This window comes from Cupressus sempervirens, chromosome 10 (genome assembly GCF_028749045.1).
Source record: "Cupressus sempervirens isolate cs-2001-9-10 chromosome 10, ASM2874904v1, whole genome shotgun sequence".
NCBI lineage: Eukaryota > Viridiplantae > Streptophyta > Pinopsida > Cupressales > Cupressaceae > Cupressus > Cupressus sempervirens.
In genome coordinates, this window is record NC_143127.1 from 505,909,724 (window position 1) to 505,981,812 (window position 72,089).

Consider the following 72,089-nt stretch of genomic DNA (forward strand, 5'->3'; position numbering starts at 1 on the left):
ATTTTAGGCAGATATTATTATGTTTAAAATGGCATGCTAAGTTCTTATAACTATATTTTTGCGTGGAACTCTTGTAGTTATGTCCAAAAAACAAATAGGACACATCATGCTCTTACCAACGACTCTCCATTAACCCTTTATCAGATTATGAGAAATTGTAAAATATTGGACAGAGACGTACCAAATGTACAGAAAATTCAGGGGGCAAACTTTCGAATGTTGTTAAAAAGGCTCCACAGCCTGAACAACTAAACTCTAACATGTGATAGTGAACATAACAAATCTTACAAAGCCGAGTGAAATGACGACCACCTCAACATTCACATCTCTGATGTGCTTGATGTTGATTACCAACCTCTTACTTCAAGAAAAGTGTCCTCTACTACATTTTAAATATGCAGCCAAGTCTGAAAAATACTACGATGTTGAAGAAAATAGCAGATGCAGATAAATTTGAAGATAAAGCTTTACTAACATTTCAGAAGCAGAAGAATAACATAAATTTATGTCAAGCATTGCGATTTTTTTCATGGTTCAAGATACAAATTCAAAAATGCTCCGCATGCATGAGAATAGTAGCAAGGATTCTATCTGCAAATTAATTGTTGACCGTTGAACTGTTCCATCAATAAAGCTTCTTAGTAGCAAGGACACATTAAAATATATTTACAGTCCACATGAATTGTTGCAAAGTTTCTATCTGCAAATTGCTTTGAGACCATCATATCATTCAACTGATAAATTTTCTTTGCAGAAAGGACTCCACCTACAAATTAATACTAGACCATCAATAAATTCTCATTCTACATTGAAATTTCTTTCAAATTCAATACTGAAATGTTTGATTGGATCAACTGTAATGCAAATACACTCTCATGTTTGTATCCCTATAACAAAGGCCTTGCAGAATGCATAATCTTTATAGCATCATGATTTTAAGTTGTTAACTCAGCCAATGCAACCAGCTAGATGTTCGGAACATCGTACAGAGGTTCAAATATCATCGATGGATGGTCATTGAAGCTCTGCAGGTACTCAGAATAACCAGATTTGTCACAAGATGTGGAGTCTAGATCATTCCATAACAAACACATCCAAGCCTGGTTCTTGTTGAATCAAACTTCCACAAAAAAAGACAAGTTTAGAAACAACTACACCTCATATGTGTGTCCAGGCCTTGACCTGTCATGAATACAACAAATGTTGAAACAAACTGCTCAGATTGGAACGATATTCATTAAATATTTGATAAGTTGAAATCTTCTATGTCAACTTTCAGAATGTGTCAGTTGAAGGGAACTCGATCCAGGAAGATAAACATTGATGCGGGGCAGGGTAAGATGTAGATGTGGTGAGCAGTGTGAGGGAGAGGCAGAACAACAGAAATAGGTGTTTGGTTGATTTGTTGTAGCCTACTAAGCCTGTAACCTAACATTTCTTTTTTGATAATAACAGGTGGAGCCACAACCCCGCTTTTTTCAAACTTGATTTTTTATGGTCAATTTGTGAGGTCGGCTATCTGATACTGATTTTCATTGTTTGAAATAGTTTAATTTCCATCATTGATATGGTCCATGCAATATGGCCGGAATTTGAATAATTAAGCAGACATAATACTAATACTGCTACTAATCATTAAGACTGAATTGATAAGTAGGAGATAATTTCCACAGCTAGTCAAATTGTGATATGAATATCAGGATTTAACTGTGTGATTTTGAGTCAAACTCGATGACCCATGTTTCATGAGTAGTGATTCAACATGAATCCATCTCTCATGAGAATAAATGGAACACTTAGCACTCATTGGATCTAGGTGATGCTCACAGGGGTGAAGCACCGGGACTTCCCGGGAAGTCCCGGTGCTTCACCCCTGTGAGCATCACCTAGATCCAATGAGTGCTAAGTGTTCCATTTATTCTCATGAGAGATGGATTCATGTTGAATCACTACTCATGAAACATGGGTCATCGAGTTTGACTCAAAATCACACAGTTAAATCCTGATATTCATATCACAATTAAGACTGAATGACAATCTAGATGAACTCAGAATTAGGCGTCAGTCCAACCAAGCTAATTACTGACTGTTAACTTTCAACAGATACATTACACAACCATGCTAAAGGATGCCCATGAATTTTAACTGGGTTGGGAAGGCCCGTAGACAATATTTCTTAAAAAAATGTGGTTACTTTGAATACAACCATGCAATAAGATGGTCCCATATATTGCGAACTGGCCCATTTTTGGAATTATCAGTTTGTTTAACCTTTTAAAAGTCAACTAAAACAGATGCCAAATAATTTCATGCATTCAAAACTTTGCAACTAGGAGGCATGAATTGCCCATGTACAACTCAAGATTAAAATTGCAGCTAGTCCAAGCTTCTAACCATGAAGATGCAAGGCATTTAAAATGGCAATAAATGATTGCAAGTTGATGAGCTTTGAACATTAAAAAATGGGGCACACCAAATAACTGTTACAAAAAAATATAATGGCAGCAAGAAATTGCCTTGCAATGCTGCCTCTAATGTTGTAGCTTGCTTTAAAATGAATTGGTAACATCAACAAAGGCAGTCCAAAAAATCAGCAAAGAAAAAAGCTTAATACCTCAGAAAGTAATCTGAAAGAATTCAATGTAAATATATTAGCAACAGCAGCGTATGAATCCAATAGAGGATATACGCTTTATACATCATTCTCTACAAACATAAACCCAAAGGTAGCTACAGCCCTCAATATCAAGGTAGAGAACACTTTTGTTATCCCCAGAACCAAAACAAGGTTACAAGCATAGTTGGAATTGAAAGGTACAGCCTAGAACCTAAACTTCTAAATATTTATCTTCAAGTGATATACAAACTAGTGACTGCATGGATAACCCCTTCCCAACTAGTCTTCCTTATCAACGACTTAAGTCTCAAAGAGGATATGGAATTGAAGAATGGAAAAAAAAATTCCAAACATGCACATTAACGGTCCAAGCTTCAAACTCCTGGAAACCTTTTACAGAACACCATACCTGTAACAAAGACAAGCTCAAGCTCTCTGTTCAGAAAAGAGTAACGATACAATCCTGCATGTCATTAGACTTTGAAGAGATGTTGAAAAAGTACCAAATGTTCCCTTCATTACTTCCACTCCCCTGATTAACAAATAATAAACAATTACAGCAGATCAGCTTCCAACAGTAGCTCTCTGGCTGTGAGAAGCATTGCTACCAGCTGGATGTGCTACGAGCACTGCTTCATTACTTACAGCTCTTGAAGCAGCAACTGCTTCCAAACGCTTCCATGTCATTTCACGCATTTCTTGTACTCGTTTTGCCTTTGCTTCCTCCTCGTGAAACTTACCCTCGCATTCCTGAAATAGCTCTTCATCCATCTCCAGGAACATTTTTCTTACATTCAAAGTTAGATTGTGGACAGCCTGATTCCAATGGTTTGTCGTATTCCTTTCCAATGAAGGAAAAATTTGAGGCAGAATTGCATGCCTGTTTTGTGCAATCAAACTTACAATATGATCATTGTTCCATAGAAACAAAGCACGTTCAGCAACCTACACAAGAAAGTCAGATCAGACAACAAATCAACAAAAAAATAAGTTTTGAACTTAAAACTTAACAGTTTCAACATACCATATTTACAGTCATTAGTAGAAAAAAACGATAAGGCTGCATGATGATTTTCAACATATGGTTGTGGATATTACCTTCAACTGGTAGAATTAGTTCAGTTAATTAAATTAAGACATTCAAAAATAAAAACCTGTACTCGAACAGGAAAATGTGTCAGGGACGCAGAAGTAAACAAAAAGATACAAAAGATTTTAATACAAGCCCAAGGAGAAGACATCAAAACATAATGTTCAAGATACACAGTGCAAATACCTACTGCATCTCCCAAAAAACAACCCACAAAGCAAGTCCAAGAAGGTTGGGAGAAAGAAAAGTTCAGAGGCATCAAAAAGAATCAAGAATAAATGCTGGCTGAGAAAATCAGTGGCACCAAACCAAAGACCCTTTGCATGATTTTTCAAAAAATGCTGGAAGTAGATATCCAAACAAAAAAGGCATACATAGGGTGTCAGAAATCAGATTACACTACCCAATATATCCCATCACCATTTTACCTAGAATCGTCTAATTTTAATTTTTAACCACTTCAAAACCAATCTCCGATTATTTTATTATAACCAAGGGCCCATAATGAGAAAAGGAAATTGATGTGGCAAATGATCAGTATAAGATATAAAGATTGCCAAAAGTTTGTTTCAACTTCAAGCATTGGGAACACCATGAAAGAAGGAAATTATATATTCAGAGATAATGGGTTGACCCCACTGCACAATGGCCGAGTCCCTGGCCTTGATAAGGCATTGTGTGCTCAAATCCTCCCATCGCCCATTTCTGGCTATTTCTTGGCAGCTTGGATGCATCAATGAATATTGGTGGTCGCACATTCATGTATCCTTGATCGCAATCTGTGCATACTCAGCAAAAGGGCTTGGCATGCACGCTGCTCAAAGGAGCTTGGTCCAATCTCAACAAGGTTTCCACTGCAAGTGCCAGCTCAGATGAAGTACTATGGCTGCTGACTGGAGAGATAAGGTGCAGTGTATGGTCAGGTGTGATGATCACATGGGACACATAAGGAGGCGATACCACCAAGTGGAGAGGTAAAGGTGTTGGGTTGTGTTGGAGCAACGGAGAGATAAGGATGATGGAGATATTAGGTGTAAGAATGAAAAGAGGGTGCTCAAATGCCCATGGTGAAGTATCTAGCTGCTCCACAAATCTAGATGTATCTGCTAGAGACAAATCTAGGAGGCATTAAGGCCTTGGCAATAGCTAGTATTACCACAGGGATGGGGTTCCCCAATGTGACCCCACTGGTTCAAAGCTCCAGTCAAAATCATTTATCAACCTATAGATAGATAGATAGATATTTGGAGATTATAGTAACTTTGTTAATAAACCTGCAATTTTAATTAGAATCATGAAAAATTACCTCCAACAAAAAAAAAAAGACTCAGTAGAAGAAATGTGAAAGATCTTGCCATTGAAGTCTTCAAAAGATGGTATGTTTAAAACCTTCTACCACAATTCTTGTACCGTAAATTATGTCTTATTTCCAAATAAAGTAGACTTTTTAGAAGACTAAAAACTTGACCATCACTTATTAGGATTCTTCATAATTTCAAGAACAAAAATAAATGCCTGTCCTTCATATTATCGTATAATATGTTTCTCCATTTTCTGTGATGTAGATGACTAAATGCAAAATATTATTCCTTTAATCTTGTCATATCTTGTGATCTGGACACTTGTATCATTATCCACAGATGACCAAAGTAGATAATTGGGACTCAAATGTACGACCAGTAACAGGATAAATATATCTGATAAATTAATGAGAGTTATGGAAAGACAAACTAAAATTAATAGGAGTTATGAAAAGACAAACTAAAATTAATAGGAGTTATGGAAACACAAACTAGGGGGCATTGCATAACACTCATGCCCAATCGGCTCAATCAGTGTATAGAAATCTGACAAGCTATAGCTATGTTTGGAATTATTGGCTTGCATCTACTCTATAGGGTGAGTCCAATCTTTCTGGAGCATTCCAAGCATAACTCTCATAGTAAACCACTCAGGATCACTGCATATGCTATCTAAGGGTAAACCACAAACTTGTCCAATTTATATCCTAAGCCAGCCAGCTTGTCAATAATTATTTTTGAACTACATAATATTACGCATTCCTCCATGGACCATTTATTTTCTGATTGTAATACTTAATTCTATCATTATTATTTCAATGACTACATAATACATTCACAATTCACCTATATAGTTTATCCTCATTTCTTCTCTATTCCCCCACTGAGTTCTATCTCCAATAGCCATACCATTCACCTTTCACTAACCAATCGGTTACAATTGCCAATAAAAGGAATCTAAATTCCTTTTCCCCTACACTCTAACGTTGTCCTCCAGAGTCATGCTGTTGTTCAAATCACAACACTAAAAATATCATACAAATCACTTCATAACTTCTTGTTTCTTGATAAGCACTTCACATAGAGTCGTACTTGTTAAATCAAGATGCTGGAATGACCACCTGAATCACTGTTAACTGAAAAATGCTAAGCCTTCTATCTAATCAACAGTTACCTGGATAGTTTCATTGATAGTTGACAAGAGTTTTCCAAAAGCATGCCGACATAGTAGTGAACAAATTGTCTGGAATGAATTTTGTATCCTTTTGAATCAATATTTCAGATTGCACTTGCTGATCCACCATCAGAAAGAGGGGAGTGAAATATTGGGTTGCAGACTAACCTCAAAAAGGGTAGGGGAAGAGATGTGGCGGGAGGACGTTGTAGACTAACCTCAAAAAGGGTAGGGGAAGAGATGTGACGGGAGGACTGGAAACTGAGGAACAGAACAACCAAGTGGGCATCGAGTAAAGCATAGGAGCTAGTTTCTATGCATTCCAACTTGCACCTTCTTACTCACAAAGATGACTACAAGGGGCAAAAAAGCTGTAGGATATAGACCGGGAGCAAACTGACTTGAATTTTTCTGTTGTTGCACAATCCTCACTCGTACTTTTGTTGCAAGTGGCAATGGGATTCCATGTGGTTCTTCTTATCTACCTGTTATTAATGCGGATCATGATGTCGGTCTTAATAATGACCTGCTGAATCGCTGATTACTACTTGTACAAGCTTAAGATTGAGCAATGGTGATTTATCATGACATTCAAGTTTGACAAATAGATATTAAATTAGTATATAGAATTTTAACTTATAAAATTTGTAATGTTATTTTGTTAATGGTGGTTTTGTTTGGTATATGTTATTATAAACTTAATTCTATTTTTCAGCTACAAGCCTTCAAATATATATTTATGATTTTATATCTTTTTGTATGGGCATTACCCAGAACATAACCAGGCCCTGACAAAAACAATCTTCCACACCAATGTATCATATTCAAAAACCAATGCTTTCAATTTGACAACTTAGCTATTTTTCAATCCTTACATATGTAAAGACATACAGCTCCTATTTACAACATTCCAGTGAAGTTAAATGTTTTCCCAATCCAAAGGAGAACCTAATCAAATCTGGAAATCAACAAGTTTCCTAGTCATTTCAGTTCCCATGGTCTGCTTCAACCATGACAAATTTACTGCTTCAATAAAGATGCATTTGAATTTTCACCGCTCTCACTAAGAGGCATTTGAGCATTCACTGCAGTTTACAACAAATTTAATGCCAAGATCAGAATGTCACCACCTATGAAAAGCAGCGATTTTGTTGAAGTACACAAACCACTTTTGTCCACCTTCCATCTTCATTTTTTCTAGTTATATTTTTGTTTCTTCGGTTCAAATTATTGCTCATAAGATTGCAGGTCTTTATTTTCATCACAAATTCATATATCATGACCTGTGAAACACAGTTCCCTCATTAGAAAAGCATTTGCTCCCACAAAATCTTAGCAAGATTTTGAGAGAGGAGAAAAAGCCCCACTTCGTCCTTCAAAGATGGTAATTTTCTTTGCTTTCCGCATGTTAAACTTGGACACATGCATCACCCAAGTCTTATAGGTTTGTAGTGACTAATCTTCTGTTGATATGAGTGTGGAGCCCTCCAATGTATTTGACTAGCATATCCTATTATTCCAAGTCTGTGCTTATAATAAACCTTTTCCAATATTTCTAACAAGAACATATTATTTGAAACAATAATAACAAACTAAATCATTAGGCTTATAATGCAGTGGAGGTTAATCAGTTGGCATCAATCTTCCTTCAACAAAGACTTATGTGCTTATGTTATTCTAAGAGAGGAGAAGATGCCCCACTTCGTCCTCCTTCAAGGAAAGCAATTTTCTTTGCTTTAAAAAGGGTAAACTTGGACACATGCTTCATCAAAGTCTTGTGGGTTTGCAGAGGCTTATATTCTTTCGATATAAGTATGGAGCCCTCCAATGTATTTGATTAGCATGTCCTCTTCTTCCAAGTCCATGCCCATTATTAACCTTTTCCCTAAGTAGCCAAACCTGATTCTAGTTCAGACTTGGATTCGGATTCTAGGATTCAGCAAGAAAAAAACTGGCACAGATTCTGGTACCACGGATATATATATATATATATGGACATTTTCAATATATGTATGTAAGTAGATTCATACACGCAACATGTCAATGTTCATTCACCATTGGTTCAAAACTTCAAACATATAATAATAATAACTTATAAGTTAAAAACGTGATTCCCATAAAATTATAAATCCATAATTACTAGTATATGACTATATCACGTTATGGTAAACTGGTATCGTTGTCATTAAACAGAGGAGATGAAAGTTCCTTACATAAATTTACAAATACAAAGTTTCTAAAAGAAACAATCGTGAACCAAAGAGGAAAAGCAGAAACTAACAAATAAACTAAAGAGTAACTAAGATGACCATTAAAGAAACATTTCAGTATTCTAATACCCCCCTTAATGGTCATTGTCTAACTGTTGTCTTTTGATCGCCACTTCTTCAAAACATTTTCCTGTTGTTGAGACCCTCCCTAGGTCTGCAAATTGCTAATGACCAAGAAGCCATACAAAGATATAAAAGAAACTAAGATGACCATTAAAGAAACATTTCAGTATTCTAATACCCCCCCACCCCCCCAATGGTCATTGTCTAACTGTTCGTCTTTTGGTCACAACTTCTTAAACATTTTGCTGTTGTTGCTACCCTCCCTAGGTCTGCAAATTGTTAATGACCAAGAAGCCATACAAAGAAGCAGAGAACAGTGCCCCCACTTTCAGAATGCTCTACAACAAGAGACGAGAGCTTGCCATCAACTTTGCCAATTAGATGAGTCTACCATTAACCCTCCCAAAATCAGCAAATTTTATAACCAGAAATCATCCTTATATTGGATAACAAAGCTGTCCTTCCCTGTAGCCAGAGACATACTGAGACCAGCTGCCACAATTTTGAAGAAAAATCCGCAAACCCTCCAAACTTTGCAGATGAGCAAGATGCCCCAAAATAGACTACAAGATTCTATGATTTGAAGTTTACAAAGCATCATTTATGGAGAAAATTTGATGAAGGCCCAGTAAAAGTCGAGGTGAAAATTTGATCATAATCCAACATGATTTTTGAGGTGAAAAATCAATCAAAACCAAACAAAAGCTGAAACACGGATGGCAAAATACAAAACTTCAATTCTGAGAAAAAGGGTAAACCCAACTATTATTCAATACCAAATACCAAAATGTCAAAATCAATACCAAATCTCGAAATGTCATTACATGATGAACAATGCAAAAATGGTGAAAAGTGCTTGACAGATGAATAAATGACCTCTATTGGTCGAGTTAAGGTTTAGATGTTTTTAGTTTAAAAGATATAATATAAATTTGGCAAGTAGGGTCCGATTTTGGGCACCCACATGCCTGGGTTCCTGTGGGTTCTGAATGGGAAGGGAGTCTAGATTCCCATCCAGAATCAAGATCCAGAACTTACCAGAATTAGGGTCGAAGGCATATCAGAGGAATCTGGTAATGTAGCCTTTTCCCAATATTTCTAACGAGGACTTAATTATTTGGACCAATTATAAAAAATTGGATCAGGCATCTAATGCAGTGGAGGTTTATCACTTGGCTTCAAAATCCCTTCAACGTAGTCTTATTGCGGCTGATTAACATGTGCTTGTTCCACCTCAACATACCAGTGTTCCTTTTGTGCATCTATTTGGACCCTTTATAAAGGAATTCCCTACCTCTTCACCTTTTTCTATGGATTTGAATAATTACATTATAAGGATTGTTGTACAAATGTGGAACAACGGTCTTCTTCTGAATCTCACACCAGAGTGAAGGTTTTGAGATTATAATAGGCTTTGTCTATGTCTAGGTTTAACCATAATGTTATCTGTTGTAGTTGTGGTGGAATGCAACTAGGTTGGTATTGTATCTCTCTCTATTTCATTTTGTTGGGTTTGTGTGGTGCCATATCTCATCAAACTTATTCCTTTTTGTAAAGTTTCTGCAAATTCTGATGGAAAATATTCAGAAATATTCTGCAACTATCTCTGATCTAATACCTTTAGGTTGATGGAGTTTGTCTTGTTCAATTTCTGATTGAATATGAGTTCTTCCTTTGCTGATAATAGTTCTGCAAGTAATATTTATATCCTGCCATAAATCGATGAGGGAATGAATGCTAAAGAGGCAAACTTGAAATTGTTGTGTGCTCTTTATCCACAAACATAGCCTCTATAAATATGGCGCCCAAGGGAAATAACCCTAGGAAGGGACATGTCCCTCTCTAGGTCGGCCAGGACTGTCTCTTCCAAATCGGCGCCCATTTAGGAGTTAAACAAAATAGCAATTAAGATAACTAATCTTGTTAGTGCTAACCAAACAAGACTAACCTAAGAAAGACACCGATTACCCTAGAGGATATAATAAAATATTTATAGGCCTTTCAAAGGCATCATATCTATAATCAGATCTGTACGATCTGCTTCATCAGATCAGTATAATTATAGAGTTAAATATTAACACTTTTGTCTAGTGGTCCATCAGGTGTACAACAAGGGTCCACAACCTTTGAAAACATTATTTGACCAATATCAAAAACTAAATGAATCATTAAAAATGTTATTCAAAAATATGAATAGATGTGTAAACATAGTTCACATACTCAAACTCAGAAAGTACTTGGCAAGCCCAAAATTTTGATCTCAGAAACTTTTAAAAAAATTTAAAAAATTAAAATTAAAATCTCTTAAAGATTTCTTTTTTTTGTAAAATTCAATTACAAAATGTGTTACATTAAAGATAGAAATCTCAAGAAAGAAAATGCCTGGTTTTATAGCAAACACAACATATGAAAAAAAACACTTTAACCAATAAATTATCTACATTGACATTTTTGTTCGTTTTATTGCGTCTATAAAGATGTAAGTAAAACTTGTGAAAACTCACTCAATAAAAAAATAGACTGCATTGTAACTCGGAAAGTACTAGCAAAGTTTTCAAACTATGTATGTATTAGTTCTTTCTTATTGTTTAGTTTAGAGGTGTAAGGTCTGGGGTTAATTATGTAGCAAATATTTAAAAGTCCTCAATAAATCTGTAGCATTTGGGACAATTAAGTTTTGGTTGGAAGTATTTTAGTTAAAACTTACAAAACCAGATAACAAATTGGGTTACAAAATTTAATAGGTTGCAAAATCTTTCTTTCACTTAACAGAATTGTAAAAGATTACGAATGCTTCTATAGGAGCTTTGAAAAGCTAAATATATGACATATACATCCACAACCACCTACATAACAATCAAGCTCAACCTAACTAATAGCCACTACCATGAAAGCTCCAATACAACCTCAATGTAAGATTATACTCTTTCCATAAAGGTTTTGTCCTTTGATGAATGTGAACAGCAAGTTTTCATGCTCTGATTACCTGTAGGTTGTAAATCTAAGGGCTTTTGTCCTCAAAGCTGGGCATTCGAATACAATGGCTCAAAGTGGGGGTTTCAGTTTGGCTTTTTATGTTCCAACTTTCAAATAATGCTTCTATTCCAACTCTAAATCCTTAATACCCCAGAAAGAATGTTCAAACCTACATTGAAGTCAACAAACATCAATAAGTAATGCAAATGTGGACGCCAATACCTATCAAACATCGGTTTCTCCCCTAATCATGCCCACATGGAGAGTTATACCTGAAGGCTTAAAAGATATATGAATGAGATACCAATAACCAGAAAGAATCTTCAATGATGATGGGGATAAGTCCTGTAGTTTCAAAACCCTATTCATCACATTAATAGCAACTAAGGTCATTTTCTAGTCTTGAGAATGTAAGTACGCATATATCAACACTCCACATTAAATAATGTTTTTGGGGAAAAGGAGGCCCTTACTGGAAGTTATGACATCAAAGTCGTGCATTTATGGCACTCTATGTCATGCTTTGAGTTACGTGGGAACGATGAGAAATTGTAGGAGTTTCGGATTTCAGAGGCCAAGATGACGAAGAATTCATACCATTAGGCAATCTAGTGAGGGGAAGTCCAAATGAAAAGTCTCAAAAAGACAAATTGTGGGAGATGTTAAGAATAAAAAGACTTATACCTAGTGTGGCATTTTAGGTAAGCTGGCAACACTAGCTCCATTAGGACAAACTGCAACAAGTCAATAGGTGTCAAAGATCATGGGTGATCAGGCTCCTATGAGATGTATGAACTTATCAATGTTGTTCAAGAGTTCGACGTGACAATAAACAAGTACCCAAGAGAGGTAGACTACAAGGGATGGGAAATCCATACAAGAAATTTCAAAGAGACGAATAGTGGGAGATGTTAAGAATTAGGGAAGACTCGTTACCTAGTAAAACATTTTAGGTAAGCTTGTAGGACTAGCCCCAATAGTATATATTGTGGGAAGCCATTAGAGGTCAGAGATTGAGGGTGCACAAAGAGTATTCAAGTAAAGGGATCAGTAAAGGGATGAGATAGATGAACTTATCAATGGAATTTGTTAGTCAATCATGACAAAAAACAAGTACCTAAGGTAAGGTAGTCAACAATTTTGACTATGAAATGGTAATTTGATAAAAACAAAGTAAATAGATGAGCCAAATTTGAATCCTATTAGATTAAGAACTTATCAATGGAGTTTGAAAGCCAGTCATACCAAGAAACAAGTACCAAAGGCTAGGTAAACTACAATATTGATTTTGACAAGGTAACAAAATAAAAATATCAAGTTGAGAGTTGGAAGCCAAGGATGACATGAGAAGTGTACCCAAGGAAGGGAAGCTTCGACGCTCCAATAAGGAATGAAAGAAAGGCACAACAAGTTGGGCAAGTTGAAAAGTCCAACAATGGACTTAGGGAAAATCGGACTTAGATAGGAAGGCATGCCAACACAAGGAGCTTTGAAACTCCAACGATCGACAAACACTTAGAAGATTGGACATGCCCCAACACTCAAAGTCTCTAAGGATCTTAGCTAGACACAAGGGGCAAGGAAAGGACCGCAATATACACAAGGTTCTACCAATGAAAATGTGGGAATTTAGAAATATTCATTTGCTAGACACAAGGGGCAAGGAAAGGACCGCAATATACACACAAGGTTCTACCAACGAAAAATGTGGGAATTTAGAAATATGCATTTTGATCCATAACAAGATTATTACCAAAAGGTGACATGAGAAAAGGCCCTTAAGCTAATGGTTGTGCGGAAGAAATATCATTCAATAATCATTCTGTGCCCTAGACAAGAACCATGTAATTTATACACTTAATTGTTACTCTCTCTGAATTGCTACCTTGCACTTTTGACCAAGAAATTCACGTGCTTTCACCACCTATGCAAACCAGTCTTTTTTTTATCATAAGTGTTTCCTCAATTCAACTTACCATTCACAAGATTAAAAATCTATGCTTTTATTACAATTTAACATCTCACAACCCATAAAGATCATGCCACATTCAGATATTTCCCTTCTTTCCAAGATATTTTCCTCTTTTAGTTTAATAGTTGTGGGAAGGGGGGGGGGGGGGGGGGGCGGGGGGGGGGGGGAGGGGAGAAAGGGCTCAAGGACAAGAAAGATGTATAGAACAGGAATTAGACTTGAAAAACTTGCACTTAATTACAAGTTCCCAACTAATCAGGACTTGCCACATTTTCCTTATTGTTTCCCAAGTTCTTACAAAATAGCTCTGAAAAAAAAATACATAATTATCTTGTTTTGGCTCATTTTTATGCAAGGGAGGATTGAATAATTGTAGTTTAGAGTTAAGACTTGCAGTATCTAGTATCTCTTTAAATTTCCTTTGGATAGAATTGTTTTAGAAGTTAAATCATAAACCATAATGACAGTTTTTCTTCTAAACTATCCCCTAATGACTAAGTTACCAAGCTTTTCTATTTAGGCTTGAATTCTGATGCCAGTAAGGTTAAGGTACTGGTTCTTCCTGGGATATTATGGGTGCTTGGGAACTCTGTAGGCCTTTTTGTGATGGACCCACTACAAACTCAGGCACCCTAGAAGTACTCGAGGGCAATACCAAAGCAAATATACCAAAATATGTGCATTCAGATGAATTAAAATATGCTTTACTTTTCAGTTCTCAACAAAAATCTGTATGAATATAACAAGTGAATCTCAATATTAAGCCTTAAATATGAAGTACCCAAGACTATATATGATGTTTCTAATGACAAAAATATACAATATACATTTTAAACATAAATTTGAATTTGAATTTGAATTTTTGCAAATTACGAATATGATATATGAGGTATTGCGTTTAGAATTTTATTGCCAATCATGGATTTACGAGTATCACTCTTCTTTTATATTTATAACTTTGATGTTTGAACATAGACAATATAATAATAAAGTGTGTGTGTGTGCGCGGGAATACCTGAAACCCATAACCAAACTAGAACCCGAATCGGCAACTTAGCCTAATGAGGGTTTCAATAAAGGATACAAGGCTCTTTTATATTATACCCTGATGAGAGTTTCGGTAAAAGAACACAATGCTCTTTTAAATTATTTTCTAGTGAGGATTAACACAAGGCTACCCCTAAAATGGTAGGTCATAATTCACACGAAGCAGGCCCTTCAATAGTACAGTGCTTCATGTGAACTATGACCGCATTATCACAAAACCAACAATCAAAATCAAGTAAATAGTATGCTACCATGGTCTAGATGTCTCACAAAGGATTGAGAAGCTTATGTATACTTCTGAAATCCCCAAAATGTTAGGGAGATATTACTTGATGTGACACACTGATAAATATTCTTAGGTCATCCCTCTTGCATTTTCTCATTCCTGGGACAGGTAAAGGACTTAAGGAAATGCATGGACACTTCCTGGTCCCCCAACAGCACAACATCCCTAGGCAAACACCATCTAAAAAGCTAAGATTATAAGGAGAACACCTGTTAATCAGAGGTGATCATCACAGTGAGCTTTATACCTCAATTTCGTCATACCCTTGACTTAATGAGGTTACATATCTTACCATTAGATGGCCACCACATTTATTTGTAAACCATTGGGTTCTTCCTGTATTGTATATCCTAATGTTAAAATTAGGGTGACTGTGTAGAATATTCCTAAGGTACCTTTGTCCAATTACACAGTTGCAGGAATTCAAAATGGAATGCTGTGGAGAATAGTTTTAGAATAGAAAAGCATTTAATTCAAAACACTAATAAAAGAAACTGAATCTCAACCCTCATTATGAGAAGATTAAAATGCATCTCTTTAAATAATATATAGCATTAGCCTAAGATGCAAAGACTGGGCCACAAAAGCAACTGTGGAGAAAGAAGGCATTCCTGCAGCTTGAGCTATAGATAGGAATTGACATGCAAAAATACATAAGCTTTTGTGACAAAATTCACACAAGCATCCGAACTCACTTTCACATAAATTAACAAGGTTTGGTATGATGAAGATTTGTACATCTCAGAGTCTAAAAAACTCCCCGTGCAAAAATCAAACATTGGTGATCTCTTTTCAGGTGTGAAATGACAAAGATGAGCATAGAAGCCCCTTGGACTGTTTGCAGGATGCAACAGCATTCTCAAAGTTTCAAGGTCAATTAAAAATTTTTGCTATAGCCAAACAAGTCTGGTTTGGTATGGGCAATTTATTTTTATTATTTAAAAATATATTTTAATTTTTTTCCAAATTTAAAAGAAAAAAGCTATAAAGTCACCCAATCTAGTGATTTCCTTTTTAAAATTGCCAGATCTGTCACACGACAAATTCTTACAACAATTGTTCCAAATAGCAAACTGACATCTACGAAATGCCGTGAATTTTCATAACTTTGGCTTGATCTGAAATCAAGAACACTGTTTATCCGCCATAAAAAAAGTTTCAAAAAGCCCATCAACAAAATTCAGTTTCCAGCTGACTCTCTGCAGCAGCTATACCGTGTGGCTACATTGTTTTCTGTTGAATCACATTTCTTCAGGTTCCTTCCAAATTCCAGTTATGATACCAATGGCAACAGCAGTTCTCATTTTGTTGGAGATCAGTTTAACAGTCCAGATTAGTAGTTGGTGATGGAAGTATAGGTAGGGATGTCACTGACATAGTTTTATCTTATATATGATTATTAATTTATGATGGTCTTGCTATTTATTACTGTTCAACCAAAAAAATGAAATTTCCTACATATGTACATAGTGTTGTGGTGAAATGGGAAAGAAGTGCATTCTTCAATGCCCCAGATTCAAATCTTTACCTGCAATAAAGTAGACCATAACCAGGATGACATGGTATGAACATTAACGTTGACTGAGCTTTTAGTAGTATTTCTGGGCCCATCTCTACTTCCTATTTTGGGGTGAAATTTTCTCGAGTTAAATAAAAAGACTTCAAGAAAATGCAGTAGAGGAAAGATGCTGTATTTTAAGGTGTGAGAAAACACTACAAAAATGTGTTGTGCTTATAGCATTTCATTTTAATCTCTCTGTCCCAAAGGAGTTATCTAGTAGTTGTCATTTTACAGCTGACTTTTCACTATGGTGCCGGGAATTGTTATCCTTTTCAGGGCCCATGACCAAAAGCTCCAGAAGAATTTTCCTGCCAACTTTGCTATGATGCCTGGAACTGTTACCCTTTACAGGACCCATGGAAAACAGCTCCAAAAGAAGGGATAAGGGTAAGAGCAAGACAAGTCCCATAACTCCTAAATTCAGTACAGCTGGCCTCAACCATGGCCACCACCCTGGCCTGTGACAGAAAATGGCTTCCAAACCAGAGGAAAAATGTTGATACAGAAAGGGTGAAAAGGGCATGATGCTGCAACCTTGACAGATAGGTTTCAACATCGCATGCACGCTATAATACAATAATATTAAGAGATTATAATAAGGATGGTAGTGGGCAGTGCAGAAGCTCTCCCTCTGTAGGAGATTGTGCACCAATTATTAAAAAGACCTGAGACAATCAATGACAGGAACAATAGCTATGAGAAGGGTCATTCCCTCTGAGAAACAACTATGGTTGATGTCTTGTACATCCTGCTGGACTAATGAGAACATCATGATTTTAGGTGGAAGAGCAAGTTCGATCTTGGCGGTAACAGAAACATAGTGAAGGAAAGATGCTCATTTCATGCATCTTGATAAGTGCCTGGAGATAGTTGACAGTGCCCTTTGCCTTATCCTGCCACCTCAATTTTCTGAAGAGGACCCTAAAATGCTGATGGGAGAGTGACCCCTGGCCCAGTTAAACCTACTGAAGTTGAATAAATGTGAAATGCAGAGGGGAAAAAAATTAACAGAGCTCTGTATTTATAATTTTAGTATTCCTCTTTCAATGGCAAAAACTTATTAATAGCGCTCTGTGTTTGTAATTTAAGTATACTCTTTCAATAGCAAATGTTTCACTAGATGTGAAATCTAATTTTGATAGCTCCCCATCATCTGTCCTGATGAGCCCAGTTGAGAAATAAAAATAATCAATAGTACTGTTTTCCTCAGATATTAATTCTTCTGTGAAAGTAACTAACATATGATAGAGAAACGGTGAGGGATTGTGTAAAAGTTGGTCAAACTATTGTGGTCTATTCTTCTCATTTGGGAGACTATTAGTCGATGAGAATGAGAAAGTATATACGAAATCCAATTACTATTGCTTTCTTTAATTTGTGCTTGATGGCATATATTTCGTATACAGAATTGAATATCTCAATAATTCTGCTTTTTCTTTGCTCTTGTTTTTATATATTACACCAGGATGATCCTATTGATAGTGAACTTAAGTGAAGGGGATTGTAATACTCTTTATGATATCAATAAAATTCCAATTACCAATCAAAAAGAAAAAAAAGAGAGAAGATAGAGCAGTAATAGGGAGAAATGATAGAAGGCACCCTTTTCAGTGTTTTATGTTTTCTGCTGATTTCTGCTGGGTGATGAAAATCTATTATAATTTTAAAAATTGTATGATTGTATTGATGACATTAAAGGGTTCTTGTTCCACTTTGTTTTTATGACTTGAAAAGGAATTGGACTGATGTACAGAACCCTGACGCTTCTCTCTCTACAAAATTCAAGAAGATAAGAATTAACAGGCACAATCTACAGAACGAATGCCAAAGTAATGGAGAATGGCAGTAGGATTAGTAAAGAGCTGACTTTCATATACTGGAACCCCTGTTCTATGCATGCAGAAGTTGGGAAAACAGGCCATGGTACAATGAAGTATTAAAAACATACAACCAGCATTCAAAGTGACGAATATTTACCATAAGGTCAAATTTCCCATCCAATCCAAAATATCATGCATACAGAAACAATACAACCTTAACCTGGCATTTTTTATTATTTTTTGTTTTTTTAATTTTAAAAAAAATTCAATTCTCTGCAAAACCTCATCCAAGCCGATTTTTTGCTGCTTTGCCAGCAACTAAATTTTACATAATTTCCAGACTTCTGAAATTTATCCCTCCCACAGATATTCAGATTTCCAAATTTAAAAACGATGATATTTAGTATTTAGTATTTACCTAAACAGTTTATTCATGAAGATGTATGCTGCAGAATTGAATCAATAAAGCACATTTACAGTAATAGAATTGTCATGAGCTTCATTAAAACACCTTAATAGAGCTTCTAAAATAAGAAAAAAACATATGCCAAAACATTAAAAATGAAAGAAATTGTCAATTGCACTGCAAGTAATATCTAATAGAGGCTAATAATAATAATTATAATGGGTGGTAACAATGCTGGTCATTTCCAGGTCAAAGGAGGTCTAGAGACGTATCAAAAAGTGCTGACAAGTTCTGTAACTTATAGCTGAAATTCAAAGAATATATGATTCATTTTAGAAAGGGCAGACAAACTTAACAAAAACAGATATATCTATTCACTGGAGGCTAGGATTTAATATACAGACTCAGAGTACACATTTAATCTCTGTCTAAAACTTAAAGAGGAAATGGATTATGTACAGAACCCTGCCCCTTCTCTGTACAAAATTCTGGATATTGAAATTTATAGGCACAATCTCTGGAATATAAACAGAACAAATTGGCAAAGGATTGTAAAACGGCAGCTGGAATAATAAAAAGGTCACTTTCATAAACTGGAATTCACAATCTATGCCTACACATGTTGGAAGTACAGGCCATGATACAATAAAGTATTCAAAACATATAACCAGTATTCATAGTGACATGTTTTACTATAGGTCAAATTTCCCACCAAACCCAGAAGAATTTTCACACATACAAAATCAATATAATGATTCCAATCTTATCCAAACATTTTTTATTATTTTTCATTTTTGAAATATAAAAATTTCCATTCTCTGCAAAATCTCATCCAAGCCAATTTTACATATCTTTCAGAGTTCCAGATTTTATCACTCTCACAAAATTCCAGATTACAAAATTTGGTAATTATTGTTTCTATGTACGTTACCAGGTACACCCTTAAAGTGTCCCACATCCATACCAGGTGTCTGGGTACAGGTTTGACTGGGCTATATACCTAGGTGTTTGAGTATGCCTAGGTACACACCCAAAAGCGCTACCCAAAGGTGCTGAGCACCATAAACTAACAAAAAAGACATTTTTTCACTTTTTGTCACTTCCAAAAGCCATATAATACCCCTAAAAGTATCATTTTGCCCGATACAAAGATCATTTTGCTCTCTTCACACCTTGGGTTTTTCTCACATCTAACACCTTTTTCAGCTTATCGTTGCTGCCCCTCAAACCCATTAGGGTCTCCACTCTCAAATCCCCACTAGTTGGTGTGATCTCATCGTGTGAAATTTGATTATAATATGGTGGTCTAGGATTGGAGACAAAAATGAATAAGTTAGACAACAAAATTAACACTATTGAATGTCAATTGATAAAGATAAATATAAATATTTAACTATCAACTGAGAATTAATACTTATCACTGCCATATTGCCATTTGGCATTGATCAACAAGGTTGCATGGGTACTTGGACAGTACGGCTATGGCTATGGCTAGTTTTCAAAATAGGGGGCAGGGTAACTGGGTACATCGATTTTTTTAATATAATTTAATATTTATAGAAAATCTGAAAATATAAGTCATAACAATGGTTTTCAAAGCAAGAACAATGATAAAGTTTGTTGTATTGTTTCAGTTTCAGATTTGCAATATGTTTGTAATAATAATATAGGCTAAATGTTTAGATGCGCAGAGGCAGACTTTAAACATGAACAAAAAGATCATAAATCATATAACAATGACATATTGCAAATGATAAGCTTCTGACTTGAACAATGATGTAGATTAATGTTAATCAGTATTGTAACTAATCACGTATTGAATCAAGCTTGATAAATAACAAGCTGATACGCAAACAAAAAACCAAAAAAAAAATCATAAATCTTAACCAAGGTCAGTAGCTATGATGCTGTCCACAGAGTACCCGATACCTGGGTATGCAGGAACGTGTTTTAGGGGTGTGGGTACACATAACCATGCAACCTTGTTGATCAATAATGAAGTATCATACTATCAAATGTATTTAGTTTTTCAATTTTGTGTACTTCAGAAAATTTGTATTCACACATGTACCCAAACCCGTACCAGCAACTCAGGTAGTTATTATTCGCCCAACTCGTTTGTTCATGAAGATAGTTGAAGCATAATTGATTTACAACTAATCCTTGATAAAGCAAATACAAAGTAAAAGATTTGTCGTGAGCTTCATTAAAATAGCTTAGCTAAAGAGAGATTTAGGCTTCTGCAATAAATAAATAAACATATAGCCAGAAGGCTAATAAAGAAAGGAATTGTAAATTGCACGACAAGAGTTAGCTAATAAAGAAAGGAAATGTAAATTGCACAACAAGAGTTATCTAGTAGACAATAATAATAATTATAATGGGTAGTTAAAATGTGCAACACTTTTTTATCAAAAAAGGTCTAGAGATATATCAAAAATTGCGTCTACAGGTTCAGTAGCATATAACCAAAATTCAAGGAATGCATGATTTGCTCTTTAGGAATGACAGACGGACTTATCAACAGATAATTTATTCTCTGTAGGTTAAACCTCAACATACAGTGCATACATTTATTCTTTATGTCTAAGACTTAAAGAGGAAATGAATTTATGTACAGAATGCTGCCCCTTATCTCAGCATAATTCTGGGAGATCAAAGTTTATAGCAACAATCTCTGGAACTTCTACAGAACAAATTGGCTAAAGAATGGGGAATGGCAGTTGGAGTAGTAATAAGGTGACTTTCATAAACTGGAACTCTTGATATATGCCTACACATGTTGGATGAACAGGCCATGGTACAATAAAATAATAAAAAAATTAAGAAGTTGAAAACATAAAACCAGAGTTAAAAGTAACATGTATTTACCATAGGTAGATTTCCAATCAAATCCAGAATTTTCATGCAAACAGAAACAATCTAACCAAGATATTTTATACTCTATTTATAAGTTTGTTTATGAAATATAAAAATAAAGCCTCTCTGCAAAACCTCATCCAAGAAAATTTTCACTGCTCAGGCAGCAACAAAAATCTTATAAATTTTCCACAATTCCAGATTGTATCACACTTGCAAAAATTCAGATTTCCAAACTCGGTAGCTATGATATTTATTATTTACCAAAATCATTCATGTCAGTGTTTGATGCAGAGTTGATTTACTATTTGATCCTTGATAAAGCACATAAAAGATTTGTCACGAACTTCATTGAACTACCTTAAGCTAAAGACAGAAAAGAGCTTCCACAAAAAGAAAAAACATATGGCAGAGAACTAATAAAGAAAGAAATTTGTAAATTGCACTATAGTAGTTGTGAAGGATAATAATTATTATTAATAGTGAATATGCAGGTCATTCTCTGGTCAAAGAAGGTCTGGAGATAAATTGAATATTGCTGCTACAAGTTCTGTAACTTATGCAAAAATTCAACAACTTTATGATTTGCACTTGAGGAAGGAAAGACAAACATACCAGACCAGAAATATTTATTATTTGAAGGTTAAAAGTTTAAAACTATATGCATCATCATTAAAAATAGTATGCCAAAAAATTAAAAATAGTTGAACATCAAGATTGATTCTGTTTGAAAGTTAATTATGGAAGAAAATTTCCAAAGCTCTGGTAATGTATATAAATACTACTGGTTGAGATCATAAAAATAAAAAGAAACGACAGAAAGAAAGTTATATTGAGATGGAGGACTTCAACCGAATCCAAACACCAACAAAACAATTCATGATTGTGATTAAATTGTCACCTGCCTAAATTTTGTAAAACTTTATTAAAAAATAAATTATGTTTTAATAGAGATCAGCACTTTCAAATTTGATATATCATTTTGAACCCTTGACATATCTAGATATTTATTTAAACAGATTCAAAGTAAAAAAACAAATTGTTCTTTAGGCTAAAGTATATGCAAAACAAAATGCATACTGCAGTACAAAGCTAGAACCCTCCAGATTATACACCTGGCATGAGTGCACCTGAGTAATTTGACATATTGGTTGTAATATATGTAATCATTCCATAACTTGTCTCCTAAGAAACTTTGCACATAATAAATGACCCATTGTATGAATTCAATGAGCATGTAAATTTTGCCTAAATTTCATAATTTGGGATCTATTTTTCTTTGAAATTGCAAATACATCTAAGATTGGGGAAAGGGGAAACGAAATTCTCCAAAGCTCAACATATGAAGATATAGTTCACTGCTCAGTTGAAGCAACCACTCAGGAATCAGTTATCCAGATAAGTTCCATGTTGAATGAAAAGAAGTGCCATGAGAAGAAAGAACAGGAAAATCAAGTATTTATGAACTCTAGCAGTTGGAAGACTTATCAAAAATCATACAAGTGTAAGAATGTGATTTTTTTAAAACAAAATTCAAATCAAGATCCTAAAACACCAAAAACATATCAAAAATTGGTAGCAAATATCAACTTCTAAACAGCAGACAGTAACAGAATGAGTGTTAAAGGTTAAAAAATAAGTAGGGCTCAAATGACAGCTTTTTCCCTTTTCTGCTCCTGCATAAACAATGTCTTTAAATACTTTTCACGAATCCAATTCAATATAACAATTATATACTGTATAGATTCTGATTTATCAGAACCATTTCTAACATCACACAAACAACAATTGAAATTTGACCTTCATTTTATCGAGCCTGACCCTTTTCAAAACTTGCTAGACCATTAGATGCACTCAATTTCTGAGTCCTGACTAATTATCTAGCAAGTGTGTTGAATTACCCTTTCATAGATCTACATAAATTACCAGTTTAATGTGATCTGGCAATTTGCTAACCATCCACCAGGCTAAATGTGATCTTGCAATCTAGATATACTCATTGTTGATGAACCATCATCCTTAGGAGTGTTCACCCAGCTCGACACACATCCAGCCAAACAACCAGCTTCGACCTTCCATAAGTCAACCCCGATCTCAATAGGCTCAATTATAATCATACAAAAACTCTTAATTTATAGCAGTCTTATGGTTGTGATAATGTTCTCAGCATACAGTTCCTAGGTAAGGGAAAAATTTATAGTAATCAAAGAAGAGGCTTACAATTACTGCAAATCACATGGCATAGTCTACAGCCATGAGTGATCCCAACATTGGAATTGAACTTATCTACACTGTGATTAATATTTGCATTGGTGAAAAATACTCGTTTATAGTATAGAACTCGAGTAAGTACCAAAACTAGATGACCACAGAAAATCTGTACATCATTTCAACGGAATAAATTGCTAAAATAAATGTTCAATTGATCCATAAAGCACGTTCTTTTCTACCTAAACACTTTTAAATAGTAAATGGATGTATTTATCCCAATGACCTATTTTGGTCACTTCTGAACATAAATATTATTTCTCTTTCACTCTTGCGATCTTCTTTTCAAACAGAAATACTCAAAGCACAATTAATAATATTCCAATAAGCCTCTATTACAAAAAAAGAGAGCAACATATGATTAACCTCTAGTTTTATCCATTACCTGTGACAGTAAACAGTGTACACCATTGGAGCTCATTGAAATTTGTTATACCACATAAACTAAGTGAATAATATTGTGTAAGCCTCAGTAGTGATCAACAGTCACATTAGATCCATAGCTATAGAGGATGCCTGTGCCAATGGCATGAAAAGCCTAGACAAAAATATTATATTACTTATGTGGCCAGCATAAGACACATGTAACCACAGCTTCTTCATTCTAAATGTGCTTTTTTGACACCAACATTTATACCCTCAAATCATTGTTCAATCATTAACTGATTTAGCATATTAGGATTATGCGATAGTCTCCAGAATAAATTGTTAACACAAAAGATGTGTATTTCCTTAAGAATGAGGCATAGCAGGATTATGAATATGAAGAGAGAAAATATATAGTACTATTTCTCATAAGTTTGTTTGAAATACCCCTTCAAAATAAAAAGTAAAGTGAAAGAAACATTTCTTACTCTTAGTTTCTATGATAAATGTGAAGTGTGACTTGAGCATTATTAAATGGACATAGGTATAGCATGTTTGAAGTGAACGACTGAAATCTTTTAACAAAATCATTGCAAAATACTCTCACCATCAAAGATGCACCAGAGCCAGATCATTTCAAGATTTTCAAGCATATAATGTGACTATTGCAATTTCGGCCAACACACAAAATGAGACTCTACCATCATGGAACAGCTTTTTGCAGATTCTCAGTCCCCATTAAAACCAGTATTTCTGTTAATGAAAAATAATGAACTAGCACAATTGAAATATTTTATGTACAGGTAAGCAAAATATAAGATAGGTGTTGTAAAATCTGTTGGAAAAATAATGAACTAGCACAATTGAAATATTTTATGTCCAGGTAAGCAAAATATAAGATAGGTGTCGTAAATTCTGTTGGAAATAAGACAGGATGCCCACATGGCATAGATCTATATACGGCATTCTTATTTATAAAGGAGATACCACTGTGATATGTTGTTCTTCCTAACATGGATTTATCTTCCTCCAATAATCTTTCAAGATAATTCGATGGTATAATCCACATTCAAAATGTGGTAACAAAAATCACCATTCTAGATTTGGTGAATTATGTAGAGCCAAGTAGATCTAAAAAACCCATAGTAAACCAATTCTACTTTACTCTCTTTTCCTTTTGCTCTTCTTTGGTGCACGGATCACCATTATTTGATGGCATAAGATAGGTGGAGCAAAATCCATTTGAAATAGGACAGGATGCCCACATAGCATAGATCTATATACTGCATTCTTATTTATAATGGGGATACCACTGTGTTATTCTTCCTAACATAGATATCTTCCTACAAAACCCTTTCTTATCGCTTATGGATAAAAGAGGACGGCAGATTATCAAGATAATTTGATGGTATAACCCACATTCAAAATGTGGTAACAAAAATCACCTCTAGATTTATATAGGTGGAGCAAAATCCATTTGAAATAGGACAGGATGCCCACATAGCATAGATCTATATACTGCATTCTTATTTATAATGGGGATACCACTGTGTTATTCTTCCTAACATAGATATCTTCCTACAATACCCTTTCTTATCGCTTATGGATAAAAGAGGACGGCAGATTATCAAGATAATTTGATGGTATAACCCACATTCAAAATGTGGTAACAAAAATCACCTCTAGATTTGGTGAATTATGTGGATCCAGAGCATAGTTCTGAGAATCACCCTAAAATCGCCAAAATTGCCGGTTTGGCAATTCGATTCATGCCTGGGGATTTTTTTGGAGCTAGTGAATCGAATCACCGATTTTTTGTCATGAATCTCATGCAATTCATGGAAAAAATCACATGAATCGGCCACACGGGCAGCCAAAAATGAAGACATTTTTTTAATAAAAACACGTCTTTTTAATTTATTTTTTGCTTTTCCTCTTTGTTTTAACCCTAGAGGGCCTTCTAATTGTTTAGCATGAGTAGAAGATAGGATCTTCATCCTAAATTCTTAAATACATTTATGATTTGATGTCTTATGGATCTTCATCTTAGATTCTTACATACATACATTTCATGGATCTTCATGGATCTTCACCTTACATACATAAGTTTCATGGATCTTCATCTTAGATTCTTACATGCATTTATGATTTGATGTCTTATGGATCTTCATCTTACATATATTCTATGATTTGAATCATTATGATCCTATGATTTCAATTTACTTCAGCTACAGCCTACAATTTATATTTTATGTGTAACATAGTTATGAATGTGATGATTTATCATTTAAGTTCCATGTTTATGTATGTTAACTTCTATTTGATGATGTTATAGTGTGTTTAACTTATATTCAATAAAGGGTGTATGGAATAAGTTTTAAATTGTTAAAATCTCTAAGTTCCAAGGGTTTTTTAAATTTGCCGATTCGTGGTTGATTCAATTCAGATTCACGATTCGATTCGGCCTTGCCGATTCCGATCTGATTCTGATTCTCGTTACTTTGATCCAGAGAGATCCACAAACTCCATAGTAAATTAATTCTAGTTTACTCTCTTTCCCTCTTTGCTCTTCTTTGATGCATGGATCACTTATACATGTGGATTGAAATCGACAGGACTTAGACCCACATATGTGCCATACTAGTATGGCAGAACTGCATCCTTCATGTGGAAAACATCATATAAATGGCATATTGTAGAGAACAATAAGACAGTTTTAAACTTCATAATGAAATATTGTGCAAAACAACACTTTAAAATAAACTGTTAACATGAGAGATGAATATCTTACACAAGTAAGACATAATTCATACATAGCATTCTTAAGTGGGCATACAAATAGCAAATCATGAGGAAAAGAAATCTCCAATGCTGTTTCAGTATTTATTAGCCTGAAATGAGCCCTTCTAATGTAAGTTCATCCCCTTTTTAGGGTCACAACCATTATAAATTGCATAACCAAAGTTAAAAATGGTCCAGGAAAAATGCATACTTTCTACACTTGTAAAACTAATTTTAAGTCTCCTATCTCTTATAAATACCATTGGATCTTTATAAACACTCTATTGTACTCATTTCTCTCATAGTTAATCATCCTCTTTGTCACCAGATAGTAGGTTTGAAATATTCATATCGTATCTTCCAATCAAAATAGAGATACAAGTAGAATGCTGGTATGATTTATCCGAGACAAATACACCATTGATCAGGACATCCCTCAGGTTATTACTCCATTTTCCTTTCAGTGCCATCTGAACTCTTTCTGAGATTCGAAGTGATCTCAAAACCATACGAATTGAAGGTTTCCTTTCAATAGTGGACTGTCTTGATACATTTAGGACACAATTTTGCTTTTGAACTAGGGCTCTCAAAACGATAATGCTTACAAATGCTCTGCAGATCATTCTTTTGCAACTGATTTTTCTTTCTTTGCATGAGGATACAGTATTTGGCATCAAGTATACCAGAAAAACATAAATCAATTGATTTATACATATAAATAGTTTCCACCTCGTGGTAGGATGTAATAGAGTGACACTGCAAAGATAAGGCATCCCATAGATTGTGAAAAAAGAAAATTTAAAGCCTTGGATTTGAGAAAGATGCCAATACAAAAAAGTTAAAACACTATGTGTAGAAGATAACAAACTATGTAGAATGTCCAAACAGAAAATATCAGATGAGGCTCCCAATTTTGAGTTTACAGTTGAGTGATACGTGTGACATGAACATCTGCCAATAGAGTACACTAAGAGAGTACACTACAATAGGTGATAAAAAGGTCTTATACACCAAAAGGAAGATCAGACACCAGAATGAACTAAGGCCAATATGTTGCAACAACCAAATACTGAAGGCCGTTGTTACCAGGTCCAAAAAAATCAATTCTTCCAGGAGGCCAAAAAAATTTCAGAAAGCCAATGATTTGGTCAAATTTATATAGAAACTAAAAATCTACAGCAAAGCAGATAATAAGCTGGTCTAAAGACTCTGGTCCAGCTGGGTCTAACCACCATGCCAAGGACCCACAAGAAGTACAACTACTACAACTAAAGGGAACCAATGTACTAAGTAAACATTCTCACATTACTGATGACAAAGTATAATATCATAGTCACCTGGAGACGGGGAGACTGGGAGGTCTCCGCTACTGGTACCGGTACTGGTATGGCAAGTTTTCAAAAATAGGAGATGGGTTATGGAGATGGCCAATTTTTTTAATATAATTTTATTTCCAAGAAATATCATAACATGGAGCTTTGAAATCGGAAAACAAGAACAATGTAAAGTTTTAAGTATGAACATTAAAAATTAAAAACCACTAAATCAAAACATGGTATGTATAGAGTCAAATAGTTCAAAACTCACACTGCACATCTGGTTTCTGAGTATCACATTAGCATATGAACATATCAGATTACGATTTGAAATTCAAAAATGTATTGTTCGATGCTGAATCGCTGATTTGCAAACAAAAAAACTCAGAACTGTAAATGCAAGGCATGGAAAAAATAAATGTATTTAATGTTCCTTCCAAATGCCTGTTAGGGCCTAACAATCCCAGTCTCAGTCCGAATGCAAAGTCGTCAGGCCCCAAACGATGCTCAAAGGCTCAAAAATGAAATATTTTGTTTTTCCTGTACTTTTTCCTTTGGAGACATGCGGGGGACTTCAAATTTCATGGTGGGAGAAAGGCAGACTTTGGGAGACTTTGTGTCGAAGTCCCCACTCAATTTGAAGACTCGAGAATCATGAAAGGTCTCGGAGACACGTGGGTTTCCAAGACATGTCTCAGAGGGAGGGGGAGACGCATCTCCCAGTGACTAAGTATAATAAGAATATCAACATTTGAGGTGAGATAGAAGACATAGAAAGATTTACATGTTCAAAGCTTATGTTCAAAAATTTAGGAAATAATATTGAACTTTTGCCAAAAGAATTTCACCTTGAAATAATATAGAAAGCGCTTCAGACTTGAGAGACGACCACAGTGTGTGAATATACTCCTCAAAGTGTAGAGAAAATAAACAACATTTGAAAAGTTGCAGACTTCATTTTATAATAGAATAAGAATACATAAAGGATGATTGAAACGCAACCAACTATTTTATTAAAGAAAATTACAACTCCACATAAACAGTAAAATAAACCCATTGGTAAAATGGCAGAAGAAAACTAACAAAAATAGTAAAATTTACAAATACCTACCTCAAATCAAAAGTTAGGGAATTCTGGAAGCAAAATATAGGCATGCTACCAAGTATCTAATAGAAATCATTTTAAAGTAGTTAAAAGCTCGTGGAATAGCAAAGCATCATCTAGAATTACTTAAGGGTGCCCAAATAGAGAAATAATATAAAATAAATCCAATAGCTTGGAGAAAAACTTGTCATAAGCACTGACAACATGGTGCTCCATGTCATTGATGACTTATGAGTCATGACTGATGAAGCAAGAGGAGATCTGACATCTGTTAATGTTTAACGTCTTTGTGTTCTTCAGTTTAGCAAACCTGTATTAAAAACGATATGCATACACAGGCATCTCTGGTTGAATTTGTATGAAAATTTAGCTCACAGCATGAACATCTTAAAAAGCATTAGAAGACTATATAGACTGAGATATCAAATTATGACATTAACATGAATCAACAATCCATAAGCCTCGTATTGGATGACTGTATAGACTGAGGAATCATGACATTAACAAGATTCAACAATCCGTATACCACTGTAGTTATCCACAAAGAATATCAAAGTTAAAATTTTCAAACTGACAAAGTTCTGATTCACTCCTTTGTTGTTTGGAAATGAATGAAATTCCCCAACACACCCTGCTTTTGCAAGGCTATTATATGCTATCCTCAACTTGAGCTCTGAAAAGCATCAATGGTGATGTAATAGATTAATCCTGGCTCAACCTTATAAGCTTGTAGTGGTCTTTCAGTTAGTTTATGTTAGCCATTATACACTAGAATTTACTCTGAAAATGATTAAGCCAAGTGCTAAGGTGGAGCATACCAAAATTAACAGCGTACAATTGTTGGGATGATTCTAAGAACACATATTATATCATAGCCAAAGCTCTCCAAACAGTTGAGAGATATTGAAAGCCAATTTCTCAATATCTATAGATATGATCAGTCATTGTTTTCAATTAGACAAAGATCCAAACTTTAACCACTAATGGGTCAGCATATCTCAATCAATGAAAAGTCTGCTTAGTTTTTAAACGGAAGAAAGCAAAAAAAAAAATTCCTGGAAATCAAAACATGCAGAAAAGGGTGGAAACAGACACAATAGTTTATAGAACTATCGCCATCTTGATTGCCTTCACAAATGTCAAAGTTCTCTGCAGTCATTTATTAAACCAAATGGAGAGACTCCTGCATAAAAATCATCCAATTGAATGTTTGAAGGGATAACCCCGTCTTCCTTTACCCATTTCAAGAGAAACGGAAAAAGGGAATCAGCAACATCTAACATGTTTCAAGCTATGGAAAACACAGTCTCTGAACTACAGTTTCTGATTCGAAAGTGATGACTAAATCAAGTAAAGGGATGGAAACAAACCCAAGTCAAAAATCAGCATTTGGTTATTTCATGTATGATTGGAAATACTCCCACAATTATATATATAATGTATTTCCTTTATTGTGTGAATGCATATACTTTATATGTTCATTATATCATATATCTTTATAACTTTATATATAAACTCTAAATGTAAAGCACACGGAATTTCATAAAGGAGTTCAAATCTCAAATCTCTATGACACACAATAAAGATTCAACAATGAGTAAAATTCCACACCCAACTCACTGGGTGCCCTGACCAGGTTCAAGCCCTGGGAAAATAGATAAGAAAGATACCACTTAAGAGTGTTGTCTAAGCCAAAGGTTACCAAACAAAGGGAATTTGTAAAATCATTAATATTCGACTTAGATGGCACTTCCTATATAATTTCTCATACAAATATCATTTAATATGGCACTTGTATATAATAGCAGGCCGTACATGAAAAATACTAGCCAATTATGTGGTGGAATGCGTGGGTTGCCCCTGCAGATATGCTTTGGTAACTTTGGTCAAAAACATATTATTTTCTAGTCAAAAGCTAAACCAATCAGGAGTCAGAACATTATGCATTAACATACATGCTTTGAAAACTTGGACAGGCTAATCTAGAGAAAGTGTTCTACAAAATATGAAAAAATGATATTAGAAGTCAGAAGTAAAAAAATCAGTACAAAGAAGTCAATAATTCTACCTTGAAAACAAGTCATGCTCGTTCACATGCAGATGAGAATAAAACACTTATGCAAGCAATATGGTGCAAAAGTAAATAAGCACTTCCGTCAAAACAAAAATTGATCAAATAGATAGCTATAAACTTTGTAAATTTTGCCATGTGATGGAGGGTGAAAACAACAAAAAGAAATGTCACAGGCATTTCACAACGCCATTGCCTTCAGTATGCTTCTGAATTCCCCATAATTTACTCAATATGCACGTTATAATTAGAATGAATTTTCTAGAAAAAGAAATGAACATTGTGCTCTGCGCATGACTATCCCAAAACTGCAATAGGAACAGTTTTGGGCAGAGCTAGAGCAATCTTTGCACACATTTCATTGACTTTTAAGATGACAGCCATATTCAAAACTCACATTAAATTTCTACAATATTGATACTCCTTTACAGATCTGAATGTAAGTTCCCCCAAATACTGTGACCATTCTTGAAAGTTGATTAGGAAATCTATTTGACATGCTATTAGACCTCTGTACGGCTTCCATATCATTTTCAGGTTTTTTCAAATTGCTTATGTCTTCTACTTTCCTCTATGTATGTACTGTAACAAATCATAAGTTACTCATGGATGCTAAGGTGTTGAACTTTCAAGGCATGGTTAATGACCAAAGTAAAGCAATATTAATCAATATAATGAGATCGATTATACATGACTGGTGTACAGTAAGGAACATCAGAAGCTACTTTCACTGGTTATCTATGATTCTATACAGATTGTGCCGTGCCAATAGAAATAAAATATTTACTTTACTCCATCCCTCTGAGTCTGTGGGATGTTGAAACTACCTACTCGATGATGGCTTTTCAATAGTTAAAAGGGCTAGCAATTTGTTTTAACCAAACAACATGCAATATTCAAACTTATAATGCAAACAACATTAACATTTACAAAGTTATAAAATGAATGGTGATACATGCAACTGTAGAGCACTGAAAAATGAATTCTCCAACTCTTGTCAAAAGGTAAATTGTTCAAAGGTCTCTCATAACTCCTGAATCAATAGGCTGCAGTGAAATGTAAAAGGTGTTTCCAAGTCAAAAAAATTCAATTCCATTTATATTCCAGATCCATCCACAACTGCAGATAAGAATTAGTTATCTAAACAAAGAAAACTCAAAAGTTTAATAGACATATCCCATACTTTCATATATTTTAAAGATGCTACGCAAAGATTTGAGATCGTAAAATGTAATAAAGTAAACATTAGAAGCATCTTGCACCTAATCATCTGTATTTAATCTACAAAGTTGAATATATTACCTGGAAGTGAGAACTATTGAGGCAACGACCGATTTGCCGAAATAAAGGAACCATACACCTCTGAAATTCAGCTGCTTGGGTAGCTTCAAGGACTTCCTCTAATTCTCCTAAAAACATCACCTCCTTCTGGCTGTTGGTAATAGGCCAGTACTTAACTAATCCCCTGATGACAGTATCTGCTAATTTAAAGTCTTTCTCTACAAACTGGGTGATACAGTAAGATAGCTGCTGGTGGTACATAGAGACACACTTGGGTTTATGAAGAGGAATGAGCGCCCTCATGAGAAAGAGTTTATGCTCTTCCTTCAATGGCAATGCGAAGCCATTGATAATACTGCCTAAAATCTCCAGCAACTCCGCTATTCCGTTATGCCTTTCCGTCTCAAATATAAACCTATAAAAGATGTTATTAATGGCTTTCCTGATAAACGGTCTGTGCACCATGAACTTTCCATATATTCGGTGCAAGATGGTCTTAAGGTATTCCCTTTCCCGGAGATCCTCTGAATCGAAGAGATCCAACAGTCTGAGAACAAAGGAATGATCGATGTATCGCTTGGCCAGCTTGGCATCTGTATCTGTGGAAGCAACAAATCTCAATAGGAATTCATAGACAATCTGCAAGTGGGGCCATGCAGGCTCCATGGTGGGCTCTTCCTCTTCTGGATCAAAGCCCTCCATTCCTGAGTTTTCATGGGAAGAAGGGGGTGGACTTCTGAACAAATTAACAGTCACCATCTTGCTGATTTCCTCCATCATCGGCTCGGTGAACTTGGCACTGCCAGATGTTATGTAATCCACCAGTTCCAGAAGCGTCTGCCGTTTGATGTCTTTTTCTCTAATATTTTTATTAGGGTCGCTGAAATCAAAGACAACGCAACAGTGATTTAACTTACTGATGAAAAGGTTCTGTCTTTCCGAAGTGGGTACATCTCTGAAGGATGCGAGGGCCTCATAGCTAGTTCCATTTGCCGGGTAAATTGTTGAAGCCATCTTCTTGCCTGCATTGGGCCATGATGCAACACTGCTACCGTTATTATTGTTGCCGCTGCTGCTGCCGCCATTGACGTTATTGTAAGCTGACAAAGACCCACTTCTTCCTGGTAATGAGGGCGCTGGAGCGCCAATATTTGCCACACCCACATCGTAATTACTATTGGTATGAGAGTTGATGCTACTGCTGTTATTATCTGATTTGGAAGGCTTTCTGGGTAGCCTGCCCAGTATCTGTTTGATCATTTCTAATCCTTAAAACTGACTCCCCACTATCACTCGTTAGAAAAATGGACTCAAAACATGAGATCCGAAAAATCCAGAGTTTTAAAAACACTCGCTAGCATTCCTGCAGTGGCATTGGAGACCATTGTTTGTACCCCCGTCAATCAATTCATCTCCTCTAACGTCATCCAATGTGGTGGCGACTGGTGACCGATGACCCCCCTGCTTCACAAGGTCAATCCTAGTTAATCCTCCAGAACTTTTTCATGAAATCACAATATCTTTCTATTTCTCATGCAATTTCAGCAATACCGCCACCAAACACCCAACATTTACATGATGGGCAGAGATATAAATGGCAGAGCTCTACCAGACCTGACCCGTAAATACCCAAATGAGAAAAGGAAAATAACAGATCGTACATACACCAAAGTGTTTTGCTTTCCTTGTACTTTATGAAGCCCGTCTCCTAAATTGCACTCACCAACAGTAATAATTGAGAATAATCAATCTGTTTTTCTATTGCTTCTCACTTTGCTATCATCCTTTTTTTTTTTTCAAACAACGCTCTCATCCACATTAATTGAACAATTCCTGCTCTACAGTTATCACCTCCTATCCATCTCTATCTCACACTTACTGAATTAGCCTTGTGCACACATTTTTAGGGCAATGCGTGAATGTGAATGGTTCTTGGATTTCCTTCACAGGCTCTTTTAACTATGGATTATTTAATTTAGCAGATGATTAACATAGTCAAACTTCACTTGTTTCCAACATTTGTTCTTCCCTTAATTGGCTGACTAATCAAATGCAAATGCAAATGCAATTGCTTTTGCTACGAGTAATTCACTTTAATTGCGAAGGACAGGCCCATCCAGCAAATACTTCAGTAGAGCAAAAGAAACACTAAACTCATGGTCCCATGTACCTTCCGGTCCTTGTTTTTTCAAGGAAGATATGATTTTATGGAAAAACTTGAGAGTATAATAGAATACGGAATTTTCTATTGTTAGAGTGGGACTAATTACCATTGAAAAATTAGTATAATAATATAGATTAGAATATCTATTATTATTATTAAATGATAGAGCAATAATAATTTGAGAAGTAGAATTTTAACTTTTATAGACATAAGAATCAAATAAAAATGGATTACATTCTTATCTGTTTTAACTTTTTATCTTAACATTGCTTTATAGATTTTATTTTTTTAAATGTGTATGAAACATATCTATATGAAAACAATAAAATTTATAAAATAGTAAAAAATAAATAAAATTATACATTTTTATTGAAACGACTGTAAATAGTAATTATTTGTATACATGAGACTCTTGCTATAAAAATTCAAATAAATAAAGTCTCTCTACATAAATGTTTAGACCAAGAAATTACATATAAATTGAAAGAAAAAAGAAAATCTTTTTACTATGGTTAATCTTACCTAATCCAACAATGTGTGTGTATAAGCATAAATTAATGTAGATAAATCTATAACAAATGTGGACTTAGATAATTCATATTTAAATTGTATTTTAGAAAAGTAATTGCTACCTAATGGGCTTAGCTTTATGATGGATGTGAGGTACTAATTTTGCACTCTTGTCTTGTCGTCTTCAAATCATATAAAAGGTGTGGATATGTTTTGTTAATCACCAATTTGATTTTGTTTGTAATGCCCCACCCGGAGATCCTTGGAAACAAGGATTCAAATCAAGCCAAGATATTTTTTTTTTACAAGTATGAATGCACAAGACAACATCATACAGGGATCACAAAGATCGCAACGGAAGACTTCAACACAATCTTGGCAACCAACGAATCTCTGAATGCCACTACCTAACTGACACACCCAAACAAAAGCCAACAACCACCACCACAAGATGAGGGCACAAGAAATGACCACTCATCAACGAAACACCAAGCTGGGGTAAAATGCAGAATCCTGAAATTTGGCTAAGCCTGAAATCCTGAAGCCCTGAAAATTGGCTAAGTCTGGATTTCTGAAGCCCTGAAATTTCCTAGAATCCATAACTTATCTCTGAGAGGTCTGAAACCTATCTCAAACGATTTGTCGCATATATTAAAATATAACTTAAGTATAAGGAATTATTAAATATACATCAACTTATACTTAAACGATATATTTTAAACCCCGAAGGACTACAACAGAAACCCAAAAACTTAATTTCAAAAGAAACCTCCTGAATTCAAAATGCAACAACATAGGCTTGAAAAACGCCCAAAAAGGGTATCCAAATCAACTCTCAAAAAGATCGGAACACGAAGAAAAGTGCCCACTGATGGCATGCGCAGGTTTTTCACAAAAATCGTGCGACACTTTTTACTAAGGGAGGGTGACACTTCTCTCTTACTGCGTGCGACACTTCTCAAGAAGGCGTGCGATACTAGAAAAGTATCGCGCGACATTTCTCATAAAGTCGTGCAACACTCTTCCAGTGTCGTACGACACTTCTCCAGTAATGCGTGCGATACTTTATAGTATCGTACGACATTCTTTCTATGGGCGTGCGATACTTTATCAGTGTCGCACAATGCTGAACAAATGTCGCCCATAGAAACACGAAAACACTCCCAGAAGCAAAAAGGACCAAAAAATAGCAAAGAACCTCCACACCAGGGAGTACCGGATCCACCAAGGCTCGAGGAATGAACACTCGAGTGCAGGAACAACACAGAATGAAGAACACCAAACCATCTAAACTACAGCAGCAAAGAACACACTAAAAAAAAAATTACAGAGAACAAAAGCAACATCGCAATGTACAGAAATGCATCTCAGGAACAAAACAACCAAACTAAGTATGCGGTTCCTCCCAACCGTCAATAGCATCATAAGACCATCGTGGGTCCTAGCCATCCCCCGCGCATAACACCCAAGCCACCGACCAGATCGTCAGTACTGTTGTAATAGGGATGTCACTACTAAAACATGCAGCAATATAAGCATAAGGAAATCTAACATGCTAGTAGTAAAGCATAAAGATAATCCTACAGTAGATAACATCACCTATCACATGCTAAACAGCAGTAAGCAACAGATATGCTAATACAACAATTCACAGCATCTAATCATATGCTAAACATCATAATAAGGGAATGTGTCAAATAAAATAACATCATCCAAACATGATATACAAGCATCCCAAAGAAAGCATAAATCACAAGAAAGCATACTCCGGAACCCGAAGTACCAAGTGAAGACATCCAGCAACTGTCGCACTAGGACAAAAGATCGTCTCTGTACACCAATCCCTAGCAATGGTAAAGGTAGCTACGCCTCCCAACCACGTGGCACCCATAGGTCCACACCCGCCATGCTGATGGAGATAAAGATCCAACCACAAACACACATAAAGCACAACATCCAAGGCTAACACTCACGCCAGACAGTATGATGGCTGCAACCAAGAACCTAAGACAATGCAAGGAGTACAGGTCCTAGTCAGACACTCAATAGGCTACTATGTAGGGACTAACATCATGGAGAGTCGCTTGGCATCAAAAAGCCCAAGCTAGGACTTGCGCAGATTCAACATCCCTCAACGGAAAGGCTCTTGCACCCCAAACTTTTTTATTATCTTAAGTTTTATTACCAGTCACACATTTTATTTTATTTTCACTTAATTAAAGCTTCCTTCGCCAACCCTCTGGGCACAATGATCACCAGGCTGTGAGGTAGAAGCCCCCTCCATATGCTACCTTACCCTACCCATGCTCATCCTACGACAAGTGCCCGTGGGCATGCATACTCCCATCCCCAACCCCAATGATCATAACTTATGACAAATCCACGAAAGATTGAGCCTCGCAAGTCACCCAACAAATGTACGCGCACGTACTCGTGTGTGGCGCACCACCATCACGAAGATCATAACACAAGGACATGAATGAGAACACAATGCAAAGAAAACACCCAACTAAAAACAACACGGGAAGGACGGATTCTACACGAATCCCAAAGTCAATAAAATCATACATCATGAAATCACTCAATCGGCCTCAATCCGAGAGTATGGGTTCTACACGAATCCCAATGATGTAACAAGACCAAACATCGTGAACTCACTCAACCGGCCTCAATCCGAGAGTATGGATTCTACACGAATCCTAGTGTTCACGAAACAAAAGCAAAGGTCTAAACGAAACCATAATAAGTATAAAATCACTCAACCGAACATGTCGGGAGTACGGATGCAACACGCACCCCAATGCAACATAAAAGTGCAATAGTGGTCTGACTGATATCCAAACAGATCATCCAAGTCCGCGAACCACAATGTGCCAAGAAAACTCGAGAAAACAAGGCGGCATGCAAAACGAGGTGAAAATCCCAAATTTTGAAAAACTTTCAAAATTAAAACCCATTTGGCCTTTGGGTTCAAAAACTCCAAAAATCCAAAAATAAATGAAATCAGACACCGTATGCAAAAACGGCCAGCATAACAGCGTAAAATCCCAAACCCTCTTCCCAAAAAATAGGGAAATGTTCATACCCGCCCAACCGGGTAGAACTAACATACAGAAACGGAGGGGAACACTAGTTCTCAGCCTCCAAACAAACAGCTACCAAAAACAGAAGCTAAAACGGAGCAGAAACAATAAAATGGGAAAGCCCTACCTCACAGCCAAAAGGGCAAAACGAGAATTTGAACCATAAAATAAATATCCCGCAGAAGTAGCTGAAAATCGCGGCAATCCAAGGTTTCCCTGAGCTGGATCCAAAGAGCCCAACCTCGCGACGATCCCACGCCCGTAGCTCCCACAACGAACAAAACAGTAAATCCTCATGAAGAAGATTTTGGGTTTTACTCTCCAACTTTCCAATTCAAAAGTGAGAAGCGAGGAATTAAATTCCTTTTTGGATATTTATTCACTTTTCAGGTGAATAATCAATTAGGGCATTTAACCAGCCAATCTAGTTAAACCCCGAATAGACCCAAACAAAAACAGGCTATTCCTATAAATAGGAATTCATCTATGGCAAAGCTGCCAGAAATTAAAATAAATCAATTAAAAAGCCTGAAAACCCAAAAACACATAAACCTCCTTAATAACTTTTCGTGACAATGCGAACCTCTAAATGCACAAACACACTTACTGGTCTAATCACATAATGCAAGTGAGTTCGGATTTAACAATCACCGAAAGGTTTAAATTAAACATTTAATTAAAGATACGTCGACCATACAAGGACAACATTGGTAAAATATGAACGGCTGAATCACTAACTCTATGTGCCACTGCCAGGGATATAAATCCTGCACACTAAACAACACGATCAAGTGCAATTGCATATAATAACATAGCCGAAGCAATAATGCATTAAATCACCTAATTTAACCATTTAATTAATTATATTAAAATAATCTATTTACATCACTCACGTTCACATAAAGCATAACAACGTAGGAATGAAGTAAATAACCATAGCATTAAATTCATCACATAACATAATCAGAGGTATGTCCAAATACCAGATAACCAGATAACATCATAAAACACACTGTCATCTCAAAATGGCATCATCATGCAATATGATTAACTGAACAGCATAGTAGTCTAAAATCCATGATACTGGAATCAAAGTGTAGCATCTAACCCTTGGGTCCTCTCAAATGTAAACATAACATGAGTAACAAATATCTCTCTAATTAGAAATATAACAAGGTAAATGCCTACAGCAGATAACCAAAATAATCCCACAAGAACAATCCATTCTAATTACTTAAGCATTTAATAATGATTGGTTACTCTGCATTAAAAAGGCATTTAAAACACATAAGCAAACACAGTCAAAAACATGACTAACCACTGCTACAGGAACCTAGTCCAGTGTAGCATGGTAAAAGTACACAGTGCAATCTTTGCACACATCTCAGGGTAATCACAGAACAACCTCATGATACCACATCGATCCTGGTAACCACTGGCACAAACCTCAGTGAACAAAAAATCACATCATAATCTCATAGATCAGTCAAAAGCATAATCAAAGCAACTGATACAGAAACATAAATCCAAACACCTCAACGGTGTAGACCACTCAGGGTCACAATCATGATCTCATCACAACAAAAGATCATCAAGGTTGCATCCATCAGGACGACTTACAAAAGTCAAATGGGAGAGGCACTACATTGTTACTCATGCACTTCTACTCTCCAATTAATGTGATTATCTCTTCCTCTTTGGTTTATTCAAAAATGTTTTGTTAGATCAGTAAGAGACATGTTTTCATAAGTCAATCTCTAAGAGAACTAGACAAGAGTCTATGTAATGTCCTAGATTATGGCTTTATTGCAATGTTTATTATTTTAAAGCAACGATAGAAGGTTTATCTCATGAATGTTGTCTGAGTATGAATAGTTTTAAAATCAAACAATAATCATGAATGCATGTGTTTCACCGATTGGGCAAGAGTTAGCCAAGTTTAAATTTTAATTTTAGAACTTTAGGGATCAAATTTATCATGGTATTGAATCAATATAAGAGATAAGTTCAATCTATTTAAAGAATTAATGTCTACATATGGAAAGTGCAATAAATGGTAAATCAAAGGGAGTATATTCAAACCTAAGTAAGGTATGGTTGCATATGTGGGAGTGTGTGTATGTGTGGATAAATGGTTGGTCACATAATGAACTCAAATTCTCACAAGATTATATTGATCACACTCAAATATTGGGGGTGAATCACTCTTCTATCAAAATTGATCTTTTATTTTGATTTTAAATATGCAACATTAACCATCGGCAATGAAAGATAAAACTCTTAATGCTAACGCACAAGACAATGCCATATTTGCACGAAAACCCTGACTATGGAAAAATCACAATGAAAATAAACTCAACATATATGAAAAATATTACAAGAGGCTTGCTAAGACAAATTGTCTTGGGGAAAGATATAAAGGACTTAAAGAATAGGCTCTTTATCTCAACATAAATACATGAGGTGAAGTATAATAAAATAGGCCTCTAACAAATTTCTTCAAACATTCTTCTTAGAATGTGGATGCTTTTGACATGATGTTTCCAATGACCTTTTTCAATTTAGGTCCACGACTTCCATCATATATAGCTATCTTTTCAAACCTACATCTTCCTTAATATACATGTACTCCATGCACATCATAATTAATTCAACATTTTATTTATACCATTTGGATCAATGCTAAACAATAATTAGATTGGCCAAAATAAGGGACAAGGGGGAAATCCCAGAGGTTACCCACCAAAACATAATTATTCTAAAGGTAGTTTAATCCAAAAGATGGAGAGGAACCAAAAGATATATCACAACATCAACTATAATTCCAAACATTATATATGCTTGGCACACATCATCCAACCTTAGTGTCATGCCCAAACTAAGAGGGCAAAAACACACACAACTTTTTTTTTTTTTTTTAAATTGATTAATAATTAATATTTAAACATGCTCTACGTTTGATAAGACTGAGATAGAAGTTTTAGTACAGGTTCCCTACATTGCATCCTAAGATTTTAAACCAGAGGACGATAACATCGCTAATTTTAAAACTTTTGTTATAAGATTAATATCAAAAAAAATTATGATATTACATTAACTTATAATGATATGCAACAAAACTTACTTAAATAACAATGTTCATGAATTCGGATCTAAAATTTCTTGCAATGACAAATCAATCAAACCTACATTAAAACTTATTTAAATAGCCAATTAATCGATAATTTTAATCTACTTAATGGTTAAAACAATTAGATTACATTTAAATTAAAACCAACTAAATTAGTATTTGCAAATTTAAACATAACTATGAAACTAAAATTTATTAACAATCGACAACAAGGAATCCTTAATCAAAACATAAAATAACCTTAATACTTTATTATATCGACTAATTATTCTTTAACAATCTAAAGTATCATTTTTGAACTAACTATATAAATAAAAGAAAATAAAAAAAAAGAAACAAAAAAACAAATAATAAAACCACTTAACAATTCTAAATCTAAACTTAAGTTTTTTTTTTTTTTTAAAAAGAACTAACTAATAAACTAAGAATTACCCAAGCAAAATAAATTAGATACTAACCTAACATATTAAACATACTAAACTTAACATAACACTAATCAAAATTCTAAAACATAAAACCAAATCTAATCTTAACCTACTAACTAACTAAACAAATTACCTATTAACAAGGACTCCACTAACCCCTAACTCCAACCAACCCCCAAACCTAACCACTACCCTTTATCCTAACCCCCCCCCCCCCCCAACACGTCAACCTCCATTCCCCAAGGCACGCGCTTCTCCAAGCGCTTCAACCTGCGCGCTGCATGAGAGAACTGACCTGCGTCAGTAATGTCCAGCGCAGGTGTAAGGAAAGGCAATTCATGCCCAAGTCCTCCACAAAGGAGAAGGAAGGAGCATACAAGGAGGAAAGGAGGAGATGGGTGATGTGAAAGGACGACGTCATCGCTATGATGACAAAACAAAATTTCAAACATTTTTAATTCTTCCTTTCATGCTGACAGCTAAAGGAGAAGACAGGGCATTGAAGTTATTAAAGTTTTATGGGTGAGGAAGGATATTTAGTTTATATATTGATTTAAATTATGTTATACAAAATTTCAAATATCATTATTATTCTATTTTAATTTTACAAGATTCATCATATAATTTAAAAGAGGATATTTAAAGGAATATTCTCTGTTCAACCAAGAGAATGAACAATTTCTTCAATACAATTTCCAGCATCCTGTAGGTGGATGTTTTGGAAAAAAAAAAAAATTGGAATGGTGTGGAAAGTAGATTTAATCCTTTTCAAAATTGGATCAAAATTGAAGAGCTACATAATGCAAACATTAAACTTAATACAATGGATATATATATATTCCATGATAAGGCTTGATATGAAACTATCTGAATTGTTCCTATCTATGCATTATGAAGTTTTTTTTTTTTAAAAACCACTTTCTCAAAGATTAACATTATATTCTCATGCAGATTTAAATTTGAATGTACATCCACAGCTACTATATACTAGAACCAAAATGATAATAAAAATCAACAAGGATAATCATTTCTATGAATACTATCTCTGCTATGATATCAAATTTAGTTTGGAAAATACTTTTGTTTATCACTCAAACATCAAGTATTCTAAATTCTTGAGAGATGTTTCTATCCAAGACAATGAGACAACCAAATTTTGGCAATGGACTTCTCTTCCTTGATGTTCTTATACTACACAAAGGTGGTGGTCACAATAATGCATGGTAAATTTGATCTCCTAAATAACTTGAATTGCAATAAATCAACCATAGCCATTGCTTTCTTTCCTCAATCATAATTATCATTTTGAACATAAAAAGAACTCGAAAATTTTGCTTACTAAACTATCATCATTTCATCCTAATTTTTGATGTGCATCCATCCAAAAATAATGTGTTACAAAATTTAATCACATGACCAACGATTATGCTCAAAACACCAATTTTATTGGCAAACCTGATTCAAGGCTCAGCTGGGAAAGAATCAGGAAGAAAACCCAGCTTCGTTGCCATTTACAATAAGGTTTAAAAATACAATTTCATAGGATATCAATCCCAATTACAACAATTTTATCCCATTTTATTCATGATCATAATCAAGGAGTTTGTAATGTTTACTGAATCTCATTTCAAGAACCCTGGAGGAAACTAATATCTGATCGGGTGACAACCAAGCAGAACCAAAAGAACATCAAGCATGCATAATCATACATGGTTTACACAATAGGATTCACAATGAATCAAGACTAGGGAAAGGTGGATTCTTCCAACAGGAGAAGTCAAGCACAACACCAATTCAGATGCCCAATCGGGGCTAATAACCAAGAACTTCCGTTCTTCCATTAAACATGCCATACTCATACCAGGTTTGTGTTGACAGGTAGGGGCCCATAACACCCTACCCTTTATCCCTCTTCTCATCTTGAGAAGAGACTCTACACTGGTTGGAGTCCAACTAAACAGACCTTTCCCAAAATTGGTCACTTCTGCCCTCTCCAAGGGTGAGTAATACCAAAACACCCATGCAAGGAAAACTCAAAATTTCAACATAAACAAGAAAGGAAAAACAACCAAAATAACATGGTTATCAAATCTTCCCAACATACCCATATCCATATAAACAGTGAAACAACAACAAGGTAACATGAACATGAAACAAAACATAAAAATTGAATAGGGGAGATGAGAATTTCCTACCTTCACAAAGAGGTAATGGCAATGAACAAGTTTGAGTAGAGTATCCCTTTCCTTTCTTCAACCTTCAAGCATTCCTCTCTAAATGTAGAGATTGGGTAACAACCCCTACTAGTCCAAGGAAGGCCTCTAAATAAGCCTCCAACTCAACCACCAAAAGGGAGCAATAACTAACCCCACCCACTAGCAATTCTAGAAACTCCTAACTCAACCTACACTATGGTTAAACCCCAAGTGGAGATGGGGTGAGGTAACTCAAGATACCCATGATCAATTTTCGCACAAAGGCAAAAAGGGACTTTTTGAGTGCCCTCAAAAGTCAAAGCTAGGGGCTTAGGGGTTGGAAAAGACCCCTAACCCATACCTATACCCTATGGTTAGAAAAAAACAAGTTATAAAGCCTTAAGAAGAGGTTTAGAGTCAAATAAAATCTAGGAATAATAATAGGTCCAACTTACTATCCTAACTTAAACCAACTTGGTCCAAAGGTTAAACAATTAACCCTAAACAGCCACTAAAGCACCTAACCATTTTACGAGTGTCAAGTGACACGGAAAGAACATAGTTACGAACATTTAACATTCACTGAGCAAGGAAAATGCATACATACATCTCACAATAAAAAATACGTGAATTACGAACAACAAGGTTTTCAAATTTAGCACATGGAGATCAGTTTTGTTCCTCTGTAGGGTTTCTTGGCTAAATATCTGCACACTCATTGCACACATCAGTAGTCCCGTAAAATCATATGTACATAAATGTATACGTATTCAAAAATTTACATAAATTAAAACATACATCAATAAGGGTTTCTTTATCCTACTTAATTCTTAACCATTTAAAATATCTTAAATCAAAGCCTCGATCCTACCTTTACTGATTTCATCAACATACATACACATGAAACATTATATGACAATCATCAAATATATCTGAAAATAACATCACACAACATGAAATAATAAAATATGTTCTAAGCATCAGATAATGTCTCGACATCTCGAGTCGTGAATAACAAAATAAGGGTAATGTATCACTATGCTACGATGGGTCGGGGCGAGGCCTCACACTTAGGAACATAATAATGTGCAACAATAGTTAATCGGCCAACAAAGAACATCTTCAGCATGAAACCACTTAATGTGAATCTCTTTACAACAAGATGAGATAGGTAATATCATCTCTCGCAAGCAAGAATATGCCACAAACAAGATTGCAAGCTTTGTCACCCATATAGTCAAAAATAACCATGTAAGCTAATTCCAAATGTAATGCAATACCAAAGATCACATTATAACTATCCAAACCTCGTAAAGATGTTCCTTGAACATTAAAAAATATTCTCAATAATATATATCATATTTATTTAATAATCAACATGCCACAATGATTTTTACAAAGAGTTATTCATAATTGGAAAACTAGGAAAACACAATCATTGACTCATTTGGCTTCATTTTTCGATGAACTATGGGATTTTTTTGCTTTGTCAGAAATTTTGGTTTTTTTCAATGTATTGCCCACATTCATCAAAATTCTAATGATATCCAATTTCACTAGAATTTTAATGAACATGGGCAATACTTTAAAAATAAGCCTAAACTTATTCATTTGTAAAATTTGCATTTAGCACAAATGTGAGCGAAGGAGCAAGATAAAATGTGGTACTATAAAATTGTTTAAGTTATGTTTGTTAATTAATTTTCTTTCTTTTGATATGTTTGTCAATAGCATAAAATACATGTTTTCCCTTATCACACCACAAATTCAGGGGTTTAATGGTACATTAAAATATGGCAAAACTACATTTTATGTTTATACTCACATTCAAACTATTAACTTAGGTCAAAAAGGCCTTCAAAACTATCAAGAAAATGCAATCATCAGGTGTAAAGAAAGACTTGATAACCTAAATGTCAGCATTTTATACCAGTGCTAAAATGGGAGCTTTGGACTAGGGCATAGACATCCATCAGAATATAGGTTATAGGTGATATAGAATGTTTTCTTAGATGTTATAGATTATAATTGCATCTTCCATAGTGGGCATGATTTTGAAATTTTGGAAGTGTTGACAAGGCATGTAAATTGTTTCATAGAATTCTTAAAGGAGTGTGTTTTATGAACAACACTAATTGGAGAGCATATACAAATGTATTTGATGAAAAGGCTTTAGAATTATTCAAGAAAATGCAATTTGCGGGTGTAAAATCAACCTCTTTCTTTTGCCAACATCGGTGATTTGGAATAGGGTATTGGCATCCATCAAAGTATAATAGATAAAGTATTTTTTCATATATTGCTTCTAGATATGAATGTAAAATATAGAAACATAGACAAGGCACATAAATTATTTGACAAAATACCTCAAATAAATGTGGTCCCCTAGACTACAATGATTTTTGGATAAGTACAAAAGGGATTTATTAAAAAATATTCAAAATATTTCAAGAAAATGCAATTGGAAGGTATAAAACCAAACTACTCAACCTTTGCTAGCACTCTCCTTGTTAGTGCCAAATTAGGAGTTGGGAACACGATATGGACATCAATTGAAGCTTTAAATATACATGAATTTTTATTTATGTTGTAGTTGCAATGACCCTAGTAAACATGTATGCAAAATGTGGAAACTTAGAAAAGCCACAGGAACTTTTTGGGAGAATGTTGAAAAGAGATATCTCTTCTAATGTAATGATTGTAGGATATGCACATTAACTAACGAATTGTCCTTTCACATTAGCTAACAAATTATTGTTAGTGTAGTTTTTTATTTTTCCTATTTTGCTAGGTTTTTCCTACACTTTTAATAATCTCGCTTAGGTTAATAAAGCATGTCTTATTAGGTGAATGGTTGTGAGGTGTCACCTTCCTACATATGAGCATCCATTAGCTATCTTGGGAAGATACTTTGCTATCTTTAGTCCAATAGATGGTTGCTCCTCATTGGTTGGTGTTGCCACCTCCTCCCTCTTCCTAGCCTATATAAGCATGCTACATGGCTTGTATTTGCATCTCTTATTTTTGCATCCTCTTAATGCTATTTTGCTTCCAGCATTTGCATTACTCTCTTGGAGACTAACTCTATGATGCTATTTTGATTTTGTATCATTTGCATTCATAGTTTAGATATTTATTCTTTGCACTAATTTTCTGGGTTATTAATCTTATCATATTCTAACAATTATAACAATGAACTCATCCAATAAGGACAAACATGAGAACCATGAATGCTTCTTAACTACAAATAGAAGATACACAAAATTTCTAGGTAAAACTCCATTCCTCTCGCCACATTTAAGCATGATTTTATGTCACTTGTGCCTCTTTGGTCAAAATATTTCTCCACTTGAGTTTAATTTTATGAATTTATGTAGAAGTCTTGGTTACTATTATCCCCTTTTAAAACATGGTGGAACTTTTGATCACTCACTCACCAATTTTTGGAAACATGGTGGAACTTTAGTTTGGCTTTCCATGTAGGTGTGCCCTTTCTTCAGATAATACTTTGGTCCATTTAGATCAATTTAAATAAGTCTAGGTGTAAAGTTATACTTCTTAAACTGTACCTTGATGCTCAAAATCTTAAGCCGGACCTTGATGCTAAGCATCTTAAACTTCTTCACAATGTCCAAATCAGTAAGGACAACTCTTCCAACAAGCTGTGAGATACAACTTCTTACATCAAAATGATCTCTCAAACACTAATAAAATCCTCAACTTGGATCAATGCTTAGATCCCTTACATTGATCACAAAACACTCATTGTTCCTTCAACACACTTCTTAATATTCATATCATGTTCCCAACAACTCTAATTACATTAATTGATCACTCTCCCTTTAATTGATTTCATAATACCCTTAACTCTTGGTGGTAACATACATTCTCCACTATACCAATTGACTCTTATACTTGTTTATCTTAGGATCCCCACACCCTACTTAGTCATATCAAACATTTGACACTTCACAAAATAATTTCAACACTCCTAATTTTGATTAATGTCATGCCCTTGCAGTATCACACTCTAACATGTTCTCTTAGTCCAACCCCCACACTTTCCTTACTAATCTTCAACTATTCCTACCCTTTCCCACGTAACTCAACTTCCCTTTCCCTAGCTAAACTTGGTCCTATTGGCTCTTGATTTGCTAGGATTTCAAATACCTTAAGAGAATGCAATAAATACTTGGGAATTAGATAGAGACCATGATAGGTAATTCAATGCAACTCAATAGGACCAACTGATAAGACTTTTAAGTCTTCTTCCCTTTGAATTATGTAAGATTTAGGTGGATATACCTTGGAATTTATCACAAATTTTCTTAACACTAGTATTTATTATAAATTCTAATAATAGATAATTGCCTCTGATTCTTCTAATTTATAAATGAGGTGAGAGATACATAATAGCTCATTCTATATACCCTACACCTTTGTAAATCAAGCACATGCTAACTTTATAGATCCACATACAAAACATAAAATTATAAGGATTTGATTTATGAATTTTAAAACTATATTGCTTAACATAGCCTATCCAATATTAACTTATGATTAGTGCTTTATCTAATTGGGCTATTTAGTCACAAATCTTGACAAATCAATATCAGGTATGTTCTATCACTCTGTGAAGAGAAAATCAATACTCATTTTCAAACCTCACGCTCATCAGAATCTTCCTATAATACCTTCAATTCTCTTAAATCATATCAAACATTTATATAATCATCTTGATTAATAGAAAGATATGTAGCAAGATATAATTCAAAGTGAATTACAACTAACTTAAGTAACTTGTCATCAAATATCAAAAAATTAAAAAGTAACACAAAAAGAGACAAGTCCATTGTCTCTACTCCTTCTTTGGACAAATAGAAGGGTTCTGTCTCTGGCTCCCATTCCAAAAAAGTAAGAAGGATGAGAAGTTTAAAGATAAACGGAGGAGGATAAGACACAATACTTTGCATTCTCAAAAACAAATAGTGGAAGAGGACTCTGAGTCTATAAATACTGATAGTAAAGAGAACAAAACCCCTAAGGAAGAGGAAGGTACAGATGTTGGGGATTTTAGTTCCAATTCAGATGGTTATCCAGAAAGTAAAGAAAAAAGTGGGATAGAGGACTTGAAATAAAATAGTGAAGATAATACTGATCAGGAAAAATCCGGTGATGAGGGTAATAAGATTGAATCCAGTGTTGATAAAGAAGAGATGGAAAAGGCTATTGAAGACCCCATTGTGAAGGAACAGATTCTAAAGACTCCTTCACCAGCCAAAGAGATTGGGGAATAGGACAAGAATGAGGATCCGACCACCACTTGGGTCAAGGATCAGACAGATAGGGTGGTTTCACCTCGTCGTGAGATTGTAGAACAAGATATTAGTGATTCACCACAGAGAGAAACTAAGCTATCCTTTTTGCATTCAACCAAGCTCAAATCCGATTCCATGCTTCAGGTTGATTCATGGATATACAATGAAATTATGGGTCTTAAAAAGAAAATGGATAATATGCAACATAACCAAAAAACTGATCGTGTCACTATTAGCCAAATGGAGGTGCAAGTGAGTGATATACCAAATAAACTGAAAGAGTATGAACAAAACTTATGGATGCTCATGAAGGAAAGTGGGACTAAAATGGAACAAGTGACTTCAAGTATCTGTGCAACGGCTGCTAGTCTTGGCAAACGGGCAAATGAGGAAATTATATCTCTGAGAGGCCCAACCAAGAGGACCAAGCAGAGTACAAGGAAGAAGGCTCTGGAGACTGTTGTTACTTCGGCTATTGATTCCATATAGGACACTACAAAGATTGGAAAGGAGGTCACCAAAATGATTAAAGAGCTGCAATAACAGTCTTTAACGGGTTCTATTTTCTAGTTTTGTCTTTGTTTAGGTCTCAATTACTGGTTGTGGTAACTGGTTTTTGTTTTTGGTATTGTTTTCTATTTTTTATCTTTTACTAGGTTCCAAGTCTTTGTAAAACCTGGGTATTTGAACTTATTTAGTGGTTTCAGGTCCCTGTAAAACCTGATTTTGATTACTGTTTCTTTAGTAGGTTTCAGGTCCTTGTAAAACCTGGTGGACTTTATCGCTCTATCCTTTTTGTTGATGTATTAGGGTTTCGAGGCCCCTTTAAAACTTATTTTTATCGTAATCTAAAACACAAGAAGAGACAAGATCTGAACTGAGCAACTAAATATTTTTGCACTTGTATTAATTTTCTTGAAATAATACAACCGGCCAAGTATCAATCTTTGCAGAGTAAGATGATCAAAATAGACTGAGAACACTGTAATTCTATACTTGCATTATATGAACTAGACCATAAAAACTTCACTACATAGTAATGGATCGACTAAAAACATGAACATAACATTCCTTTTCTAAAATTTGGACCCTCAATCCTAGTCTTGGAAATCATTTTATAAGCAAGGATTGCAACAAGATTCAAATGTGGAAGAGTGGTAGACACATGTCTCCAAATAATTGGATACAAAACATAGTTATAAAAGAGACAAAATGTCAACATAAAAAACTTTACAAAACAGTTACAGGATATACAACTCACAGTTTGCATATTTGAAAAGTAGTTTCATAAATTGTTAAGTAAGTGTATCCATAGTGGGTGAACTAAAAAGTAAAATACCCTATTCAGATAATTGCTTCTTTCCTTATTTTTCTCACTTTTCTTTTTCAGTTATTGATTCCTTGTCCTTATCGACTTCATGGGCAATCTTCTCTAGCGATTGTTTAACCTTTCTTGTTTCATCCTGACCTTGTGCCTAATCTTCAATTGATACCTATTATTTTTAAAATTTTGGAAGCATATTTTGTTAACCATTTATTATAAATAATATCATTAGGCCAGTTAAACTCCATAATTTTCTTTTATATGCAACTAATATCTTTCCACTTTGCCTTCAACTATTTAAGTTCAAAAATGTAAGAGTTGTAAAAATTATTTGCTTCTACCATTTCCTCTACAATTTCTTTGAATAAATCATTATCATTGTTGTTTATTATATTATGCATTCTATCGCTTAACAATGCATACAAATCTTCCTCCTATTCCTTAAAAGTTTTTAGATTATGATCATCATTAAAAACTAAGGGAAAAATGTTGAAACTTCTATTCTCATACTTAGAGAGATAGAATCTCATCTTCCTCTATAGCAATTCCTTGTCTATATTAAAATCCAACAAGCCAACTACCTGATCACATGTTTTCTCAATTAAATCATCAATGTGGGCTTTTTTATGACAATATTACATATGTTGATCATCTCTTCTTCTTGGCTAATCCATTTGTTCAAAATCTACCTCAGCATATCCTCATTTTCATCAAGAGATTTCCTGATAGACAAAAGTTTTGATATCTCATGGTGGAGCAATCTAGTATCAATTTTAAATGCAAGTCGTAAAATGGTATCCCTTACCTTCTCTTTATATCTCTGCATCACCTCCATTTATGTAGTCTTAACCTTATTCTTTTCTTCCTCAATCCCTTCACCCAATGATTCATTGGCATGTAATGGAGTTTGAGGAAGCTTAATGATTAGGCTAGTGGGGGTGGTAGAGCCAATAATAATGCAATCAATGTCTAAGATGATTCACATGTTGGTCTTTGCATCCCTTGTTATTTTTCATACATAGAAATAATCTGTGACATTTCACTAATCCTTTTTCCCCTTTCATCATATGCTTCCAACACCTTCTCATATTTGGCATTTAGATCAATAAATTTATGTTTATCTTTCCTAATAGTATCTAAGTTAAAATCTACCATTTCTTTATTCACGAGGGTTAATTCTACATTATCAGTTTCCTCCACCCTGAGTACCATCAAGCTTCCAGTCTAGTTTGTGTCAAAAACCTCTTGATGCCTTGATTTATCCCTTTCCTACAAGGAGCATATTATCAGAGTTGCATGATCTTCACTAAATTTGACTCCCCTATGGGCTTGCCTATCTTCCTCTTCTATTATATATCTTGTGTTATTTTATTTTCCTCATGGTATCAAATACTATAGCATTAGCAATATCCCATTCATGAAGTATTAACACACCAAATTCTTTTATCATTTGTCTACCTACTTCTAGAGTAATTTTATTCAAATATTTCATCATTTCTTCCTTTATCTCATATCTTAAAACAAAGTCCTCTTTATTAGGTTTCTCTATTTTCCTCATCTTGCATTTGGCTTCAAAAATTGGCGTGCTTATTCTCTAAGCGAATTGAATAAAAGCTCTAGATTTAACAAACTCATCATTTGATATAACTCCTCACCTCTAAAATCTTCTACCGTAAGATCCACGGTTGACATTAGAGGTTCTTGTAACAACCCCTCTTCTAACTCAATAGCAGTAACAACAATATCATTTTGGCCTCCCACTTGTCCCAAGTGCTCAACTATGACCTGTTCATTATCAAAATGCATTGGAGTTTGAGACGGTGAGTACACCTTGGTCCTTGAAGATGTCTCTTCTTCCATTTTTTGTCTTTTTGAAGAGGTTTTAGCAGGGGGGCTCTTAGGTAAAGGCCTTTTGTAAATTAGGGCAGGAGGAATGCTTTTTGAATCCATTTTCCTCATAATGGTATATCCAGCTTTCCTCTGGAGAATATATTGTCTAGGATTTATGACACTGGCAATGGATGATCTTTGCATCAACTCCCTTGCCCTATCAGGATATGTGTCGATCAAGGAAGTCCTTTTCTCATTCATAGCTTGAATGATTTCAACAAAGTGTAACATTATTTTATTCAGTTGATCACCTCATGTAACTTTACATCTTTCAAGGAGTCGTAACTCTTAACAAAGGTATTGATAAAATCCAAAACTTTCTTATATATCCTCTATTTCTCTTTCTTTATTTCTTGCTCTTGCAAAAAGAATTCATTCCTAATAACATTTCATTCCTTTTCCTTTGCCTTGGTCCTTTTTAAAAACATTTCATAAAAACCCTTGGGATCTACGAATCTAGCATGGGACCTTGCCATATTATAATGCTCCAAAACTTTATCCAAGTGTTTCCAACCTCCTTTTGTGATTACAAATTGGCGTGCAATAGTGTAACTATGAAAGATGGTACCCCTTGACCTCTTGGTTAATTCTTCCTCTTCCAATCCTCCAATTTTCCATAAGAATTTTGTGACACCAACTTTGAGGGGAACTTGGAAAGGAAACACATGAGGATTTCCTTGAAAACCATATCTTTTGAAAACTATGGAAATTGGATATGGGATAATATCTCCCCAATTACAACTCACCTTTAAACCTAAAGCAAACTCCTTTGGCCTAATTAACTCCAACAGTGCCTTGGGAATCATGGGGTTGTCAGCTGATAACAATGCTCTCATTTTAAGGCAAAGTCTCTATCAAATATCATAAGACTAGCATCTATTATGTCCCATGACATATCAACACTCCATAATTGTATGGGAAAATTTTCTCCATCACGCTCCCTTTCTAACTTCATTTATTTATCAAAGGCAAAAACTCCTTTGAAGCGACACATGTGCATGAGTATGGAATACCATCCAAGTGGTTTATCAACTTTTCCTTTATCAATTCAAATCAAACCATTATGAATCTCTCCAACAATATAAGAAGTAAAATTGAAAGTTACATTCATCCCATACTATAATATTTGAATCATCATATACATCAGTGGAACAAACACACAGTCTTGCTCATCTATACCAAAAACTTTACACAAAGACATGTATGCATCTTGGGCTTGAGGATTAAAATATTTCTTCAGTAATGGCTCATGTGTAGATGATGAGAGTAGGGTTATATTTCCAATATTTGTAAAATGTTCCTTCAAAGGCCCACTTATAAAATAAACTCTTTGAGCCCCATATACTTCCCATAATTTATCAAAATCAAGGGTCTCATGGTGGGTGGAATGGGGGTATAACGTAAAAACTTTACTAATTTCCTTTGTTGTGATTTTCAATAGGCCAATTCCAACATGATTCCTTACTAGATGCAACACTGAATCATATCTTTTTGCAAGCAAGGTTAAAAGGTTTGAATCCATGAAAACCCCTGGGACGACCAACTTCCCTAAATTAGAATTCTACATATTACTCTGAGGGGTTTCTTGGTTTCTTTGAGAGAAATATTTCTTGAAAAGTACAAACCCACTTATGGTTGTTCATGCATCTTTGAGAAAATTTCCTTTGTCATACAAACCCTCATTAATTTTAAACCTTGGAGACTTAGGGATTAGCATTTTGCCTTTAACAAAATCATTAATTGTTCTAAGAGGTCATCATGTACATTTCTCTCCTAGTAATTTTTTTTCAACAGAATTCTCTTCAAGAAAGCATTTCTAGGGTTTATATTATTCTGCACATAGACAATTATCTTCAATTATCTCTTCCAAAAAAAAATTCAACCTGAGAGAAATATACTTACTGCTTTTTCATATAACAACCTCTATAATATCTCCCATGGAAAAAACCCTAACTTCTCTGCAATCCTCTCATACGGTTAACATTTTCTTATTTTTTGCACGATCACTTTTCAACAAAATTTGTGATGCAAGTGCAAATTTATCCTTGATTGTAGTCACACGAATTTGAATTAATTCACTATCAATTTTTTGCAGGAAATGGGCACAAAACATTGTAGAATACTTCAAAAGTGAACTGTTGATCAAGGCATGATCCAATGACTCTGATTTAACAATCACATGTTGAGTTGCCCTTCGTACACTAACAGGCCAATCAAACCAACAACATGATGACAATTGTATATGACCTCTCCTCTATAGGCCCCTATCTAACCTTTGAATCCTATGGGACATGTGTCATGATGTTGCTTTGTCATGTTCAATAAAAAATGAGCAACTTTCCAAAATGACAATGTGACAACCTTTAATCTCACTTGATTGGATGATCATAAAAAAGAACATCATTCTGTAGCTATGCCCATTGAAGAAATGTGTCCTCATGTCACTTCGTTGCAAAAGATAAACTTCTTGCATCTTTCTATGGTGACAACATGATGACCCTTAGATTTGCTTTGATCTAACGACTAAGAAATGAAATGATACTTGTAGCCTTTAGGTATGAGGGCATACTGCAGGACACATGTCTTTACATTGCATCAAGTAATGAACAAGTAGTTTTGCACAATGACAACATGACAACCATTCGATGCATCCTAATTGAATGGTTCCAAATAACCCTATGATAAAACTTCATATCCTGAAATCCTTCTTTAGTGATGACACATGGCACCAAGATATTTGTAAAAATAAGTAACATGTCATTCCTTGGACCCATCACATACACGTACCCTTATGTCGCTTTGTTATATTCATTAAAGCTAAATCATCTTTTCCTAGCAACAATGCAACAACATACGACTATCAAATAGGAGGTGTCAATTTATACCAAGGACATATGTCCTCACATCGCTTTGTCACAAAAGGGAAACTTCTCACATCTTTTTATAGCAACAGCATGACGACCCTTGGATCTACCAAGATCTGACAGTGCATAGAGGGAACATCGTGGATCCGCTCATTTTGTCGAGGTACACTTTGAATCAATGGCGCAACACCATGTGGAAAAGGGTGGCATATTATAAAGCACAGATGTTAAAATTAATCAATACATTGTCAAATCTAATATCTTAATATATCATTATAACCTGGTCCTCTTTTTTTTTAAAGAGACTTACCCAAGAAAATACCTAGTTCACACTTGTAAATAAAAACACAAAAGGATCTAAGGACTAATATTTCATGGGGTAATAGGGTTTATAAAATCACTAGGTTAGGATGAAAATCCCCTCCTTACAAATTAGATGACCCTCTTCACTTAAGGGATAAATGTAACTTAAAATCAAAAAAGGGCAAGGGTTCTATACTTTTCTTAGAGTTTCTTCTAATACTTATGAAACTTTTTGGGTAAAGCTACAAAAAAATTAGTCCTAAACCAAACTTAAGTGATAATTTCATCATTTGAAGGAAAATTTCTCTTATCCTTGAAGAAAGGCCAACAATGACTCTATCTAGGGATGGTGGACATTTTATGTTCATACGAGGATTCATAATTTCTTGTTAGAGAAGACCACGTACTTGACAACATTTTCTGGAGAGCAACTGCAACAACACAACATGACTAAGGAAACACAATACAAGGAAACCACAACCCAAAAGGGAAAACACCTATTTACAAATTTCACAAAATATACAACCCTATCCTAGTGTTCATGGAAAAACAATACTTCTTAGCATAAGTGTTTCTTCAAGAATTGTCCATAAATTGATAGTTCAAGAGTATTGCCAAAGATTTCCTTCAAAATGTATGAGTCTTCACCCCATTTTGAATCAATCAAATAAGGACCAAGCCATATAGGGTCAAATTTCCCATGTTTTCCCTTATCCTCTAGTTGACATTCCATAACAACACCATATCATATGGTTCAAATTTTCTACTAATGGATATTTTCTCAAATAAGTGCTTCATTTGCAACTGCAATCTCGAGTTTCTAATGGTTGCCTCTCTTTTACTTTCATCTAATATAGTAAGATCATCTAGTATATCTTGCATATCATCACCAATGTCATCATCACATTTTTGGATGAATTTATACATCCCAATCAATTTTTTATGTGGTAATCTAACATGAATCCCATATACCAAATCAAAAGGTGCCAATCCAATTGCTTTCTTTACCATCACCCTATCTGCCCACATTGCCAATGGTAACTTGGAATCCCAAGCCTTCTTATTTTGATCTAGGATCCTCTTAATGATCTTCAATATACTTGTATTTGTGGACTCTACCTGTCCATTTCCCTAAGGATGATATGGGGAATAAGTTTATTGGGTTATGCCATATTTATCACAAAATTGAATAAACTCATCAGACCTAAAACACATGGCATTATCTGTTACAATTTTCTCATGACATCCAAATCTAGTAATGATATTATTTAAGAGAAAATCATTCAAAAGTTTTCTAGTTGACCTCCGAGTTGGGATGACCTCTACCCACTTTGTGAAATAATTAGCAGCAACCAAGATCCATGAATGGCCACCACTTAACTTATTAGCAATTTCACCTATAAAATCAATGTCCCATTGCTGGAAAGGGGCTTGCACCTCTACTAGTCCCAATGCCATATTTTAAGAGAACTTTGAACTACTAGCAATCCTTTGACAAGGGTCACATCTTCTTACCAATTCATGAGCATCTCTGAATAAATTGGGCCACCAAAAACCATATCTTATCACCTTAGTTGTAGTCTTCACCATGTAATGACCACCACATACACCATTATGTATTTCATTTATAGTCTTGGCAAACTCTTCCTTTTCAACACATTTTAATAATACCTCTTCAAGGTTTATCCACCATAGATTTCCATCAACAATAATATACTTGATGGTGTAATCACCTAAAAATGGTCACCTAGACTATTGGCCCCTTTCTCAACATTTTGGCTAAATTAATTCATCATTTGCCTAGACCAAATTGCTAAAATCAATTAATTTGATTATAACCTATTGTTTGACTACGCTATCCTAATTCCATTATTTGATTAAAAGAACATGTCCCCTTTTAATTAAATAAAATCCCCTACTTTTCTAACCCACTTAAAGTGCACACATAAAGTCCTTTTTCTATTTTACAAATTAAAAGAAAAGGCTTTGTGACTTTTGTCTTATATGAGAAGTCAACTTCTATTTTATTAGTTGACTTGTGTGTGCACATGGATCACTCCTATTTTCAAACTCCACCCTTGATCGTCCATCACATTGATCTTGATCTCTACTATCTGTACAACTTTAAAAGAAAAATCGCTCCCCTTGTCAAAGGATCCCACACTCGAGTATTGTTATTTTGCAGGTTTATCATTCTAATTCTTGAGAGATTTTGTGGAGAACTTCCATTTTCTGGTCTAAATTCTCTCATCCATGGCATTTTAGCATAGTTGCATGATAGCTTAGTTTCCATTACTATAAACTAGCTCACATAGCTTTATAGTTGGATTGGTAACACTCTCATTCTTGTTAACATAGCTACATTTTGCATTTCATATTAGATTACTTCACATTTGCATTACATTCTTGAGGCATTCTTTGTGGACATTTTCATTCTTGCATCTTGTCTTTGGAACCTCTCGTTGCATGGTTTACTAACAATAAATGTATTTCTAAGGCTCAGCTAAGAGCCTTCATACGTTTGAAACATACTTTCTTGCACTTTGTGGATAGGGAGCTCTAAGCCGGCATCCAAGCATTCCAAACTCATGGAATCACTTGGATAGAAGGCTTTAGAGTAGGACACCTTTTGAGTGTACATTTTTGGCACCCATAGTGGGGCAGAATGTCTTAGTTTTGCTCTACATCTCACTGCATTTCTTACATTTTTAGCATTCTGTTCACATTTTATTTTTTTTAGACTCAACTTTTGGGCGATACTTTGCCAGTATCATGCAACATTTGTTTGTACTATTGTGCAATACTGTTTTGGTAAAAGTATCGTATGCTCTAGTAAATTATATTGCCTTGATATTGTAAGTTTTGTCATTTGGCTAAGCAAAAATATCAATAAGAGAAAATTGTCGCACGGGTATGCTAAGAAGTATCGTACGATAGTCTTCTAGCATAAAATGATGCCTAGCTTGAATTTTCTTATTGTTTGAGTAATTTGGTTAATTTCTTAGTTGTTACTTGTTGTTTTCTAAATTTTACAGGTCTATGGTTGTTTAACAGTAGGCTATTTGCAGATTTCATGTTGTTTTTAGACTAACGCGTGGGGCTAACAGTTGCACTTGTAGGTTGTTGCCTTGAGATACTTGCACAATCACCTAAAAATAATGTATTTCAAAGCTTCAAATGTGCAAGGGCTACTAACACTTGTTTGTAAGGGCTACCCAAAGCATAAAAACCAAACTTGCTTGTATTTCTTTTATACCATGTGTGACATTCTACTAGTTGCTTTCATTTACTAGGCACATTAAACTTGTGATTGTGATTCTTTGGTGATAGGAGAGTATGCTCTTCACCCTTGTGGTTAATCAAAAATCTTGACTCACCTTTGGACTTCAAAAGCAAGGGGGTAATTGAAACTTCTTAGTGTGTTTGGGGGAAATGATCAAGATAGGACAGTATGCTCTTCACACACGCAGTGAATCAAAAATCTTGACTCTTGAAAGTGGATCCAATATGTGGTAGCTAGAATCCTTTAGTAGGCTTGCTCTTGAACAATCAAGAGGAATGACCCAAGTGGGGACAAGTGAACCTGACTATTCTGACCCACTATAATATCAAGGCTATCAAGGACACAAAACCTCAGTATACATAGCACTTGTCTTACCTAGTGTGATTGCTTGTGGGATTGTGACCAAATGGAGATCACTAGGGAGGAATGCTTAAGGTACTCTAGCAGTTGCAAGACCTGTTGCTCACTACAAGGTGAGGTGTCCTGTATCAGGAGCAAGAGGAGTGCTATGAACAAAAATCCTTTCTAAACACCCTAGGTTAGTAGCTACCTTATTTTGTCACTGAACTTCTTGGTGCATGGATCAATCTTAGTGGATTACCTGGATCACCCAAAGATTTTACACTCACCACGTGTTCACTTAGTTATGCTTATGGCATTTCCATGACAAAGCCAATATTTCTTGTGGGCAACCACTTGATGTGAGGTGAAGGAGCACTTAGTGTGGGCCAAGTTGTTGAGTAATGAACTATGTCCTTTAGGTAGAATGTTCTTGATGTGTCTTCAAATGTGCTAGACCTTTGAAAATATTTTGAACATATACACATGATGATAGTTCTAGGGATTTCTTTTGAGACCTCACACATGCTTGTATCATGCAAGGTTGCTCTGTCCCTTGCTTGATTGTTTGAAGACTACTCCATGTGTCACTATCTTCCTTGGAAAGGAATTGCTTTTGAACATCAAACTTGTTATGCTATCAACTATTGTCAAACTTTATCAACCAAGTCAAAACATCAAGTGCAAACATTTTCTTGTGTTTCTTACTAAGGGGAGTTTCATCATTTGACTTTGATTTGCCACATCTCTAGTTTTTGAACATGCTTAAAGTGGCTCTTTGGTCTTAGTGCTCTTGGTCTTTCTATCTTCATGGTCTATGTCTGCTCGCTAGTTATCTTTTTACTGAAACGGTTACCTTGATTTCTTGACTACACTCTTGGGTTGGGAAGTTTGTTCACTTATTTTTGCGTGCTCTATCTACTTGGCTATTTGGGCTTCTTGCCTAGCTATTGTCTTGAGTCATTCATGTTGTAAGTTTCTTGGACACATTGTTTGACAAGTCATTTTCTAATTTCTACCCTCTATTTGACAAGTGAACACTCTACCTCCTATACTTTAAACATCAAATTATCTTCTAGTCTCTTTCATGCTTGGCTTTTCATCTACAACTATGTGATCTAAATCTTGTGCTATCAAATTTCAACCAATTCTAGATGATCCTAAGTTTCTTAAGCTCTTTAGGGAATTACAAACCCTGCATACTCGATACAATAAACTTGAAGAGACCCCTGACCCTGCTTACGCTAGTCTCACTATGGGCATGATAAAAATATATGCTAGATTTGAGAAAATGGTCAAGGAAAAAACAACATCGTCAGATGATTCTCTTTCTAGTTCTCTATGTGTACACAAGTTACCCTCTTTAAGGTCATCGTCCTCTTCTAGGTCTACATGCTCTACTTAAAGGCCTCAATTTTCTTTGCCTACTAGATCTAAAGGCCTTTTTAGAGAGCTAGAAAATGATACATCCTTGGAGCATACACCAAAATTTCATGAAAAGCCTATCTTTGACCAATATGAAGACATGAAAACTTGTTATTTGCTTAAGAAACAACAAAAGGACTCTAGACATACTTTTTAGATAACTTTTACTCCCTTGGGAGATTCTTACTGTAATGCCTACCCCTACTTGACTTTTTTGTTGTAGTGTCAGATTCTTTTAGGTCAGTTTTATGATTAAGTTTTATGATTATCGGTGCTTGGTTACCAGATTTGATTAAATGTTATTTTGTACTCAGTTGATATATGTGATGAGTTAGTGATTTTAGTTATTTCAATAATGATAGATGTATGTTCATTCAGTGATTTCAGTTATCTCATGATGATTTGTAGATGGATTAATTATATGCAATTTCTATGATTACTTACCACATATTTGCATGTGTATGGTGTACATTTATGTTTTACTTTATGATCAACATTCCTAATGTAGTTGAGGAAGGGAGTCATAGTTACTTGCTAGTTGGGATCTACACGATGTACCACTTCCTACCATTCCCTGTTTTGTTTAGATTATATTATACGTGTACGTATCGAGTATCGATTTCCTTAAATTGCCAAGATGAACATACCCTATCGCAATATTTCAATGGTATAAGTGAGTAGATAACTCTTGAGTCCAAATCCTAACCTAAGCCAATTGTCCTAGAAAATAAGACAAGTATCTAAGTTAGTTTCACCCATCTGAATTCGTCAAGTGACATGAATTCGTGACTTTGACCCTAGAGTTTGATTCTATTCTTTGCCTTCAATTGAGTTGTCGTATTTGGTTTTGTGGGTCTGTTGTGATTTTCAGTTGTAATTAAATCAAATTAAAAGATAATTTAAATAACAATTTAATTTAATGGAAAATTTTATAAAGAAATTTGATATTTAATTATATTTAATTAATTGAGAAATTAATTAAATAAAATAATTAAATTTAAAAGTTTTTCTTAAAGTTCTAATTTTGGCGTATTTATATTTATTTAATTTAATAATTATTATTTAGGAGTTTTATTTAAATAATAAACTCTAAATATTATTATTAGTTGAATTAATAAATATTATATTAAACGTCTCGTAATTAAATAGAGAGAGAAAACATAATTTAATAAAGTTTATTTCAATTAAATTGCATAAAGCTTATGTGTGAAAATAAAATATAGTAAATTAATTAAAGGGAGAAAGAAAATTAATTTAATAAAGATATTTTTAAATTGCAAAAAGTGTGCATGAAAATGCAAAGGATAATAAAGTATAATAAAAAGTAATTGATCATCGAGTCTTCTCACGTGATTGCACAATTGAAGCCCTAAATTTAGGGGAGACCTCTTTATTAGAGATCTAGAGCTCAGTTTGCAATTACATAGGTTTTGGAGGAGCATATCTCTGAGAGGAGGGATTTTGAAAGGAAAGGGAACTATTTGCAAAGTTTTGTGCATTCATTGGTTTAGCATAAGATCCAAGTAGGATCTTGTGGGTTTATGCAGTAGATGCTCATTCTTATTTTTCTCAGTCTTCTCCATGTTTGCGAATTTGTTTCTAGAACTGCCAATAGTGGCATGTTGTGATGGTTAAGTTGTTGAGTTGTTATCCTTGCCATCAAGGTTCAAATATAATGGCGATGAGGTCCCCCATTTGTGACCTCATTGGTTCATAGCTCCAGGTCAAAGTGTTTACCCCTCTAAAAAAAAAAAAAAGAATTTGTTTCTAGAATTGAATTGAATCTGAAACCTTTGTTTGTGATATTTTTATTCTTCATTTCGAGATTATCTATATTTGAGTTTAGAATTTGAAAACCTTGATTGATAAAATCAATTTCTGTTATTGAAATTGTTTGTGATTTAAATTTTGAAACCCTCATATTGGAAATAGCGCTCTTTGTTTCTTGAGAATATCTGTGGATGAATTTTAGTTGTGAAACCTTTGTTTGATTGATTGAAAATTGAGATGTGGGTGTTGAAATGAAAACCAAGTTTGTTTTATCGATTTTGACTATTTGATCAAGGTTTGTATACCAGGTTCATATTGGAAAATTTATTTTCAAAAAATATATTAAATAATGTAATTACATAGTAATTTGTGATTACTATGTAATCACATTATTAAATATTAAGAAAATGAAATTTTGTGAATTAAAATGGATTTAGAGGAGGGCATGGTTTTTGTTTTAATATAATAATTTAAAAAAATTAAAATTTATTTTGGGTGGGCGAGGGCCACCACCCCTCACCCCCTTTCTTTCTCTCGCATTCTTTATCGTCGACGACGAATACTACTATGACAGTACTTTGATGCAACAATCTTGCCATTAGAGTCGATGGGCTATAAATGTTGGTTATTTTTATTTTATATATTTTTAAATTTAATTTAGCTTTTTTATCAATATTTTAATTAATATTAATTTTTATTGAATGTTATTTATTATATATTAAATATTAATAAATTATATATATATATATATATATAATATTATTAATATCTTTATATTATTAATAATAATTATTTTATGTAGAGATTAATAATTATTTTTATTAATAATTTAATATATATTATTTTATTAATAAATAAATGATCATTATCTTTAGTAGTTTAATAATTATTGTTGTCTTTCATTAATGTTTAAACTAAAGTTTTTTTTTTTTTTTTTTAAAGTTAAAATGTTTTTTGGAAAGTAAATTTGAGGTTTGCAATTGGGAAAATGATTATTTTAGTAAACTCAAGTTTTGCTTGAGTGTCTAATTTTTAATGAAAATGATTTCTATTACTAAGGGAAAACTATTACATCTGTATATTCTTTTAAAAGTAAACTCGAATTTTGCTTAATGACTTCTTTATGGAAATAATTTCTATTATTTTGGGAGATTGATTATCTTTTGATAATTTAAAATCCTTAACAAGTATAATACTTTGAAAAGATGAAAACTAAAACCTTAATTGTTTATCAAACTTTTGTGTTTTGAAAACCAGATGATTTATGGAAATAGTTGTTAAACTTATAATGAAATGTATGATGTATCTCGTGTTGGATTTCGGGTTTAACTTAGTATTTATGACACTTGGAAATGAGAATGAAAACTTGAAAACCTAATATATTGAGAAAATTATATTGTTTGTATTGTATGCAATGTGTGGTTTTTAGATGTTGGGTTTGGCTTGACTTAGCTTTGGCTAGTCAGGATATTTACCATAGGCTTGGGAGTTTTATCCTATGATGTCATGATGATGTTTTATATATGATATTTATACCCAACCATGGTAATATATCACATATGTTCAATCTATTGGTGGTTATTGCTTTCTAGTGTTCTTATATGAAACTAAGGTTAGTGGTATGACTTATTTAATATAACCTTTGAGTCTTTGATCAATTATTCTTAATTGGTTTCTTGTTGCTTGTATAGGATTGAGGTGATTAAATGATTTGTTTTTGGTGATGTCATGTTATGACATATAATTGGTGTATGTGTACTTGATTTTGGATTAGTCCTGTTAGAATGATCGTATTGGTGAAATCTATGATTATGATTAGTAATATTTTAGTGCTTTCCAGTTGCTTGTTTAAGAACTGATGTGTGATTTTTGGTCAATTGCGATCTTTTGCTTTTGGTGAGCTTAGGGTATTTTTTCTATATGTTATTTTGGGAAGTGCTTGCAATGGAGGCCGAGTCCCTAAAGAGGTTGACAGGTAACCCATTGTAGGTTATTATAATAAGTGATAACATTTCATTAAATGGGTTTAAAATGAATTAATAAGATATTGGTACCATAGAAAGTCATGAGGGGGCTGGAGTATTAAAAGGTCGTGGTAGCCTTAGAGTTGACTTGTTAGTATACCTTGTTTGTATGAAAGGATATTGATGCCACATAGAGGCATTAGGGGGTCTAGAGTATTAAAAGACTATTATGGCAACCTTAGAGTTGGCTCATGCAATGACACTTGCCCACTTACATAGTAGATTTCCTACGTGTCTGTGTTGCCTTTGGGATTAGTTGATACTTGTGTCTTGGTACCCTTTGAAATAGTTTTCTTTCAGGTGATTCCTTGAACCTAGAAGTTGGTTTTGACCATTGAGTTTGTTATCTTGTTTGGGACTTGAGACTATCTCCTCAACAGGGTGGGAGTGGACCTTTTTGGGTTTCATGAGGTCGAGTGGTAGTGCATTTTCTTATACCATTGCAATCCGACCATTGGATGCCATTGCTGGATGGGTTTGTATAGATGTTCCTTTCTATCTGATCTTGTAATGTGATAGATGGTTATACTCTAAGTGTATTGTGTTTGATTTCATAGATCTTACAAGATGATGTAATCTATTTCATGATGAATATTATTTTAGCCTCTCATACCCTGTGACTTGTATAGTGGATGATTGTGTATTATGTTAATTGCCAAGTGGCATCCTGTAATTGCATATTATTTAAATAGATTCATACTTGTAGTTATTCTTTAATATGGATGTGTTATACATTGGTTTTAGAATTAATCACGGGACCCTGAGAGATGTAATCTATTTTATGGTATGTGTTTATGTGAATGTGAATGCTTTCACTATATTAAATATGTTGTTCTTAAGTTATTATCCTTAAAAAAAAAAAGAATATTTGACAAACTTAGTGAAACTTTAGGTTAATTTCTTTTGGGTTCCCTAGTGGGGTGTTACACTTATGATCTCATTTTGCAAACAGTTCTTGGCGCCAAGCTCATCATGTTACCTAAGTCTAGCTCATATGGAAACCCATTCTTGGATATCTATTGTGCTTATCATCGACATAATGAGTATAGTACTTCAAATTACATAGAGTTGAAACATAAAATCCAAGATCTTATTGATGATGGGATTGTTGATACCTCTAATGACTCATGTGTTGAGGATACTTCTCTTGAGAAAGATCATGTTGATGAACCTATGTCTAGTGATGGTCTCCTTGACACCCCTATTTCTTCCAACACTAATGCATCTCCCAACACTTCAAAGCTTTTCAGCATGCCTCCATCAAAATAAGAACCTAATTCTTTCCACATTAACTATGCCTACCCTCAAGGGCTACCTCTAAAAGAAACTCAAGCTAACCTTCACTTGGCTGCAAACATTTTCCATACTACTATAACTAAAAATTCTCAACCTTCATACAATTCCATGCCTACTATTCCCACTCCAACTAGTCCATCATTATGTCTTCAAGGTCCTATCATGCAATCCATACTTTCTCCCTTGTCCTTAGAAGCGGTTCCATGTCAAGAGAACTCTCAAAAGGAAAAAGCTATAAATGTTAAGGAAAGATCAAGATCAAGCACCCTTTCATCTCCTTCAAAATGTCACTCTATATCCTATGTCTTATTTCTACACTAAGAAAGTGTCACACTTTAAACCCTTCCATACAAGGGATTCCATGAGTTTGGAATACTTGGATGTTGGCTTAGAGCTCCTTAGAGTGTAAGAGAGTATGATTCATGTACGAGGGCTCTCAGCTGAGCCTTAGGAATGCTCTTCTTGCTAGTAAACCACGTAATGGGAGGTTATATTAGAGACGAGATGCAAGAGTGCAAATGTCTTCAAAAGATGCCTCAATAATGCAATGCAAATGGAGACTAAACTAGGAGGAGTATGCAAAATGTAACTATGCTAAGTATGGATGAGAATGTTACAACCAACCTAGTTAAGCTATGTGAGCTAAATCATTGCAAAAAGAGAAACTAAACTAACATGAAACTATACTAAAATGTCATATGATTTTAAGCTAGAATGTGATGGAATGAGAGAATGAAGACAAGAAAATGGAAGTTCTCCACAAAGCTCCAAAGAAACGTGTTAGAAAACCTGCAACATAACAATACTCAAAAGATGGATGGATCCTTTGACAAGGGGAGAGCTCTTTCTTTTAAAGCCATACAAGTGGTAGAGATCAAGGTCAAGCTGATGGATGATCAATGGTGGAGTTCAAAAATAGGAGTGATCCATGTGCACAAGCAAGTCAACCAATAAAATAGAAGTTGGCTTCCCGTATAAGAAAAAAGTCACAAAGCCTTTTCTTTTAATTTGAAAAATAGAAAAAGAACTTTATGCATGCACTTTAAGTAGTTTAGAAGAATGGAGTCTTTTATTTAATTAAAAGGGGACATGTTATTTTAATCAAATAATTAACTTAGGATAGCATAGTCAAACTATGGGTTATAATCAAATTAATTGATTATTAGCAATTTGGTGTAGGTAAATGATTAATTAAATTAGCCAAAATGCTGACAAGGGGGCTAATAGTCTAGATGACCATTTTTAGGTGATTACATTTTCCCCTCTTTGACTAATGTGTGATCGATCTGGGAACACATTATGTCAAAGAAAATAGAAGCCAAGTAGGGAACAATAGATATAGATATGTGATTCTGAAGAATGAAATGTAGAAAGAGATAACAAATCTTGAATGTACAACCTGGTAGTAGTAGTACTGAACACTAGGGGAAAATGATGTAAAAATTCAAGAAGAATGCTAACAAGTAGCAAAGTAGATAGATTGAGAGCACATGAAAAGATCAAACATATGCTCCTAAGAAATAGATAGCTATAGCAAGTGATGATAAAGTATTTTTGCCCCCTTAGGATTGAAATTGAAATGATGTAAGGGGGATATAGAAATGAGCTAGATATGAACAAATCAAGATAAATAAATGTCTAAGATGACAGATAGATGATTAGAACCAAAGAGTGACTATTAAGGAATGATAGAATGCCCCTGTTTGACCAAGGTTGACCATGAAGGATAAAGCATGAAAATTAGGTCAAATCGAGTAGAAAAGTGATTTTAGACATGAAAAGGTGCATCAAAGTAGATGTAAAATGTAGAAGTTATGAAGAAATGAAGATGCCCCAACGATGATTTGAAGATTAGACCTAAAAAGGTCAACTAACTACTCAGAAGAAGAGAGAATTTTAAAATGCAATTTGATGATCAAGATGAACTCAAATTTCAATTTTGATCCAAAAAATGGATCCAGGACGTCAAAATTAGCTAGGGGTGCAATTTTTGCAGAATTCTAAGGAGTTTGAAAATTAGGTCAAAATGATGTTGAAAGGCTATAAAAGGGGTCCAAGTTGTGTGCTAAAATGTTGTCACACTTCTATGAATCATTACCTGTAAGAAAACTCAAGAATGAGCCCTCACAAATCGATCCATAGCTCTCTACTCATAGAGTGCAAGGGTTTGCAATGGAGGCCCTCAGTTTGACCTATTTTTGTGCCCATGCAAGTACACCATGAGATGAGAGATTCAAAGAGGAAAAGCAAGAATGCTAGTCTCCATGATCTTCAAATATGAATGAAAATAAGATCTAATCTATGAAAGCAAAATCTAATCTATAAATGCAAGATCTAAGCTAAAAGCCCATGATGGGTGCAAGAGAGAAAAAGATAAGAAAATAGAAGTTCTCCACAAAAAGCTTTTGTATTCAAACTCCTTCAAAAATTGGTCTTCAAACCTGCAGCATAACGATAGCATAATCATGGGTTCCATTGAGGGGGAAAGCTCTCTCCCTTTTAAAGATGTATGGACGGTAGAGATCAAGATGAAGATGGTGGATGATCAACGGTGGAATTTGAAAATAGGAGTGATCCATGTGCACACACAAATCAACCAATAGAATATAAGTTGACTTGTCATATAAGACAAAAGTCACAAAGCCTTTTCTTTTAATTGCAAAATAGAAAAAGGACTTTATGTGTGCACTTTAAGTGGGTTATAAGAATGGGGTCTTTTATTTAATTAAAAGGGGACATGTTCTTTTAATCAAATAATGAACTTAGGATAGCATAGTCAAACTATAGGTTATAATCAAATAAATTGATTATTAGCAATTTGGCTTAGGTAAGTGATTAAATTAATTTAGCCAAAATGTTGAAAAGGGGGCTAATAGTCTAGATGACCATTTTTAGGTGATTACACAAGTGTCATTTTCAAATTCATTTTGTCTTTTGTGAATTTGGAGAGCTTAGAGTGATTTTGGAGAGAGAAAATGGTGTTAGTAGGCATTCTAACCCATAGACACCATTTCGAGTGCAGCTAGTTGCACAACCAGCCAGCCTATTACGAGGTGCCGCTAAGTTTCCAACTTTTTACCACTTTTTTGACCTTTTTTTTTTTGCACATTCTGGAAGTAAGATGTGGAATATCATGCAATATTTTAAAAGTATAGCATAGGTATTTTGTAAAATATAGCATGATACTTCATATCAAAAAACATATTGTGCAACTATTTTAACTATGTCATATGGGATAACCCATTTGTCACACTAATTAGTGTGAAATGTCACACGACAAAAATGTATCACACAGGTATATTAGAAACTATTGCACAATATCTAATCAACATTTTGTATCGCCTGCATATAGTAGGAAATGTCGCATAACTTGTTTTGAAGCATTTTTACATTGAATTTTGCATGCTGATCATGTTTTTGATGTGTTACTAATGTCTACATGTCTTGCATTGTAGATAGTGTTTCCTACACTTCTTATTAGAGCCCCCAAAGTGGTTGGGTTGCATGTTGTATAGTATTTGATGGATGATGAGACTATCACCTTAGCTAGCATGGGTTTGAGATGGGTTACACAAATGCCCCATATACGGGTGAATCACAGATTGTTGACTGCACTTGTTGAGTGGTAGCAAAGTGAGCATAACACCTTTCACTTGCTGACTGGAGAGGCCTCGATCACTTTAGAGGATGTGTATCACATTTTTCAAGTACCTTGTCATAGTGATCTAGTGAGTTCTAAGTTTTATTGTCAATTCTGAACTTTTAGGTTTGTGATATCCATGTGAGGTATGTTGATGCAAGGTTTGGTGATATGTCATAGGTGTACTATGATCAGACCTCGATAGAGGGGTGAGTAGTGATGCAACAGATGTTCTAGGATGTTACCATCCTAGATCACCATTTGAGTTGGGAGTGACTTATTGATGAGTACAACGCTGATTACCCACTATCGAGTTTGTTATGTTCATTGGTTGCTCAAGCCTTGGTGACTAACAAGGGCCAGAAGGGCTTCTCACTAGGATGGGGTAGATTGGTGGAAAATCTTATTACATGGCCCCGTAGGATGGCATGGGGGCCCACTATTCTTGCAGACATGTATCATGAGCTGCATAAGATAATGTATCTAGAGGGTCACTCTTGGGCATGTGGAGCAGTGTTAGCATAGATCTAGGCATGGGAGCATATTGTTGTTAATCGACTATGAGTGCTACCATGAGAGTGGAGCTCGCCTTACATTTTTGGATACATAGGATTTGACCCACATACTCATAGTGGGGATGTCACTTATTATTGGCATATTTTTTATGAGTTGATAGCTTTTACATGGAGACCCTATAGAGAGTGCCATAGATGGTCTGATGCATAGGAGCTTGAGTATATGCAATATAGTAGACCATTAGTAGGCAAGCACTTAGAGATCATGGAGAGATCTGTGATTAGCTAGGTATGGCATCAATTTGTAAAGTGATAAGTGATCTTAGTGGTTACTACTACCTATGCTCATTTCCACTCGGATGAGGCACGAGGATGGCTACCTATGCTAGACTATCAGACAATGATTTGAGAGACATTAGCCTTGGTACAAACTCCTTGGGATTATCACTCATATTTAGCTGATGTAGGGGCAGATCCAACCTATCTATACAAGATGTAGAGACATTTTTTTTGTGATTTACAAAGCTAGATGTCCTACCCGTAGTAGGGGGACATGGAGGAGGTGGAGGTGGAGGGCAGAGATGGATGGAGGTCAAGGATAATTCTCGATATTTGAGGAGACAAACATGGGCGCAAGCCACTAGGGAGGAGGAGGAGGTGCCACTGTGCAGAGGTGTAGGTAGAGTAGCCAATTAGGGTAGGTGATGATTGAGATGGCAAGATCCAGGCTCTATAGGTTGAGTTACAAGAAACACAAGTGACCAGTGCTATGCAAGATTAGCAGTTAGTGGATGCATGAGCAGAGGTGGGTAGATGAGAGTGAGCTTTAAGAGATGATTTAGTAGAGACCCAATGAGAGATGGAGTGGTAGACGACAAGAGCAACATATTATAATGGGGTATATATTGTTGTAGTCCCTGCAAACTGATAGGCACCTATGTACTCAAAGAGAGCTGGGAGATCAGAGGGTGTGGTGTAGGCACCAAATAGGAGATAGACTTCGTGACCAGGGCCACCACCAGCTGTAGATTGTGTGAGTCATTCATAGGTCAATTTTGATAGTTTTGATTGTACTCCATATATTTTTGAGACTAATATCCAAATTTTGGATCCCACATTTGTATATGTACTATGACACATTGATATATATATATATATATATATATATATATATATATATATATATATATATATATATATATATATATATATATATATATATATATATATATATATGAGATACTAGATTTGATCGATAGATTTGTGTACTTGTCTCATTTTGATGGATGTTTCAACATTTTAAATTTTCATGTGATGTTTCAGTTTCAATTTCTTGCTCATGTATGCATTGCTTTTATACTTATGTGTGCTCATGTATCTCTCTCATGTGTGATGTTTAGCTCTCATGTGTATGATATAGACTTATGTTTTTGAAACATGTGACACTTGGATAGATTGAATGTGATTTTTAGATTAACCCCTTGTGATGACAGGATAGCAAATAGAGATGAAACAAAAGATCAAGAAGATGAAAAGACATGATAAAGAAGAAAGCAAAGAAAGATACGAAAGTAGTTAGCCTATATGCTCGCAAAAAGATGAAGAGAGAGCTCTCCCCATATGCAATAATGCAAAACTATGCTAGAGAATGAACCTATAATGCAAGATAATATGCAAAGTGGTTTACCAGCAAGAAACACATAACATTTAGATTCTTATTTCATCATTGAGCATTTATTAGGGACATCATGAGATCATACAACCATCACTAGCATAACTATGAAGATATGAATATGATCAATACCAAATAGGTATGTGGAAATCCAATCTAAGCATCAAAGACATGTAGGTCAAGATGGCTACGCAATTAGATTCCCTAAGTTTAGTATAGCAATATTACACCTGGATCAAGGCATAAGCACTAGGATAACCCCTAAGTGTGGTTTTGCAAAAATAGTCAA

The 72,089-nt window shown here is 34.7% G+C and overlaps 1 protein-coding gene across 1 annotated transcript; it reads right to left on the reverse strand.

Moving 5' to 3' along the window:
- Window positions 1-2,623: 2,623 nt before the first annotated feature.
- On the reverse strand, window positions 2,624-34,829 carry LOC149534884 (serine/threonine protein phosphatase 2A 59 kDa regulatory subunit B' gamma isoform-like). Its single transcript, XM_089807303.1, has 2 exons — window positions 32,652-34,829; window positions 2,624-3,562 (listed from the first exon to the last, which is right to left on the reverse strand). The coding sequence occupies exons 1-2, from the start codon at window positions 33,888-33,890 to the stop codon at window positions 3,182-3,184; spliced, it is 1,620 nt and encodes a 539-aa protein (XP_089663429.1). The 5' UTR covers window positions 33,891-34,829; the 3' UTR covers window positions 2,624-3,181.
- Window positions 34,830-72,089: the final 37,260 nt, after the last annotated feature.

What these genes read in the sequence shown, in the direction of transcription:
- LOC149534884 (XM_089807303.1), bottom strand. Translation starts at nt 33,890, where the DNA reads ATGATCAAACAGATACTGGGCAGGCTACCCAGAAAGCCTTCCAAATCA. An exon ending in TCAATAGTTCTCACTTCCAG is followed by an intron (nt 3,563 to 32,651) that starts GTAATATATTCA and finishes TTTCTTGTGTAG; the next exon opens with GTTGCTGAACGTGCTTTGTT.